The sequence below is a fragment of the Triticum urartu genome, chromosome 7A (assembly GCF_056163025.1).
Source record: "Triticum urartu cultivar PI428250 chromosome 7A, HENAU_Tu73, whole genome shotgun sequence".
Taxonomy (NCBI): Eukaryota; Viridiplantae; Streptophyta; class Magnoliopsida; order Poales; family Poaceae; genus Triticum; species Triticum urartu.
Window position 1 is genome coordinate 640,622,063 of NC_141879.1, and position 72,089 is coordinate 640,694,151.

Consider the following 72,089-nt stretch of genomic DNA (forward strand, 5'->3'; position numbering starts at 1 on the left):
GAAACTTTCCGCAAAAAAAAAATCTGAAACTCAATATCACATGGCAGTGGGTTGTTGTGAAACAATGGCTCAAGTTGTGTTACATCTTAACAAGCTTACAATTGCTTACACTGTAGTACAAACAAAATATTCGTTAGTAAGGTAAATCAATTGAGGAAATAACTACATAAGTAGTGTCCCAAGGAGAAGTGCACAACAGTTATAATTGCTCCGTAAATAACATGGTGTATGTTGATGAAAGAAACAATAATAGCAACATTACCTACAGAACATATTAATAAAATGGATGTATGCATCGTCTAGATGCAAAGGCCGGGGGTCTCCTCCATTTCTAAAAACTAAAAAAAAGAACATTTTTGCTAGTATCCGTAAGTGAACACAGTGTGTTCCACGGAGACCTTGTTTTGTGTGCAGGTCTTGAGGGCATTGTTAAGTAATAAACTAATTAAGATGGAGACTGCAGGTCTTAATATATTACTCATTAATTAGACTCGCTAGCTAGCTACTCTCTCTGTCCGAAAAAGCTTGTCCCTTAAATGAATGTATCTAGCACTACTCCCTCCATTCGAAAAAGCCTGTCCCTCAAATGGATGGGACAAACTTTTTTGGACGGAGGGAGTAGCTATTAGATGGCTTGGGAATGCCCCGTCTCTCCCCCGTGCTGCGGCGCCGCCCCGCACCGGGGAGCCCCCGCCCTCCTCCTACAGCCTCGCCCAATCTCCGCTCCCCTCCGCCGCCGTCGTCCGGGGCGTCACAGGGCAAAGCCCTTGTGGCGTGGCGGCGGCGGCGGTTTTGCTCGGATCTCGATCTGGTTGGGAGGCGGCGCTCCTTTCCGGCCAGATCGGCGGCGGTGGCGCGGATCGGCGGCGACATGGAGGTGGTGTGGCGGCGGCGGGGGAGGACGGCACCAGCAACGGCGGATCTGGCCTTGACTCAGTCGGGCTAATTCGTTGTGCTACCGATCTCAATCGCCATCCGCGGTGAACTGCTCCTGGACTTGATCTGCAACACGAGGATGCCTGGGGCGCCGCCCCTAGGCTTGTTGGTGGTGGCCTTCTTCTTCGTCAGAGTTGGTCGGCCGGCTGGCTGTGTACGCATGGTCACGACGGCGGTGGTCGCAGTGACCGGCGGCTTCGCCGGTCAGTGACGGCGGAACTTTGCCGGTGGCAGCGACAATGTTCTGTCTGGATCTCGGGGCGGCGGCCCTGGACGGTGGCGGCCAGTGAAGCTAGGGCTTCCAGCGGCGGCATGGCGTGGGGTAGTCCCTGTCCAAGGCGGATCTGTGACGGCGATCTGCTATGGATTGGTTCGGATCAGAGACGGTGAAGAGCGCGTTGGATCCTTCTCGGCGGCTCTCGCGGCTTGGCGAGGCGGGGTGGGAGCCCTCCTCCTAGCACTACTAGGGAAAACCTTATACACAGAACTTTAGCTGTAGCGCCTGTTAAAAAAGCACGCTGGTGCTAAGTAGCAGTAGCGCGCTGGTGTAAACGGCGCTACAGATACAATTGTAGCAGTAGCGTGCCTGAAGATAAAAGTGCTACTACTAAAATTCCCACAACTTAGCCGATAGGCTACACATAGTAGTAGCGATCTACGTAGAACCGCGCTACCGCTACTTGTTTTGTAACAGCGCGTTTACGAACAAAGGCGCTACTCCTAACGAAAATAAAATTAAATGGAAAGCAAATAAAAAAGAGAAAGAAATAGCAGTAGCGCTTGTTAAAAACGCGCTATAGCTATCATAGCAGCAGCACACTTCCTGGAACGCGCTACTGCTACTCAGCACGACGGTGTGGCGACGGTGATGATGAAGTTACCGGCGTAGGGCTTTGCGTAAGCACTACGATGATATGACCGAGGTGTGTAACTGTGGAGGGGGGCACCGCACACGGTTAAGAGAAACTTGTGTGTTCTAGGGTGCCTCTCTACCCCCGTATATAAAGGAGGGGAGGGGGAGGCCGGCCGGCCCTGTAGGGCGCGCCAGGAGGAGGAGTCCTACTAGGACTCCAAGTCCTAGTAGGATTCCACCTGGAGGAAAGGGGGAAGAAGGAAGGGAGAGGGGGAAGGGAAGGAAAGGGGGGCGCCGCCCCCTTCCCCTAGTCCAATTCGGACCCAGGGGCACGCGGCCAGCCCCTTGTGGTCCTTCCTTTCCCCCCACTAAGATCCATCAAGGCCCATTAGTTCCCCCGGGGGGTTCCGATAACCCTCCGGCACTCCGATAACTATCCAGTACCTCTCGGAACTCATCCGGTGTCCGAATAACATCGTCCAATATATCAATCTTTATGTCTCGACCATTTCGAGACTCCTCGTCATGTCTGTGATCTTATCCTGGACTCCAAACAATCTACGGTCATCAAATCACATAACTCATAATACAAATTGTCATCGAACGTTAAGCGTGCGGACCCTACGGGTTCGAGAACTATGTAGACATGACCAAGACACATCTCTGGTCAATAAAAAATAGCGGAACCTGGATGCTCATATTGGCTCCTACATATTCTACAAAGATCTTTATCGGTCAAACTGCATAACATACGTCATTCCCTTTGTCATCGGTATGTTACTTGCCCGAGATACGATCGTCGGTATCATCATACCTAGTTCAATCTCATTACCGGCAAGTCTCTTTACTCCTTCCCTAATGCATCATCCCGTAACTAACTCATTAGTCACATTGCTTGCAAGGCTTATAGTGATGAGCATTACCGAGAGGGCCCAGAGATACCTCTCCGAAACATGGAGTGACAAATCCTAATCTCGATCTATGCCAACTCGACAAACACCATCGGAGACACCTATAGAGCATCTTTATAATCACCCAGTTACGTTGTGACATTTGATAGCACACAAGTTGTTCCTCCGGTATTCGGGAGTTGCATAATCTCATAGTCAGAGGAACATGTATAAGTCATGAAGAAAGCAATAGCAATAAAACTAAACGATCAATTATGTTAAGATAACGGATGGGTCTTGTCCATCACATCATTCTCTAATGATGTGATCCCGTTCATCAAATGACAACACATGTCTATGGTCAGGAAACTTAACCATCTTTGATTAACGAGCTAGTCTAGTAGAGGCATACTAGGGACACTCTGTTTGTCTATGTATCCACACATGTACTAAGTTTCCGGTTAATACAATTCTAGAATGAATAATAAATATTTATCATGATATAGGGAAATATAAATAATAACTTTATTATTGCCTCTAAGGCATATTTCCTCCACAAGAATGCATCAAGAAAAAGATCTGACGGCTAGGAATCCCGAGCGGTGAGGAGGTTGGGTGGCTCCTGACATTCTTATTTCTAGATAAGACGTCAAAAAACTTCTTGCATCATGGGACAAAGGAAGTAGTCAGTTTGGTCCCAATAACCATGTGAGAGCCATTTGGCCGCATATATAAATGATATAGAAGTAACATGAACATGCCAAAAATTATAGATATGTTACATACGTATCAATAGGCAGTTGGCGTTGGAGGGCGATAGGAGGAAGAAGATGGCCGGAGGAAGGAGAAAGAACCACAACAGTAAGATTCTCATCGGATGGCTCTCAAGGTCGATTGACGTCAACAAAATTCAATGCAAAAAATTACATATAGACAGTCCCCTAGTATTTGCATCCCATGAAAATACCAGACATACATAATATGATTTAAATATGTCATATTTGCATCAAAAATGTGATTTAAATGTGTCATATTTGCATCAACAGGCGAAAGCCCTCACTATATATATATATATATATATATATATATATATATATATATATATATATATATATATATATATATATATATATATATATATATATATATATATGTTTGATCACGTCTTTGAGACATATGGGGCACATACCAGCACTCACCTCGTCAAGAAGTTTCTCCGTACTTGACCAATATAGGGCTGATAGGTTAATGACATCACGACAGTCCACCTTCATGTTGAAGCTAAAGTCAGATCCTACAACCCTGTTTTGGCAAAACAATGATAAGTCCAAGAACACTATTAAATCATCACTTGTGCCCCCAACAAATACCAGCAAGGGTGTTAAGCTTATTGGCTTGTTGATTGTACACGATATTAATGTGTAAAGTTGAAGGATTTTTAACTATATTTTAGGCATAAAAAATAACTAAAATAAGCGTGTGTGTATTGGTTGATGGAAGGTGTTTCTTATGCAAAAGCCTGCTCCGGGATCATAGTTTCACTAATAGTAACTCTCCATAAGATAAAAGTGCAATAAATATAACATAGATATGTGAGAATGAAATATTTCGTGATCATACTAGAATGTGTAAGATGTGTTGATGCTATATATGAAGTATATCCATAACTCCACGACATAACATCTGTATCTATGATAATACTTCAACCTTCAACCAAGATACCATATGCGTATTGTATTACGTATTTAAGCATAGCACTACCTTAAGTAAGATGACATATCTATATACACGATTTCATTAGAGGCATCGTGCAACCATTTATCGTTAGTGACAATAATGCAATACAAGCCTTTTTCACACTTATCATCACCACAATACTTTTCTTGCAATGCAAGCCTTTTTCACAACTAATGCACACGACTCCCTCTACTGATTAACCCATCGAAAATGATCATGAGAAGACATATAATCAGAGATGAATATGAATCTATAAATGAAGCATAAGCATCAGCACAATTTGACATAAAGTAATAATTCATCACATGATCAACATCACCGCAAAGAATACATCGGATGGACCAGAATCATTATAGGTACCTCATGTGGCAATTATATTGAACATTGAACAACAAGAGGGCGAGATTACATATTGTCTACTGCCATGAACCTGTAGTCCAGGGATGGTCTACTCACAACTCATATTGAAGCAGCGATGATTGTTCATGAAGACAACGTTGACTTCCCTTTCGGCAGAGTACTAGAACAAGAATGTAGATGAGATCACCTTGAATCGCAAAGTGACAACAACGAAAAACACTCAATAAAGACAAAGGGTTTCGAGGTATATAAGTTATAAGCGCCGAATATGGAGCCAGGGGAGTCTTGGCAGACCCAGTCACCTCAAGGCTTTAGGCACCCGAGGAAGACAGCTGGCCTCCTTGAGGTTCCCCTTTGCTCTGGTCTGGTTCTCCTGGTCCCTTTTGACTTGAAACTTGGCTCTGTATGTCTTTCCCCTTATAAATGCTACTCCCTATCTTCACAAATGTAAGGCGTGTTGGATATTTTAATATGGGTCACATACAGACTGAAATGAGTGAACAAACACACTAAAACACGTCTATGTACATCTAATTCAGGAAAAAGCTAGAACATCTTACATTAGCGAACGGAGGGAGTAATATTTCCGTATCTAGACTAATCTAAGACAAGAATTCTGAGATAGATACATCCGTATCTAGACTAATCTAAGACAAAATTTTGGGACAGAGGGAGTATATTAGTACAAATGAAATTAACATCTTTACATATCTATATCTATGCCTACTAATAAAGCAATGTGCGTTTTGCAAATTTTTTCATCCGTTCACCGCTGAAAAGATTTTTTTTATCTGATGTGGTACTAAATTCTTATGCATTTGTCTGCTAGAAAAAGAATGTTCGTACATGGGCCGCACGCTATGGCCCAGTGAAGCGAGATCACTTATTTTTCTGCCCACGCAACAGGAAAAATTCTATTTTCTGCAGTAGACAACAAATAGTTGGAGTTTCGCACAAGACAACCAATAATGGGCTGGCCTTTTTTTGCCTTTTTCTGTGTTTTCCTTCTATTTTTATTCTCCTTTCCCTATCTCTTTTTTTCCTTATAAGTTATTTTTCTTTTAGAATTTATTTCGTAAATTAAAAATATTTAGAAAACGTCAGAATAAAAAACCAATTTGGGAAAATGTTCAGACTTCCAAAATGTTGATGCTATTTTTAAAAATATTCGGAACTTGCAAAAAGTTTCCCATATTTCCAAAAAATTATTGTTTTTCCAAATTATTCGAGATTTCTAAAAATAAAATGAAATTTTAGAAAATGCTCCAAATTCGAAAAATATTCTTGTTTTAGTGAAATTTTCTAAACAAAAAATAATGTTCGTTTATAAAAGATGCACATTTTCTAAAAATCTTATGAATTTTCAACACATGTTCCCCTTTTAAAAAAATGTTCATTTTTTTATAAAAAAGTTTCTGTTTTCAGAAAATATTTGTGAATTTTAAAAAGATGTTCCCTTTCATATTTTGTTCGTGTATTTTTGAAAGTGTACAGAGTTTTAAAAAAATTGTTCAGGATTTAAAAAATTGTTCATATTTCCTAGAATATTCAGAAACATCATACCTTAAAATCCCCTCTATTGAAGGATTGAAAGTAAGAGTAGATTGAATAACTCATGGGCCTTCTCTGGCGTACGATGACGAATGGAGAAATAACGAATCTTCACACGCGGCAAAACCGAGAAGCTAAATGTTCCTTTTTTTTGTGCACACAGGGTTTTGCTTGCACATATAATTCTCACTGACTTTAAATGCATACTATTTTATCTCTTGTTGCAACGCAGGGGCATATGTGCTAGTTTGATAATAATATGGCGTGAACAACACAAAATTAAAGATAAATTTAGGACGTATGTCAATATCGCCAAGTTTACTCCATGCTCATTCCTGAGCATTCAAGATGATAAATAAACGTTAATTTTGTATGGATACTAGTAAAATTAAACGACTGACACCTAAACTATTTTCACAATTTTCTAGTACAAGTATCACGTCCGCGTCCAACGACAACGACGTCATCAACATGGCGCGCCCACGATCGCGGCTCCATCGCCGCCGTCATCCACAACCACACCCGGCGCAACATCGAAGCTCGTGCGTGGTAGCGGTACTACTACTACTACCTCGGACGAGCAGCTCCGGCACCTTCACGAGCGCAGCGCGCCCGGTGGTTGGCTCTGCATGCATGCCCACCAGATGCTCGGTCAAATGCTGAAGACCGGATTTCGAAAGGTAAATTTTATTGAGCAGTAGACCCTTTTCCAGAGAATCCCGTGCCGTGCCAGGATGGGAAATCCTTCTCATGTTGAAAAGCCAAGCATGCATCCTTCTGTTGTTTTGGCCAGTCCCCTTGATGGTACCACCCAGTCTTCAGATTCAGATGACTGCTACATAACGCCAGGAAAGATACCTGCAGTAAAATATTCTGCTGATGAATTTTCAGGTTAAGTTGTCTAATAAAACCAATTGGTTAGATAACACTAGGAGTGCCCATTAAATTGTTATTGCAGGTTGATCTCTTACTCCTGAATTCATTTTTTCCAGCAGAATATAGTCCATCTGAATCTGATTCTGTGGAGTTGGACAATGTTCATGTGCTTTCAAAGGATTATGTCTTATCAAGACGATGCCATCTCACAGGAGAACAAATGGAAGAAATTGAAGCGTTCGTCTCAAAAATTCAATCTGAACCCGGTGCTTGTGGTAAAGATGAACAAGACCAATGTGTCCGACTACCCTGATCTGGTATGTTAGGTTCGAACTCTATAGGAACTGCTAAATTGCCTGCGGTTACGTATACCTCTCTTATTGACACTTTAATTGTATAAACCCTGAAAGATACTAATGGAACAATGAAACGAATATTTGTTACTGAACCAACGGTAATTGGTGTTCATAAGCTACGGCAGCATTGTATATACCCCATCTGTCTTTTAATCAGGTAATACATAAGGAGTACGCGGGTGCATACTTTCCACCCAGAACTTGATTTGTCACACTCAAGGTGCCTGAGAATAGCAAGGGTTGGCAATGCAAATTCTGCATTAGACCTGATGGCGGACACAACCCTTATTTGCGTGACTTTGTCCCTGACAATCATGTTCGGGAGGGAGATCTCTGCCTCTTCCATCCAATCACAGAGGTTGAGGCAACAAACTTCACAATTATGGTCCACCTGCTTTGCAAAGCTGGAAGAGCTCCCAAATCAAGGTAATGTTCAAGAAACAAGTGTATAACTGTATTCTGTTGATGTTTCAAGAAATCTCATATTTCAAGCAGCTCTCTGTCAGGATGGTACCAGACAGTTAACCATCAACAAGTGGAATTTAGAAAAGTTGCACTGTATTTATTTCCCTGTCATACTTGTTTTTACAGTTCATTTTACTGTTGAAATTCTTGACAGGAGACAATCCACATGAATGTGCATCTATCTGCTCAGATCAACGGGAGACTTCCTCCAAGCTTCATTATGTCTTATCAAGTAGGTGCGGACTGGATGAAGAAGATGTGGCTGAAGTAGATGCTCTTGTTACGAAAATTCAACCTGATATCACTTTTCTTGTGGTTCAAATGATGAAGAGCAATGCCAATGGATCACAACCTTCTCTGGTAACTAATCTTGTTCCTATTGTGCAGTGGGTAACTCTATTGTTTTTGCTTGAGATTGAATAGTGCAACACATATTGATTTGTTTCAAAAATAGCTTTTTGTAAGATTCACAACTAGCACCTCTCATTTCACTAATAGTCTTGATGTGTTCAACAAATAACTGTCAATTGGCACATGAACATTTTTTGGTTGCTCCGTGAGCATATTTTATTTTCTCCGCACTGATTTTTGGTTTCTGCCATATGCAATTAGAGTTGTGGTTTTCAAAGCTTCGTCATAAGAAAAATAATGATTCAAACGGATTGTGATCTGCCTATAATAATACTACCTTTAAAGAGCTTGTCACTCAAAGGCAGCTGTGCTCTACTACCTCTGTCCGGGTTTAATTAGTCCCCCTTGTATTTTGAATCAAATTTTGATCATAGATCTAACTAGCAAAACACAAGTTAGATGCCACAAAAAATCATATTGTTGATTCATATTTGAACAAAAGTTTCTAATGGTACTATTTTTACTGTATCAAAATTTGACCCAAAATACAAGGGGACTTAATAAATCCGGACGGAGGAAGTAGTTGTTTGTTACTCCCTCTGTTTCTTTTTAGTCTGCATATAAGATTTGGTCAAAGTCAAACTTTATCAACTTTGACTTAGTTTATAGAAAAAAACATCAAGATTCATAATATGAAATCAATATTCTTAGATGCATCATGAAATTAATTTTCATACCATATAGCTTTAGTATTGTAGATGTTGATATTTTTTCCAACAAAGTTGGTTAAACTTTGCAAAGTTTGATTTTGATCAAATCTTATCTGCAAACTAAAAAGAAACGGAGGGAGTACAATTCTCTAGCAACGATCAGTAGCCTGTATGACGTCACATTATTGTCTTTTCCTAAAGAACACAAGAGATGAATATAGGCATAAGTTATCAATAAATAATTATTTTCTTGCTTACATGTGGAGAGTGAATTGCAAAAAACTCGACACTTCAGGCTAGGTTTGCAGGAACCACACATATACGAAATTGTGCCAAAAAGCACTAATTTTTTTCATAATTTTTTGCAAAAAACACTAGTTGCTTGTTTGGACCATTTTAAGTGCGTTTATGACAAGGGGGGCCCGCATCCGTCGACGTGGCAGCACTGTTCACACGACAACACCGTTAGATGGCGTTACACGCCGCTGGCGCACCAATTCGAGCCGGGCGGGTCAAACACCCCGAAGCGGTGCAGGCCCACCCCCCAGCCCTCACTCTCTCCCGTCCTTCTCCCTCTCTCTGCTCCCGCTCGTTCGTCGCCGCCGCCCCCTCCCACATCTCCGACCGCCGTCGCCACCGCGTCGCCATGGTTTCCTGGTCTGATGACGACAGCAGCGAGAACTCTCACCAGTATGCCGATTCAGCTTCAGACGAGGGCATCATCAAGGTGAGTTGCTCGAGCTCAAGCTAGGGTTAGGGTTGCGATTTGGGGATTTTTCTATTGAGCTTGATCTGAAGTTTTGTTGCCTTTCCTTTGCACCTCCAGATCCTTGAGACCATCGATGACTCCGATTTCGAGGGCACTGAACCTGATGTGTTGTGCAATGAACACTCCCTGCCAGCAGAGAGGCGTGTTGCTTTCCAGGGCATCCATACTGGCAGGAGGTTCTTTGCTTGTGATGTGAAGGTATGTGCCAAATTTATGCTAATATGGTCACTGTTTAGTACTGATTTTATAGTTAGCAGATCTGGTGTGCTAGTTGCTCAGTGAGTTCATTGTTTATATGTGAGCATGTGTAGAGTGTTGTCAGCAGATCTGGCCTATTAGGTAGGTTGCTAATTAATTATGTATTTTCTGTGATAATGGGTTAGGGAGGTCATTGTTTATATGCCAGTATGCGCATAGGGTTGGGAGCACTGATTGAGACTTCTTACTTTATAGCATGTGGATTAGTGAGCACTGTAATTGTTTAACTCATTGTGTCATATAGCTAGCTCATACATGTTTGTTTAACTCATTCTGTTACTTTATAGCATGTGGATTAGTGAGCACTTTACACCATTTGTTACTTTGTAGCATTGTGTTACTTTATACCTGTTTAACACTAAAATTACAGGAGGGAAGAAACTGTGGGCTAGTTGAATGGGTTGATCCATTTTGGCCAGCTACAGTGGAGAATGCATTGATCAAGTTGTGGGATAAGTATGAAGAGTGCAGGAGGAGCAAGATGGAGGACAATCTAGAAAGCTCATTTGCTGTTCACAATCTGACACAACAGAAGATCAAGCTGCACGCAAGTTATGAGAGGTTGGTTGAAGATGTCAACGGCCTTTTGGATGCCCAGGAGCAGAGGGCTCAGATGGGGAGAGGTAAGATGCAGAACAAACCTGATGAGAGCAAGCTGCAGGAGAAGTATGACATGCTCAAGAACCTGACAGTTGCTCAAGCCAATGTCATTAGAAACATGAAGTTGAAGCTTGCTGAAGAGAAGATTAAGTTGCAGGCCCACATTGATGAGCTTGAGAAGGTTGCCGAGCAGACCAAGCTGAAGCTGAATGGGATCAAGGCCATCTTAGATGAATGAGCAGTATAATGTAATATGTTGCTTATTAGTACCACCAGCATGGTTATGGGATGATGAGTACTATAATTATGGTTATGTAATGACTACTATTAGATGAATGATCTAGTAATATCTGAATTATGGTTATGTAATGTACCTATTTAGCATTAAGCACTATCATGTAATATGGTACTTATTAGTTATGATTATGTATGAATCTTCCAGTTATGCTGAATCTGATGCTGTTGGTTGGTTGGTTTTGTCAATGCCTAGAGACCCAAGACTCACTTTGGTGGGTTTTTCGACGTCGAGTGACCCTAGACTCACTTGGTTGGTTTTGTCAATGACGAGAGACCCTAGACTCACTTTGGTGGGTTTCTCGATGCCGAGTGACCCTAGACTCACTTGGTGGGTTTTTCGACGCCGAGTGACCCTAGACTCACTTTGGTGGGTTTCTCGACGCCGATAGACCCTAGTGTAAGTGCATCTAGTGCCACCCCTAGTTGGTTTTGGAGTATTGACGACAAACCTGGCTGAGAGACTAATTTGTTTGTGAGAATTGCAGGATAGCACAGGTAGAAGTCCCTCATTGATTCGGTTTTCCTACCAGAGATGACCCCTAAAAATGTATGAAGACATTAAAGTCAAAGCTGGTATGTGAAGACATTCACATTGAAGACTGTGACAAGAGAAGACATTGCGTGAAGACTATGGAGCGCGAAGACTTAGTTGTTTCATCGTTCTTTTTCTTCTTTGTTGAGTCATAGGAACCACCGTACTGTTAAGTGGGGTCCAAGTGAACCAGTCAGAATGACTGAAGTGATGCTTAACCAAAAAACTATGTCTTCGAGCGAAGACAATGAGAGCAAATCTTATCCAGAGCTGGATAAGTCAGCTTTGCTTGTAGCTCAAGTAAAGTTGCCGTGTGTGTTTGAAATCTGACCGTTGGAACACGTGTCAGTTCCTTAGTGACCCAGGATCATTTCGGACAAATCAGGTCGGGTTGCCTAGTGGCTATAAATAGCCCACCCCCTACACCATAAATTAGTTGGCTGCTCAGAGTTAGTGTACGGCTTTTGTCGTTTGAGAGCAACCCACCTCGAAGCCTTTGAGAGAGAATTCCTTGCGAGGACAAAGCCCTAAACAACCAGAGCCAAAGAGTGTTAGGCATCACTGAAGTCTTCCTGTCTGTGTGATCTGAAGACTTATTACACTTGAGGACTGTGAATCCTCCAGCCGGTTAGGCGTCGCGTTCTGAGCATCCAAGATTCATTGTGGATCGCCGGTGAACGAAGTCTGTGAAGGTTTGGAAGTCTACCTTGAAGACTTACCAGAGTGATTGGGCGAGGACTGGGTGTCCTTAGCTCAAGGGGAATAAAGTGAAGATGCGGTCTTCTAAGTTAAATCTCAGCCTCCCTAACCAGACGTACAGTTGTCACAACAACTGGAACTGGTCTAATAAATCATTGTCTTCAACGAGCCACTGGTTCTATCCTTCCCATCTCTTTATTTGCAGATTGGTCCTTGTGAAGTCATTGCCTGTTAGCACTATCTATTTATCTTCACTGTGTGACTCCTTGTTCTGATTGGCTTCATACTATCTTCCATCCTGATCTATACTGCCTAGCTGCTATTAGTCTTTGTGCTTTCATTTCATCGAATACTTGACTATGGCTTGCTTAGTGTAGTCTACCTTCCGCTCCATGGTTATAGGTTTATTTCTATCGTTTGTCTTCGAAACTTCCATGTTTTGGAGACTTTCATAAAAATCGCCTATTCACCCCCCCCCCTCTAGTCGATCACTAGCACTTTCACCTAGACTCACTTTGGTGGGTTTCTCGACACCGATAGACCCTAGACTCACTTGGTGGGTTTTTCGATGCCGAGTGACCCTAGACTCACTTTGGTGGGTTTCTCGACGCCGATAGACCCTAGACTCACTTTGGTGGGTTTCTCGACGCCGAGTGACCCTAGACTCACTTTGGTGGGTTTGTCGACGCCGAGTGACCCTAGAATCATAGTAAGCATCATCATCATCCATCTAAGCCAACATCATCACTAGAATCACCAACATCACAGCCAACATTTTCAGGTTCTCACATCCATCTAAGCCAACATTTAAGATAAACATCCAAGTTCTCACAAGTCACAACCAACAATGGTTCAAAGCCAACATAGGCATCATAGGTTCTGAAAGCCAACAAAGGCATAATCTAGTTGAAAGCCAACATAGGCATCATAGGTTCTGAAAGCCAACAAAGGCATAATCTAGTTCACAGCCAACACGTAGACATCACATGCCAACAAAGACAAAGGCATCTAGTTCTCAAAAGCATAGAAGTACTCTTTCAACTTGAATGAAGAAGTCCTTTTTCTTCCACTCTGTCTTGGAGCTTGAAAAGTTGACTTGTTTCCTGCAGCAGAGGTAGAGGCTGTACCAGCATTGGTAGCTTTCTTCCTGGGAGACCTCCTTGGAGGAGCAGCAGGTGTAGTGGCAGCAGGTGTAGGAGCAGCAGTTGATGGAGATGGCCTCTTCCTTGGTGGTGCAACGGCTGTAGGTGCAGTAGTAGATGAAGATGGCCTCTTCCTTGGTGGTGCAGCAGCTGTAGATGCATTTGTTGTTGAAGTAGAAGCATGTGACCTGTTTGGCTGCATTTCAAAAATAGTTAAGGCTTGTGAGTTACAATGGAGACAAAATAAAGAGAATTGAGGTGTTACTATAACTAACCTGATGCTGGTTCATTCTCATAGCAAGAGCTGGCTTGAGGGGCTTGGAGCAAACATTGTATCTATGCCCTACAAGTTTGCAGTTGCTGCAAGTAATAGATGCCATCCTAGATGCATCTCTTGGTGTTGGCTTCTCAAATTGGTTTTTTCCTCCTCTTTGTTTGTTGCTTCCCAACCTTGTCTTTGAATACTGGAGGCTCTATGTCCTGAGTTCTTGTCCTTGGCCACAGGTTTGGACCAGGCACAGGAAATATGATATGTGCAAATGCATTTTTATACATTTCCTTTTTGAAGAAATCAGCAACAAAGTCCTCTGGCTGCAACTTAGCTTTCACTATTGCAGAAACTGCATGATGGCAAGGCATAGAAGTCATATCCCATTTCCTACATCCACATGTTCTGTCCAGAAAGTTCACTGAGTAGGTGTTTTCTCCACTAATCACTTGGTAGATTTTAGGACCAGCCATCAAAGTCTGGCACCACCTTGAGTTGTACTTTGTCTCCTCTAACATTTCAGCATAGGTAGGGCAAATCTCCCAATTTGTTGTCTCCGTCTTTTTTCTATTCTTGTTAAATTTGGCCATCAATTTTGTCCTAATTCCTTCTATCATGGTCACTATTGGCTTGCCTCTGACATCTAATATCATTTTATTAAACACCTCACTGATGTTGTTCACTACCAGGTCAGTTTTGCAACTAAAATCCATAGCATGCCTAGCCCAAGTATGAACAGGGATTTTGTGAAGCCATGTCCAAGCTGCCTTACACTCTCTTTTCAAAGCATTCATTGCATCAAGGTGTTCATTCTCAGTATAAGAGTAGCTAGCTGCATCCATGTGTTTCTTTAATTCATCACCTCTAAAACCAGCAGTTTGGAAATTTTGATAGATATGTCTAAGGCAGAATCTTTGTGGACAATTGGGGAAAACATGGTTTATTGCATTTAAAAGCCCCTGTTTGAAACAATGGGAAATAAAGCTAAGCATTGGTCCTATAAACAATGAAACAATGAAGCTATAGCAATGTGCATATGAAACCATGAAACCTAGTGCAATATTGTATGAGAAGAGAAGTTTACCTTCTGCCTATCAGAGATGATGGTATAATAACCAAACTTCCCACTTTCTCCACCAAGTGCATCTTTAAGCTGTGTTAAGAACCAGGTCCAGCTGTCTTTGTCCTCTTTGTCAACAACTCCAAATGCTATAGGGTAGATATTATTGTTCCCATCCCTTCCTATTGCAGCAAGGATCTGTTGACCTGTTGACAGCTTGATAAAACAACCATCTACCCCTGCAAAGCTGACAATTGTGAGAACATAGTGTATGTAATGTGAGAACATAAACAATTCACAACTTAGTAAATGAAATGTACCTATGAATGGTCTGCATCCATTCAAAAACCCTTCTTTGCAAGCACTTAGACAGAAAAAGAGGCCATGAAACCTAGGGTTTTTGCTTGGGTGCTCTGGTACATTCCTAGTAGTAACAATACATCTAGATCCTGGGTTTGTATCCAACACAACCTGCAAATAATCTCTTATTCTAGTGTATTGTCCTCTCTGATCTCCTTGGACAACCTTCAATACTTGCTTCCTAGCCCTATAGGCCATATGGGTGGACATCTCTATTCCATATTTCTTCTTCAGTGTCTGCATTATTGTGGTGACTGGTGTGCCAATATCAACTCTCATCATTGCCTCACACTGGTGTGCAACCCATTTTGCAGTGACCTTGGTGTTCTCTTCTACTGCTGGGCATGTGTGCACAAAATTTGCCTTCCTTATGCAAAAAGTAGTCTCATTTGCAACAACAGAAGCTGCAATAAAGAAAGGGCATTTTGCATTTGTGCACACAACTATGATGCTATCATTGCAGTTTCTGTGGAACTCATAATTCCTATTCTGAGTTATGTGCAATGTCTGAATTGCTCTCCTAAACTAATACACGTTGAGGAAATAAAGTTTTCTGCAAAACTGCTCCTCTGGGTTCTCTCTCTCCTCACTGTACCAAATCCTTGGCAAAGGTCTCACTAATCTGCTCTTCCTTCCATTGGGCAGAACAAATTGTACTTCCTCAGCTCCATCATCATATTCCTGCTTCAAAACACCAAGATCTGGCTCCTCATCTGATGATGGTGCCCAAACATCCTCAAATCTCTGTTCCAAGCTAGAATGTGACCTCTCTGTTGGCCCTTTTCTAGCTTTCTTCTTCTTTGTAGGCACCTCTTGCTGCTCCACCTGCTCATCTTGCTCCACCTGCTCCTCTTGGTGCACCTGCTCCTCTTGCTCCACCTCCACATGCATGTTGCCCTTCCTCATCTTCCTCATACACTTCATCTACATCAGTGTCTCCATCAAAATGAATGAGTGGATCCTCTTTTTGCTTCCTCATCTCATTAAGCCTCTGAAGATAGTCCTCATCTGCATCCATATCTGAATCATCTTCAGTTAGAAGAATTGGTAGCTTCTGCTTAACCTTATTTACATGCTCAGCTGCAATCTTATGTTTCCTAAATTTGGCAATCTTTGTTATCCTCTTCAACTCCATTAATGTCTCCAGTTCATCCTGATCTGCTGCATTGGATTGGTCCATGGCAGCATTTGTATCCAGATCATGGTTTGTGCTCTGTTGTGTAGTGTAGAACTGCAATGGCTCTGGCTGACTCTGTATTATACTTTTTGGTGGTGATCTTAAGAGAACACCAGAAGGATTTACTACATACACAGGGTTCTCTCCTATATGGCTCAAAGGAACATGCTCCTCAACCAGATAGCCTGAGTTCAAATCTGCAGGTCTTGGATCAGTGCCCCTAACGACTGTCAAGTTCACTACATGCTGATCATTGTTAGCAATATGGTCAAGCATTTCATCCACCTTATCATCATCACAAATTTCATCCATTACTGTAATCCCCCACACCAGGATCCCTCATAAAATACATGAAATCATTAAGCCCATATCCCTCTGTCTCTATTAGGGCAACCAAATTATAATATGTTATGTCTGAAATGCAAACTGATCTCTCCAAGTTGTCTCTGTCATGGAAGTGCATTCTAACTTCCCAAACATCATCGTTCAAACTACACACAAATAATTAAAATAGCTTAATTAACAAAGCACTAAAACAGAGCACCAATGTACTGTAAAAAATGCATAATTCCTAAAACAGAGCACTAAAACAGAGTAATCAACATTATAATTGCTACAATACAGTACAGTACACTCTGAAAACAACAAACACCTTCTCAAAACCACTGTCAAGTTCTAAAAACCAGTCAACTTCACTGTCAAACCAATGCAAACTGATCTCTCCAAGTATAGTACCCTGCTAACTACTCTGCTGACTACATCATCAACTAGCTACTCTGTTAACTACTCTGTCAACTAGCTACTCTGTTAACTACAAATCAACCACAACTAAATCACAATTAAGAGAGCACCAATTAACAGTGCCAAAAAACCTAACCCTAACCCTAGAATCGATCTACAGGAAGAGGGAAGAGGGAAGAGGGAAGAGGGAAGAGGGAAGAGGGAAGAGGAAACTCACTAGACGCCGCCGAATGACGAGGCAATCCGGTGACTCTCCGACGGATTCTCCTTCACTGCCCTGGCCCAAGATCTTGCCGCCGCATATTCGAGACAGTGCTGAGGGCTCTGGCTGGGGCTGCTCGTATCCGACGGCCAGCTAGGGTTTGAGCTCCCACATATATCTCCCACAGGTGGACCATCGTCTCCAACGCCGGCAGACCCGCCGCAGTCGCCGCCTGCGCCGCCAGCCGTCGCCATGACTGAGAGGAGAGAGTGCGGGGGAGGAAAAGAGAGTGAGAGGAGCGGACCGGGCGGGGTACGGCTCGAAGACTAAGCGGCCCGGCTCGAACCGGTGCGCCAGCGGCGTGTAACGCCGTCTAACGGCGTTGCCGTGTGAACAGTGCTGCCACGTCGACGGATGCGGGCCCCCCTTGTCATAAACGCACTTAAAACGGTCCAAACAAGCAACTAGTTTTTTTTGCAAAAAATTATGAAAAAAATTAGTGCTTTTTGACACAATTTCGTATATGTGTGGTTCCTGCAAACCTAGTCTGAAGTGTCGATGTTTTTTGCAATTCACTCTACATGTGGAACCAGGACAGTTAGCTCAGTTTGTCATTGCATTACTTTTCTTCTTAATGTTTTTTCTTCCTTGTCTATATAATCAGGTCATTTGTAGGGGTTATGGAAGGGCACATTTTCCCAAAGGAAGGCAGACCATCACACTTAGGCTCCCAGGAGAGTAGAAGAAGTGGCATGCCATTTTCCACATCAGACGAGACAGCGGTGGGTGCGTCCTCTATGGGGGGTGGGTAGACTTTGTCCGCGAAAACCATTTGCGCGAGCAGGACGTCTGCCTGCTCCAACCAATGGACAAGGGTGAGGGGAGAAGGTTCACGGTGATGGTCCATTTGCTTCCCAAGGCAAGAAGCACCAGCAGGTCCAAGGGTGGAGGTGTTGCTCTTTGCTCGAACAACGGTGGAAGTAGCAGGAAAGCCACATCAACATCCTGTGTTAAGGCGAGACCAGTTGATGGTATGTTGGCTTACCGACCTTAAACTCAATTTGTGCGTGAGTTCTGTGCGTCTGCTTAAATTTGTAGGCTCTAGAAGAAAGTGATTTCAGTTTTTCAACTTGGCATTTGTATGTTCTCAAGTTAAATCTTATCTGCAGGACAGTCGGATGACTCTAACAGATCTGGATACGTGGTACTAGGCGACGGTACCTGCTTGACCCTCCCACAAGAGAAGATAGTTGCTGAAAGGGTGAAGGTGATCCAATCTGAAGCGCCCATTTACGTGGCAATCATTGATAAGAGCAGTTATAAAATCTCGCTCAATTTCCTGGAAAATCCATCCTTGAATCCATGTTCTGGTGACTGCCATTGATTCATCTGTTGCACCTGGAAAACAAAAATAGGACCTGGGCGCCATGGGAGATGCTCCTGGTGGTGGTCATCTTCCAGACGGGACGCAGACGCTGGTGCTCCGTCAGACTGGGTGGAGCAAGGCATGGCGTGCCGAGATGCTCGACAGGCGGATGCTACCCGGGGGAGGGTGGCATGAGTTCACGACCGACAACCGCCTGCAGGCCGGAGATCTCTGCCTGCTGGAACCGGTGAAGGGCGAGGTGCTTGCCATGTCTGTCCACATCATCCGCCGTGAGCAGTACTGTTAACTTAGCATGCGGCTTCCGTGTGAGGGGCACTCAAGGGCGCTGGTGATGATATATACATTGCTCTTTTCTGATGCTATTTTGGTTATGGTTTGTTCTGTGATCATTCATGGGTGTGTCTGGTCTGATCTCCCATTGATGCATGCAGTGATATGCACCAGTACATTTCTTAGTTTGTTCATTGTCATCGATCTTTTGCTTCCAAGAAAGAAAAAAACTTGAGTCCTGGCTTGTCTTTTTGCTGCATTTCTCAGGTTTGCCGAATGCATGGATGCTTTTGTTACTTCAGCCTTGATGAATGTAATGTGTTATAGTTGTGCCGTTTAGAAATGATTTTTCTCTACAAAAGTACTTAGTTTCTGCCCAAGATCCTTCGAAAAGGGCACAGAGGGCCATGGTTATTTTAGAGTGGTTCACACGGAATGAACACCCTGAATTTTAGAGAAACTAGGAAGATAGAGAAAGGTTCGTCAGTGCGTAATTTTGCCAATTTCACATTAGGGGAGTGAGGGACGGTGCCCGAAAGGATTCCGGCGGCGACAGTGGTGGCTTTACTCGGGTGCAAGACACCGAACGGATAAAAGCCTACTCTTTACAATCGTGTCACCACGTCAAAACGCCTTCATCAAGCGCTCATAGATCACCCTTTATTCGTGTGCGTGCAAGCCATGATCGAAACCATCAAAGCAAAGAAGTCACCCTCAATCCTTCTGAAGATTGACACTCCATAGCAAAGGCGTGTGTGTCTCCTCGGAATTGCTTCTCCAATCACTCACCTGGAGAGGATTTGGAACAAGATTGACTAACTGCTTGCAACCTCTTCCACCAGAATCTGCATTGACGGGGACTTACCTTATGAGATTCGGCATCGCTACTCTTGTTTGTTGTTATGGACACCGTTGCTGCTCTGTTTGACACGACACTGCCTGCCGGCGAGAGGTGGTGAAGGACATTGGAAGATTGCAGGCAACTTTGGGAGCTTCCATTTACGCAGATGATGTTGCAAGTGAGATGCGCGCATGCAGCTGAGCGCCTCCTTGAGATCTTTGAAGCAGCAACAGGGCTCAAGACCAACTGGTAGAACATTATAGTGTTTGTTTGGGCTGTCTGATGATCCAGGTGCTGCTGCCATCTTCCAGGCCTCTACTCTACCCAGATGATCATCTCATCACCGTCCTTCCGGGGCTCTCATCGAGCCGCTGGATGCTGCCCTGCTGAACTGCTGTTCAAGCATTGCAATGGACGACGCCTGACTCTTCGTGATGCAATTACTGACAACAAATGGATGCCATTACTATGGATGCTATGGAAGGAAAGAAACGTCAGGATCTTCAATAACCTGAGAAGCGCTTCTGTCCTGTGCTCCTAGACTGCATGCAGCACTGGGCTCAATTTGTTCCCAAACCTACTCATGTATTGTTGTACTCCATCAATAATCGCGTAGAGCCCACCCACTCGCTGTTATAGTACTATATGACTTCATTGATGAGCAGCTAAGATTTTGCGCACAAGAGCGCATCAAACAGCTCAGAAAAATCGATCTACACATAAGAAAATCTTAATTGCCCAATCACCTATACTCAAATAGTTCAAAATGGCCATCCACCCATATAGAAGGGCATCTGAACCTATTGCATAATCTTGCATGGCACAGCAGAGCCGATGAACCGCTAGCGGTTGCTCCTACTTTCAACCAAAAAGCATGCATGAGATAATATATATTACATAAAAAGTATTAAACCCTCAGGTATAAGAAAAGCGAACTGGTCAATAGCCCAGTACGGTATCAACTCTTTCTACTCCAGTACAAGTTGCATTTCCCAATCCTTGATTGGCATACAAGTCTGCAAGATAAATAGAAACCAAGGGAGCTCATTGCAAGATGGTCAATCGGCCAACCATCTCCCCTCCTCGCCATCGCATTGTCATATTACATATCACAAGATGGGAGGCGCCTCCGAAGTGAAGATTAATCGACGCAGGCGTCTCCAGTTGAGGTCGAAGCCCTCAAATGTTCTCGCTGGATACAGATCGTCCAAATGCTGATATGGTGTAAGCTTACACCAACAAAAATGCGTAACGATCCGCTCACAGTTGCGCATCAGCATCCATGCTGGATTTGTCGGTGTCGCTACCGGTAGGTGTATGAACCGATTTTTTACTGGATTTGCGAGCTCGCTGGGGAGGCCTGCTTGTTCCAGGGCTTTTGGGTTCGCCCTTGCGCTTTCCAATGAGCCCCAAGGCAAGTGCTTCCAGAGCTTTTGCTGTGGGAGGCCTGTTTCTGGTTCCATGCCTCCGGGAATCCGCCTGCGGAGCCAAATCAGCTTGTGAACTAGCAGGTTGCACCATAGCCATGGGTCGTTCTGCTACCTCTGGATCACGGACCTGATCGCTGCTGGAAATGGTGGGAGCTTCCTCAGCCATCATGTAATCATCATCGTCTGATAAAGTGACACATACAATTGCACCTGTCATGCTATCAAGTGGTGTCTCCTGTTTAACCTGACCAACCGAACTACTAGCTTGAGCCCCTTTCGCAAATTTTGTCTCGCCGATGGTGATCTTTGAATGAACTTCAGGCAGAGCATCGACCTTGCGCTCAAATGATTTGTCCTCATATAAGTTCTTCATTTTCATCTTCTCACTTGACCTGTCATTGGTAAGAGTGTTTGATGCACCTCTTATCTGCTCGCGTGGCTTCTCTGTGGAACATCTTGCAACCGTTTTGATCTGAGAATTACCAGAAACATCACCGACAATTGATTTTGATGAGGTTGGCAGTGGCTTGATTTTCTCTTTGATCTGAGAATTACCAGAAACATTACCAACAGTTGGTTTTGATGAGGTTGGCAGTGGCTTGATTTTCTCTTTGATCTGAGAATTACCAGAAACATCACCAACAGTTGGTTTTGATGATGTTGACAGTGGCTTGATTTTCTCTTTGATCTGAGAATTACCAGAAACATCACCGACAGTTGGTTTTGATGACGTCGACAGTGGCTTGGTTTTCTCTTTGATCTGAGAATTACCAGAAACATCACCGACAGTTGGTTTTGATGACGTTGACAGTGGCTTGGTTCTCTCTTTGATCTGAGAATTACCAGAAACATCACCGACAGTTGGTTTTGATGACGTTGACAGTGGCTTGATTTTCTCTTTGATCTGAGAATTACCAGAAACATCACCGACAGTTGGTTTTGACGAGGTTGACAGTGGCTTGATTTTCTCTTTTGCTGAACCAACTCCCTTGGAGAAAGGAAAGCTGCGCCGGCTGGTCTGGTCATTGTTACAGCTAGATAATTTTCTGCGCTTTGACACTGGTGATAAATACTTGCGCCTTTCAGTTTTTGTTTTGGGCTCAAATAAGCATGTCAAATCAATTTTGTTACCACTGCCATTAGAAGAATGACCATTGACTGGAAAATCTGAGCATGATGCAGTCACCATGTTTTGCAACGAATCAACTTGGGTTTCTTTCTTTACATTGTGCACTGAAAAGATTTCAGTGTCGTTAACATCAGTTGTAACTGGTCCACGATATTCATGGTCATCTGACAATCGACCATCTGCATCTGACTCCTCCGATGAACTGACAGTCACAACCTTGCGTGATTGGCGTGAAGGGACAGAACGAACTTTTGCATCAGCAGGTAGTCTCCTCATCTCCCTGACTCTGAAGGGCTCTTGTCCTTGTACCAAGGTAGTATCAATAATTGTGAACCTTGGAAGCTCCTGATTACCATCCAAAGGATCATCTTGGTTATTTTTCATGTCTGTGTCATAGCCATTTTCCTCAAAAGTAACATCATTACCGAATCCACCAACCTCTAGGTCAAGAAGGATGGGATCCGCTGCCACTCGTTTAAGGACATCACTCACAGAATCAAAATAATGAGTACCTTTAGTGAGTTTACTTCTTGAGAATTTCTTTATACCTGGCACAAGAAACACAAGGGAATTCTTCGTTGTGCTGACATCTTTTGGCTGCTCTGAATGCCACCCTCTTGCAAGCAAACGGGGCCAGACAGCTTCCCAGAAAAGATCATTTGATCTTGTCTTGCTTCTTCTGAAATCGCCTGTTAAGAACTTAATTATCTCTTCCGAAGCAAGGGATGAACAGTCTTTGCCTGTAGGTATGTCAGGATGATTTGAAGGAACTTGGTTTGGCTTAGATGGGTCCAGAACAAATCCAGTCAAATCACGTTTCTCTTTACCAATTCCAACAGCCTCCACAAGAGCTTCTGTTCCAACAGTGGATTTCAGAGCAAAGACAAAATCTTCTAAAGATGTTTGTCCATCGTTGAAAGATTTGAAAATCTGCAACATGTGAAAGTAATACAGTTCATATGACAAATAAGATCCTTTTCAAAGGTTGACTATACTAAGAAAAAATCCATCCATGAATTATTGAATTATATGTCAAAATATTTTATGCCATGGAATTTGGTGGTTCTCCCATGAAATTAAGCTAGGAAAAAAATGCAAGTTACAGAAAGGAAAATATTTGTCTTTGGATCATCACAAAATTTGACTCATGTTTATCCAAGGAACAATAGCTTAAACAATCCAAGCACTTTTCAGAAAAAACTAGAAAAGAACCCAGAAAATCATGATAGCCAAATGCAGTGCACCTAAAATGGTTTTGATTTTCACGTTTAAGGTTCATATTCATAACAGGAAACCTATATAAATGCACCATAGTTAGAACTACTTATAAACAAGAGCAGGAGAGCACTACATGCAGAATAAAAAGATCAACAGTGTTATTCTGAACAGCAAAATTGATTGCTTTAGTGAAACATAACAATGTGTAAGGTGCCATATAACATGAAAGATTATTGTGTCTAATAAATCTGAATATGAAAGTTCAAACCAGAGAGCATAATTTAAAAAAACCAGATCACAGAGTCAGTTGAACTGGGCACAAACAGAACGGTTGAGTTCAATGGATTGGTTTCCCTCGAAGACTTGCATGCATAAAAAATGAACATGTGTGCAGCACCAGCAAGAACTCTTCTATATAAACAAAGAGAAGCAAGAAAAATGCAGCTAGCGCAAATGACACACTCTAATGTTCAAGAAGTAGCTGGTCTGACCAATCCAATTAGCATTCAGGTACTTGTACACACTGAGGGAGCAACAAGCATTGCTTAGATCCCTACACAGCAATGGGGGCTCATCGACGGCTGTTGTCACCGACAACTTCGGCGACAGCGATGTGGAGATGGCAGCAGAGCAAATTGTGCACCAGCCGTGAAGGGTTTGGCCCCGATACCATGTAGATGAAATTACGGGGGAATAATCATGTGTGTTCCCAGGGATACACTTTTTTATTAACTTGCAAATAGACCCTTACTAGAAATATACGAACATGTTGGGTTGACAATACAAACAACATAGTATTAAGTTGAATATAGTGCTATTGTTGAATCTGAGTGGCTAGTGTTGACAACCAAATCAGTGAATAGAACACGGTGGCTGGTCAACAACCAGTTCCTTTTAAATAACTGAGGTTCCCTGCCCTGGGATCACTAAAAACAGAGACTAGTATTGGCCAAGTTTCGGCAATGAATGCAGATAGGCATAGCAATAGCAAAAAACTCCAAAATCATGAGCATTTCAATTTAAGGTATGTCAAACCGCATGCAATAAAGGCACTCGTTTGGTTCACTATGTTAAAAGATGTTAAGCCCTACACTATAGTATTCAACGATACACATAATTTGGACTTACTCATTCCTTTCAACCATTCATTATAAGTTACAAAGAAAAACTGAAGAGATTTTTTTCCACAGAAACACAGTTTTTCTAGGGAGCCACAGAAACACAGCTAATTCTAGTAATATACACAAAATAGTGTTGAAAGTGACGGTCAGACTAACAGAACCTCAGCCGATCATGTGGATAATTTCATGCTGAGTCATTCCATAAGTATTAGTTAACCAGCTACAACAACCAAAGGCAGACAAGATCATTTTTTGTTGTTACATAGGCTAAGTTGCAACATACCTCCACCAACGAATCATGAGCTTCATCGAGTATTACAGATTTAAGACGAGAAATAATCTCCTGCTGCCGCCAACTTGTAAAAATGCGTTCACCGAGAATGCATCTCCTAGTTCGTGCTTTTCTGCAATCCGACCATCTTCTATACGCGTCTCTTTTGTAGAACTTTCCATAGTAGTAGGAAAGCACATCCCCAATAGTCTTGTTACCAAGGAACCTGCTCAACAGACTTAGATTTTTGCCGAAAATGTAAAGCCCGAGCAGAAAACATTCTGCCTCAATACCACTCCAAAGGGAAGCGGATGCACACGGCAGCGGAGTAAATTGATCAATTTCCCCTTGCTGCGTCATTGGCTTATTAGTAAAATTGTGGCCTTCTTGAGTAGAACATGAGGCCAAGTTCTCGGCATGTGCTTGATTACTGCCAGATTCTACATGATCTACAGGCACCATGGGCTGTGGATCCTGATATGTTGAATCATGGTCACTCGTATCATTGCTGGTTGGATAAACTGAGTTTACAGGATGATCCTCATCCTGGCTGATGGCTCTTGCTTTGGTTTCTGAAGAATGATGCCTTCCTAATTCTTCCTCCTTACGGACTTCACTTGGTTCCCATGTAACTGGTATAGCTAACCCAATCGTAACAGGGTAATCAAAACCAGGTAGCACGCTTCCAAGCGTGCTGGTCATGAGCTGCTGACGCTCATCCTCTGTGGACAGATTCGGGATTTCTGCCTGGTGGTCACTCCCAATGCACGGACATACAGGTGCGTCATCATATATCACATCTGAAGCAAGGGAAACTTCCAGAGACGGTTGGTGTTCACCACTGTCTTCGAGTTCAACTGAATCCATCTACCAAAATCAGAACAAAAAGTAATTAGTTTAGATCACATATTTAAATTTGTATAAAGAAGATGCATATCACCGACATTAGTAACTAAATTGACATTTTTTGGAAGAACCATAAGGGTGCGCCGCTAACATAGCTCTTTGAGGACTTCAGCGAGAGAAAACAGATATTAGAAACAGTTGAACACATACAAAATTTCAGGCCTAAGTACCATCCGTTAAAATCCTTACATATACTACCAGTAATCTTAGGATGCAACACCTCTGTACCTTCTGATACAGACTGCGCGCAACAAGAAAGTAGCAAACACTTCTAGGTAGAAACTTAACGCATGTTCTAACATCGAGCAACTTTAGTAGAATCGTAACGCATGCCAAAGCTCCACATTAACCCCGGAAGCAACCCACGCTCATGCGAAACATCCCTCTCACACAAGACTGAAGGCCAAATTTGGGGGGGGGGGGGGGGGGGGGGGGGGGGGGGGTGTGCAAACTTTGGCCGAAAATAAACATTTGCAAAAGGCTTGTTGTTCATGTCACAGTTTCCAGCCATGCCAGCAACGATACTAACAAAGATAAAACGCAACCTCGACGAGGGCAACGAGGGCTAGCTTCCAAGCTTCGGAAAGGGCCACGACAGGGTGGCGAAACAATGCTGACCAAACAATTACCACTAACCACCCCACCAACAACGAGAGTAACGCGCGCTACGACGGGACGAACAAGCAAGGGTCGGGGCGCAGCGCAGACCTTGCGGTTGCCGGATGACGCGGCGGAGGAAGGCCGGACGGAGGGGGACGGCGGCGGCGGGGGAGAGCAGGAGGAGGAGGCGACCCCGCGAGGGATCTGTCGCGGGCGGTTGCGCTCGCGCGGAGGACGCGACGTGGGGGCCGGCGCGCGGGAGAGGACGTGCGGGCGCGTCGCCGGCGCCGGCCGTCGCTGCTCGCTGGCTGGCGCGGAGGAGGGAGGATATACGTGCGGTGGAGCGGGGCCGAGCGCCGGCGCTGGTGGTGGTGGTGGTGGTGGTCGCTGCTGCTGCAGAGACGAGACGAGAAGGGGATCGCCAGCCAAATCGACTACCGAGGAGTCAGTCCGTCGCGCGTGGCCGCCAAGGCCCGCTCACTCCGTTCGGTGCGGCCCACTAGCCCAGGCCAGATCGCACGGGCCTCCTTCTTCTGCCTAAAGATAACTACTCCCCTAAAAAAACTTAAAGATAACTACTTCTCAAAAAACAAACCTAAAGATAAGTGATCTAAAACATCTGGTACTAATTTACAGAGAGAGTACTAGTAGTTATCTTCTATTGTCGGGCCCACAACTGAAAATCGGTGAGGGGTGGGAGACTTTTGGAGCCTGTCCCAAGAGGGATGCGCCTTGCAATGTGTGCTCGTGTAAGAGTCGTTTTGAATCCTATAAGAGTTATAGTACAATCCAGGCAAATAGAGAAAATCTCTGAAAAACAAAAACTTGCCATCCTTGTAACACAGAACTAAACATGGCAATTTTTGGGATGTTGGCAACAACAAAAATTTCGTTCACATATGTTGATCATAGTATGGGCAAAAATACTAACCAAAGAGCGGAACTGCCGGGCATCCACCTCCCGCATCCTTGCCCGCTCCACCTCCCAACTTCACATGTCCTCCGCCGCACAAGGTCGATTCCCTGCAAGAGACAACATTGATGCCCCCATTGAAGGAGCAAGGTCAAGCGTTGGCAGAAAAAAGGGTAAAACATCATCCGGGCATGTAATATAATGTGTTCACGACAACAAGATATGTCGACTCCCAACAAATCCCCAAGTCCATGTCGTACCGATCTTTCTGTTCCATTAAGAAAAAGCAAAATCGTGTGTATTGGCATCGGAAATCAACATGCATCGTGCCCCCCACACCCCACTGGCCCCTCTTTTCCTTCAGCAAAGCAAAAACATGTGTGCGGTGGCTAGAGAAAAGGCTTGCCCCGCTACTAAATTCAGGTCATCGTCTAGTCTCCCTCTGGTGAAATCGAACGAACGCCCCAGAGAACCTCTCAATTGCGCTAGAATGTAACAGATGGAGTAGTAAGGCAACCAAAAAGGGCCATCGCTTGAACCAAAATCCGTGCTCGTCCTCGCATCGCCGAACCCCCAAAAAATTTCGAGCCGGAAATCCGTTGCGAATAGGTGAGGAGGAACGATGAACATACCTTGCCCGAAGGAGCGCATGGCCGATTTCAGGGGGCGTCAGTGTATTCTCTAGATCTCACGAAGGGGCGTTGGCGGAGCGAGCAAATGTGGTTGGCTGCAATGGTGGGGATATAGAGATGGGGTGCGGTGCTGGAGCGAACGATGAGTCACCACGCCACGCTGAGTGGTGCCACGCTGGCAATGCACGGAGATTCAGATGAGGTGTCATACTGAAGCGAATGATCAGCATCGTGTCACGCCAGAAATCAGTTTCTTACCTTTTTCGTCTTGCCAACTAGTATATATATATATATATATATATTATATTATATAAATACCCAGACGAGCATATCCAACTAATCTCGTTCAATCTAACGACTGATTGCCTCAATGGCAAGCGCTAAACATGTTTATCGCGCAATAAATATTATACCAAATATCAATATCAGGGATAATCACATAATTATCATGCAGCTAATATTTTATCGAATACAGTTAATATTCTACCAATATCTTTAAAACATATATTCTACTCCTGTCCGGTGAAAAGTGTACATATAAAATTTTTAGGACAAATTATGAAGTTGAGTAAAAAATGCATTGGAAAGGTGCAAGCCACCAACTCTCGTCTTTAATTACCAAACCCCCAATGAGCTAAATGCATGTACTCCCTCCGTAAACTAATATAAGAGTGTTTAGGTCACTAAAACGCTCTTATATTAGTTTATAGAGGGATTAAAAATTAAAAAGGCCATGTGTAGAATGTTATTAATCTTGATTACCGTGTGATGATAGAGAAATATTTTTTTTACTTTAAGTGCATTGAAAAGATAGAAATACACTCTTTTGTGGACAAATTTTAAAGCCAAATGTATACTCTTCACCGGACGAAGGGAGTACTCGTTTACTCAGGGAGTACCAAATATGAATGTGTATTGCACGTACACCTTTATTAGTTATAGAAATGAGATGGTGTGTATCTGAGTTCCTAATTAAAAGAAAAGAAATGTTATTTGATAGTTGTGTAGGAAATTTCTACGCATCCACTGTTGGGGAACGTTGCATGAAAACAAAAAAATTCTACGCACACGCAGGATTTATCCATGAAGATGCATAGCTATGAGAGGAGAAGCATCTACATACCCTTGTAGATCGCTAAGCGGAAGCGTTTATCAACGCAGTGGATGTAGTCGTACACCTTCACAATATGTCCCGACCAAGTACCGAACGTATGGCACCTCCGTGTTCAGCACATGTTCAGCTCAATGACGTCCTCGTCTTCTTGATTCAGCAAGAGAGGCGAAGTAGTAGATGAGTTCCGGCGGCATGAAGGCTTGGTGACGGTGGTGGTGAAGAACAATCTCTGCAGGGCTTCGCCAAGCACAACGGAAACTATGACGGAGGATAAACTAGAGGGGGCAGGGTTGCCGGCAAATGGCTTGGTGAATCTTGATGTGTTCTGGGTGCTAGCCCTGCCGCTCTATTTATATGTTGAGCCCTGATGTCTGCTAGAACTACGTCGGTAATTCCCCAAAGAGGAAGGGATGATGCAGCACATCAACGGTAGGTATTTCCCTCGGTGATGAGACCAGGGTTATTGAACCAGTAGGATAACCATGCAACACTACGTGAATGGCACCTGCACACAAATAACAAATAGTCGCAACCCAACGTATTAAAGGGGTTGTCAATCCCTTTCGGGTAACGGCGTCAGAAATTGACAAACGGATGTGAGAAAGTTGTAATAAGTTGATAGATCGAACGCCAAATAAAATAAAGTGCAGCAAGTTATTTTTGGATTTTTGATTTAATAGATCAGAAAATAAAAGCAAAAGAAAATAGATCGCAAAGGCAAATCTATTAAAGAAGAGACCCGGGGCCGTAAGTTTCACTAGTGGCTTCTCTAGAGAAAAATAGCAAACGGTGGGTAAACGAATTACTGTTGGGCAATTGATAGAGCTTCAAATAATCATGACTATAATCCAGGCAATGATCATTATATAGGCATCATGTCCAAGATTAGTAGAGCGACTCCTGCGTGCATCTACTACTATTACTCCACACATCGATTGCTATCCAGCATGCATCTAGTGTATTAAGTTCATGGAGAAATGGAGTAATGCAATAAGAACGATGACATGATGTAGATAAGATCTATTTATGTAGAAATAGACCCCATCTTGTTATCCTTAATAGTAACGATACATACCTGTCGGTTCCCCATCTGTCACTGGGATCAAGCACCGTAAGATCGAACCCATCACAAAGCACCTCTTCCCATTGCAAGATAAATAGCTCAAGTTGGCCAAAAAAAACCAAATATCGGAGAAGAAATACGAGGCTATAAGCAATCATGCATATAAGAGATCAAAGAAGACTCAAATAACTATCATGGATAAAAAGATAGATCTGATCATAAACTCAAAGTTCATCGGATCCCAACAAACACACCGCAAAAAGAGTTACATTATAGGGATCTCCAAGAGACCATTATATTGAGAATCAAACAAGAGAGAGGAAGCCATCTAGCTACTAACTACGGGCCCGAAGGTCTACAAAGAACTACTCACGCATAATCGGAGAGGCACCAATGGACATGATGAACCCCTCCTGATGGTGTCTAGATTGGATTTGATGGTTCTGGAACTTGCAGCGGCTAGAATTGATTTCTGTCGACTCCCCTAGGGTTTCTAGAATATTGGGGCTATTTATAGGGTAAAGAGGTGGGTCGGGAGGCAACCGAGGTGGGCACAACCCACCAGGGCGCGCCTCGGCCTCTAGGCGCGCTCTGGTGGGTTGTGCTCCCCTCGGAGCACCCCCAGGTGCTTCTCCGGCCCACTGGATGTCTTCTGGTCCAAAAAAATCCACAAAAAGTTTCGTTGCATTTGGACTCCGTTTGATATTGATTTCTTGGAATGTAAAAAACATGCAAAAAAACAGCAACTGGCACTTGGCACTATGTCAATAGGTTAGTACCAAAAAATGATATAAAATGATTGTAAAACATCCAAGAATGATAATATAACAGCATGGAACAATAATAAATTATAGATGCGTTGGAGAGGGATCAGCATCCCCAAGCTTAATTCCTGCTCGTCCTCGAGTAGGTAAATGATAAAAACAGAATTTTTGATGTGGAATGCTGCCTAACATGCTCATCTCATATTCTTTTATTATAGCATGGACATTTGGACTTTTATATGGTTCAAAGCAATAGTCTAGTTTTGACATGAGACTTAAATACTCAAGCATATCAACAAGCAACCATGTCTTTCAAAATATCAATGCTAAAATAAGTTATCCCTAGCCCATCATGCTCAATCATTGATCCATTCATGAAACACACTCGCATATTAGCTACACCCAATGCTCTAGTACGATCATAGTGCCCCCTAGTTGGTGCTTTATAAGAGAAGATGGAGACTCAAATTAAAAATAAAAATTGCATAAAGTAAAAGAAAGACCCTTTGTGGAGGGAAGTAGGGTTTTGTAGAGGTGCCAGAGCTCAAAGTGAAAAACATAGAGATAAAACATTTTGGGAGGCATGCTTTTCCTGTCAACGAGAATGACCGAGAAGTTCCCAATACTTTCCATCCTAGATAAATCATAGGCGGTTCCCAAACAAAAATTAAAGTTTATTCCTTTTTCAACCATATTTTCACTTTCCATGGCTAGCCGTTGATACGTCTCCAACGTATCTACTTTTCTAATGCTTTCCTCTTGTTTTGGACTCTAATTTGCATGATTTGGATAAAACTATCCCCGAACTGACGCTGTTTTCAGCAGAACTACCATGGTGTTGTTTTTGTGCAGAAATAAAAGTTCTCGGAATGGAACGAAACTTTGCGAGGAATTTTTATATCAATAAAGAGAATTTCTGGAGCCAAGGACCACCAGAGGGGGGCACCTGGGTGGGCACAACCCACCAGGGCGTGCCCCCCTCCTGGTGCACCCAGGTGGGTTGCCCCCACCTGGTGGCCCCGCAGACCCTGAAACCTACGCTATAAAATCTATTTTTTCCAGAAAAAATCAGGGAGAAAGAATTATCGCGATCCACGAGACGGAGCCGCCGTCACCTCCTGTTCTTCATCAAGAGGCCAGATCTGGAGTCTGTTTGGGGCTCCGGTGAGGGGGGTCTTCATTATTCGTCATCACCAACCCTTCTCCATCGCCAATTCCATGATGCTCCCCACCGGGAGTGAGTAATTCCTTCGTAGACTCGCTGGTCGGTGAGGAGTTGGATGAGATTCATCATGTAATCAAGTTAGTTTTGTTAGGGCTTGATCCCTAGCATCCACTATGTTCTAAGATTGATGTTGCTATGACTTTGCCATGCTTAATGCTTGTCACTTAGGGCCCCGGTGCCACGATTTCAGATCTGAACCGTTTATGTTATCATCATTATATACATGTTCTAGATCCGACCTTACAATTTATAGTCACCTACTACGTGTTATGATCCGGCAACCCCGGAGTGACAATAGTCGGGACCACTCCTGGTGATGACCGTAGTTTGAGGAGTTCATGTATTCACCGTGTGTTAATACTTTGTTCCAGTTCTCTATTAAAAGGAGGCCTTAATATCCCTTAGTTTCCAATTGGACCCCGCTGCCACGGGAGGGTAGGACAAAAGATGTCATGCAAGTTCTTTCCATAAGCACGTATGACTATTTACGGAATACATGCCTACATTATATTGATGAACTGGAGCTAGTGCTGTATCGCCCTAGGTTATAACTATCTCATGATGAATATCATCCAACAAATTCCGATCCAATGCCTACGAATTTATCTTATATTGTTCTTGCTAACTTACTACTGCTATCATTATTATTGCACTTGCTACAAAACTATTGCTATCACTGTTACCGTTACTACTGCTACTATCACTACTATCAAAACTATCATATTACTTCGCTACTGATCACGTTGCTGCGGAGAATTAATCTCCAGGTGCGGTTGAATTGACAACTCAGCTGCTAATACCTTCAAATATTCTTTGGCTCCCCTTGTGTCGAATCTATAAATTTGGGTTGAATACTCTACCCTCGAAAACTGTTGCGATCCCCTATACTTGTGGGTTATCAAGAGCCGTATCCAGCTAAGACTAAGATTTATCCCTCTAAGACGAGGGGAGGTAGGAAACTACCATCCAGTTCTGCTTTGGATTCACCTTCTGTTATAAGTAAACTTGCAACACCACCACATGCTATTAATCCTCATATGTCGCAAGTTATTGATGATGCTACTTCTGCTATGAATGATACTTATGATGATGCTAGTACCTTGCTTGATGATAATGATGTGCCACTTGGTGATTTTCTTGATGAACGAATTGCTAGAGTAATACAACATGATGTTGTTGAATCTGATGATGAGCTTGAAACTAAAACTCCTGAAACACCTACTATAACTAGCCTTCCTAGATATGAATTGCCTAAGGTACTGGAAGGTTATGTTATGAATGAGGAGACAACTAGAGACATTCTTGCTTGCAAGGATAGAGATGATCTAGAGAAATTATTATGCAAGTACAAAGAAAAATCTAGGAATGCTAGAATGCAATATGATCCTAAGTTTGCTACTTCACCTAACTTTATTGACGATAAGGATTATGAATTCTCTGTCGACCCAGAGTTGATTACTTTGGTTGAATCTGATCTTTTCCATGGTTATGAAACTGAAACTGTTGTGGCACATCTTACTAAGTTGAATGACATAGCCACCCTTTTTACTCGTGATGAGAAGACTCGCTATTACTTTATTCTCAAATTATTGCTATTCTCATTAAAGGGAGATGCTAGAGCTTGGTACAATACTCTTGCTCCTGGTTGTGTGTGTAGTCCCCGGGATATGATTTATTACTTCTCTGAAAAATATTTCCTTGCTCATAAGAAATAAGCTGCCTTGCAAGAAATATTTAACTTTGTGCAAATTAAAGAAGAGTGTCTCCCACAAGCTTGGGGGAGGCTTTGCCAATTACTTAATGCTTTGCCTGATCATCCTCTTAAGAAAAATGAAATACTTGATATCTTCTATAATGGACTAACCGATGCTTCTAAGGATTTCCTAGACAGTTGTGCTGGTTGTGTTTTCAGGGAACGAACTATTGGGCAAGCTGAAGAATTATTGAATAACATATTGAAAAATTATGATGATTGGACTCTACCTGAACCACCGGCTAAACCCTCTCCGAAGAAGAGGGGTATATTATATCTCAGTCCCGAATATATGCAAGAGGCAAAGAAATCTATGAAGGAAAAAGGTAATAAAGTTGAGGATGTTAAAAATTTACCTCCTATTGAAGTAATACATGGGCTTAATACACCACCACCAAATGTGGTATAGGTAAATTCTCTAATGAAGTTTGATAATGACAATCCTCACAATATGCACCCTAGCCAATGCCTTTGTGAGTTTGAAAACTATATTAGAAAACAAGATCACTTTAATGCAAATGTTATTAAACAACTGAAATACAATTCTGATATGATTGCTTGCTTGAGTGACTTATTATTTAGAATCTAAAATTATGTTAGAGGTGTTGGAAAACATGGTTCTATGGTCCAAACTCAGTTAGAACAAGTTGCTAAATCACAAAGAGAGTTGCTAGATGAAATGAATAACAATATACATGACTTTGCTGTTAGAGTAGCAACTAGAGGAGGTAAAATGACTCAGGAACGACTTTATCCTGAGGGACACCCAAAAATAATTGAACATGATTCACAAATGAACAACATCACTGCACCTAGTCCTTCTAAAAAGAAAAGGAAGAAGAAAAATGATAGGACTTTGCATGCTTCTAGTGTACCTGAAATAGAAAAACCTCCTGATAATGAAGTCTCTATCTCTAATGCTGAAACTCAACCTGGTAGTGAATACTCACCTTCTGATAATGACGAAGTTCATGAAAATACTCAAACAATAGTAATGAACCAGACAATGATGTTGAGATAGAACCACCGGTTGATCTTGATAACCCACAACCTAAGAATAAAAGGTATGATAAAAGTGACTTTGTGGCAAGAAAACATGGTAAAGAAAGAGAACCGTGGGTTCAAAAACCTATGCCCTTTCCACCTAAGTCAACTAAAAAGAAAGATGATGAAGAGTTTGAATGCTTTGCTGAAATGCTGAGGCCAGTCTTTTTGCGTACTCACTTGACTAATATCTTGAAAATGCCTCCTTATGCAAAGTATATGAAAGACATCATCACCAATAAGAGAAAAATACGAGAAGCTGAAATCTCCACCATGCTTGCTAATTATACTTTTAGAGATGGAGTACCTAAAAAACTTGGAGATCCGGGATTACCAACTATACCTTGCTCTATCAAAAAGAATTATGTGAAAACTGCTTTATGTGATTTAGGAGCTGGTGTTAGTGTTATGCCTTTCTCTTTATATAAAAGACTTGATTTGAATAAGCTCACACCTACTGAAATATCTTTGCAAATGGCTGACAAATTAACTGCCATACCTATCGGTATCTGTGAGGATGTGCCCGTTGTTGTTGCTAATGTCACTATTTTGACTGACTTTGTTATACTTGAGATGCCCGAGGACGACAACATGCCGATTATCCTTGGTAGACCCTTCTTGAATACTGCAGGGGCTGTTATTGATTGCAATAAAAGCAAGGTCACATTTCATATCAACGGTAATGAGTATACGGTACATTTTCTGAAGAAACAATTCCAAGTGAATGGTATTAATGCTATTGAAAAATCTCCGACAACCACTATTGGAAGTTTTCAACTACCTCTACCTACTGCCAAAAAGAAACATGAAATGCTTATTATTGGGGACATGCATATCCCCGTTGAGGTAACTTAGTGATTTACGAAAGTTCTTCGGTTTCATATTAATCGAAAGTGGTTGTTAATAAGACCTGATCAACCTTATTAATGGATCATTTTTTGAGAGGTATGAAGTTGATGAATTTAGTAAGCACTACCTTCTGTTTTCTGTTTTTATTAATTAAATAAAATGAAATGCCATGTTTTGTCTGTTTTTTGAATTTCCTGTTCAATAAAAAATGGTAAAAGTTCTCAGAATGCTCTGAAAAATTAATACAATTTTTTCCGAATATTTAAGAATTTCTGGTGCAAATAATATCAGAGGGAGGTGCACTAGGTGGGCACAACCCACCTGGGCACGCCAGGACCCCCAGGCGCACCCTGGTGGGCTGTTGTCCCCACGTGGGCCCCCTTACTCATCTCTTTACATCACATCATCACCTACCTCCAGAAAAAAATCTCCATTGATCTCTCTCCCGTGTTCTTGCTCTCAAACCCGTGGATTTCGATCTATTTGCTCGAAGCTCCGTTTCCGAAACAGTTTCGGGGGATTGTTGCTTGGTATGTGACTCCTCCGTTTGTCCAATTAGTTTTTGTTTTAGTTGTTTATATTTTGAATAATTAGCTACTCTTGGTGCTGCTGTAGATGAGCTTGCATGTTGAATTCTTAGAGTTATAAGTAGTTTGAATGCTTGCTATGGCCTCTATGTATCCCTATGAGTAGTTGGTATCACTTTTGTGAAGTTTTGTTGAGAAATTTTTTGTGGACTAAAAATTTCAGAATTTTTGTTCATAGGAAAAACATGAATATATTTAGGAAGTTTGGTTCCAAGAAGAACTCCAAGGGAGTTATTGGGGAGTCATCCGACAGTGATCTCCACCCTCGGAGGTTGGCGGAAGTACGGCCGTGCGAATGGCCGCATATCCCGTTCGTGGAAGAGGCTGGAATCCTTCAGGAGTTCACACAATATGCTGCTAATGCTAGCCTCACCGACTTCATCGCAGCTGAATGTGAACAGTATCATATCCTCACAAACATCTTTGTTCAAAGTTTTACTTTCCTTCCTAGGAACAATCCTCCTGAAGTGCAGTTTAATTTATATGCTGAAACCCGTCAGATACCACTTACTGAATTTTGTAACATATGCATGAACCCTTCTGACGGGAGTTTAGTTGAGCCTAGGCCGATAGAGTTTGAGGCCTTTTATCGTACCTTGACAGTGGGAGATGAGAAAGGGGTGTCGGCTATCACTGCCACTAGCATACACTTTCCTACCTTGCATTATTTTGCTTTATTTATTGCTAAGTGTTTGTTTGCTAGAGAAAAAGTAGGTGCGCTCAGCGCACCAAACTTTGTTGTTTTATGTTGTGCACTAGAGGGCGACAACACTTATAGCTTGGGAGCTATTGTGGCACGTCGCCTCCACGTTAATAAGTCCAAGGGTAAAATACATGGTGGAATTTTTGCTACTCATTTGGCAGCTCACTTTAATGTTGAGATACACCTCCATGATTAGCCTCCGACCAAGGTTTACTTAGATCGCGCAGCCATGGATCACCACCATTTTACTGATATCGAATCTCCTAACATCCCTATTCCATATAACCTAGTTTTTACTGTGAGGACTCGTGATATTATTCCGTTGCCTGCTCCTCTTTGTTTGATCCTGTTTCCAAGGGCGAATATAGGATTATGCTTGCGGACATCCTCGCCTACCGGAATGACTAGGCTGCAGCAGACGAGGAGCCTTAGAAGTGGGATGCATGGATGCCCACTCCTCAGCACCCCGACTACTATCCAGGCTACTGATCAGTTACCAAGCTAGGCCAAAAGCCTAAGCTTGGGGGAGTACATGTTTCTCACCGACATCACATTCATGTTCACACATCTCACTCCAGTTGTCGGTGTTTACACTTTTTCATTGTATCATCCATGCTTAATTTTATTTTCTTGCTTTTTTCTTGTGTGTTTGAAAAACCATAGAAAAACAAAAAGAAATTAGTTGTAGTTAATTTACTTTCTATGCATGCCTCATATGAATAATTGTTGATCTAATAAAGAGCCCATTTTACCTTGTCTTCTCCAATTGAATAAAATGTTTGCAGATTCGAGCTTAGTCCATGGCACACTTGCACTATTATTATTTTCATATCATTCGGTCGTGCAAGTGAAAGGCAATAATGACGATATTCAATGAACTGGTCGTGGCAGAGAGAAACGGTATGAACTCGACTTGTTCTGTTTGTGTAAATATGTTTAACCTAGTATCCATGATTCAGCCCATTATATGATTAAACATGTTTGCAATGACAATTAGAGATTATAATTTCTCATGCCATGCATAAGTAGCTAGGAGTGGATAATGACTTATCTTGGATATCAACATTGCGTTAAAATGATTGTGATGTAGTATGATGATATGGTATCCTCCTCTGAATGTTCGAGTGGCTTGACTTGGCACATGTTCATGCATGTAGTTGAATCAAAACCAACATAGCCTCTATGATATTTATGTTCATGGTGTTCATATCCTACTCATGCTAGTGTCCAATGTTACTTATGCATAATGCATGTTCATGACCATTGTTGCTCTCCAGCTGGCCGCTTCTCAATCTAATTACTAGCCTTGCCTGTACTAAGTGGGAATTCTGCTTGTACATCAAAAACCTTGAACCCAAGTTACTCTAGATGAGTCCACCATATCTACCTATATGTAGTATTACCTTGCCATCCTAAGTAAATTTGCATGTACCACCTCTAAAAACTTATAATAAACATCCTTTTTGTGTGCCTGGATCGTTCATGAAATGACAGGAGGTGGTCGGTATCTTCCATGCTAAGCGGGTTATTCTCAAGTTGAGTGTTTATTCACTCGCCATCGCACGAGAAAAGGGCGGTAATAGGGATGCCCAGTCCCAAGCTGCAAACAGAAAAAGCTTACAAATAATCAAACAAAAACTCCCAATGGAGCCACCACATTTACTTTTATCGCTTGGGAACCGCCACTAGCGTGCTTAGCATGGAAGATATTGATAACTGATGGTCTTGAAGTAAATGAGAAGGGTGCATGTCTCAAAATATCATTTACCTCTGTTTTAAAACTTGAGCTCTGGCACCTTTGCAAATCACTGCTTCCCTCTGTGAAGGGACTATCTATTTACTTTTATGTTGTGTCACCACCTTCTAAAATAAGCGCCAGAACCTGAGAGCACTGCTGTCATGCTTATGCATTGTGTGCAGCTAATGTTGGGTGCATCATGATTGGATCTTTTCTACCATGAATTACAATGTTTAGTCGCTGCTTGAACTTTGGAAGTGCTCTGCATTTATGTTTTGCGGTCTCAGAAAGGGCTAGCGAGATACTACTATTGTCATATTATATCATGGTTGTTTTGACAATGTGTTGTTGTTTGAGATTGTTGGGGAACGCAGTATTTCAAAATTTTACATACGATCACGCAAGATCTATCTAGGAGATGCATAGCAACGAGCGGGGAGAGTGTGTCCACATACCCTCATAGACCGAAAGCAGAAGCGTTTAGTAACGCGGTTGATGTAGTCGAACGTCTTCACGATCGAACCGATCCAAGTACTGAACGTACTACACCTCCGTGTTCAGCACACGTTCAGCACGCTGACATCCCACGATCTCTTGATCCAGCAGATGCTCGAGGGAGAGTTCCATCAGCACGACGGCCTGGTGACGGTGGTGATGTGATCCGCACCGGGCTTCGCCTAAGCACCATGACTATATAATCTGAGGTGTAATCTGTGGAGCGGGGCACCGCACACGGTTAAGAGAAACTTGTGTGCTATAGGTGCCCCCTCTCCCCACATATATATAGGTTGGAGGGGGGAAGATGCAGCCGTAGGACGCCCCAAGTAGGCTGAATCCTACTTGGGGTGCAAGCCCAATTCGGCTCCCCCCTTCCTTATTTCAACATATGGGAAGGAAAGAGAAGGGGGAAGAGAAGGAAAGGGTGGAGGCCGAACCCTTCTCCTTCCTTTCTTCTTCCCCTTCCTTTCCTCCTACTCCTATTCGGCCCAGGAGGGGAGCACCAGCCCACCAGGGGTTGGTCTGTTCCTCACTTGGCCCAATAGGCCCATAACTGTGCCGAGGGGTGCCCGAAACCCCTTCCGGTGACCCTATATCACCCAGAACAATTCTGGTGTCTAAATATCATCATCCTATATATGAATCTTTACCTCACGACCATTTTGATACTCCTTGTCATGTCCGTGATCTCATCCCGGACTCCGAACAAACTTCGGTCACCAAAAATACATAACTCATAATACAAATCATCATCAAACGTTAAGCATGCGGACCCTATGGGTTCAAGAACTATGTAGACATGACCGAGACACATCTCCGGTCAATAACCAATATCGGAACCTGGATGCTCATATTGGCTCCTACATATTCTACGAAGATCTTTATCGGTCGAACCGCATAACAACATACATCATTCCCTTTGTCATTGGTATGTTACTTGCGTGAGATTCGATCGTCGGTATCATCATACCTAGTTCAATCTCGTTACCAGCAAGTCTCTTTACTTGTTCCATAATGCATCATCCTGCAACTAACTCATTAGTCACATTGCTTGCAAGGCTTATGTTGATGTGCATTACCGAGAGGGCCCAGAGATACCTCTCCGATACTCGGAGTGACAAATCCTAATCTCGATCTATGCCAACCCAACAAACACCTTCGGAGACACCTATAGAGCATTATAATCGCCCAGTTGCATTGTGACGTTTGATAGCACACAAGGTGTTCCTCTGGTACTCGGGAGTTGCATAATATCATAGTCAAAGGAATATGCATAAGTCATGAAGAAAGCAATAGCAATAAAACTGAACGATCAACATGCTAAGCTAATGGATGGGTCTTGTCCATCACATCATTCTCTAATGATGTGATCCCGTTCATCAAATGAAAACACATGTCTATGGCTAGGAAACATAACCATCTTTGATTAATGAGCTAGTCAAGTAGAGGCATACTAGGGACATTCTGTTTTGTCTATGTATTCACACATGTACTAAGTTTTCGGTTAATACAATTCTAGCATGAATAATAAACATTTATCATGATATAAGGAAATATAAACAACAACTTTATTATTTCCTCTAGGGCATATTTCCTTCAGTCTCCCACTTGCACTAGAGTCAATAATCTAGTTCACATCATCATGTGATTTAACACCAATAGTTCACATCTTTATGTGATTAGTTCACATCGCTATGTGACTAACACCCAAAGGGTACTAAGGTGTGATCATGTTTTGCTTGTGAAATAAGTTTAGTCAACAGGTCAGCCACATTCAGATCGGTATGTATTTCGCAAATTTTTATGTTTACAATGCTCTTCTTGGAGCTACTCTAGCTAATTGCTCGCACTTTCAATATGTATCCACATTGAGACTCGGAGTCATCCGGATCGGTGTAAAAGCTTGCATTGATGTAACTCTTTATGACAAACTCTTTATTACCTCCATAACTGAGAAATATTTCCTCAGTCCTCTTAGGTAACTAAGGATAACTTTGACCGATGTCCAGTGATCCACTCCTGGATCACTATCGTACCCCCTTGCCAAACTCATGGCAAGGTACACAATAGGTTTGGTACACAACATAACATACTTTATAGAACCTAGGGATGAGGCATAGGGAATGACTTTCATTCTCTTTCCATTTTCTGCCGTGGTCGTGTTTTGAGTCTTACTCAACTTTACACCTTACAATACAGGAAAGAACTCCTTCTTTGACTATTCCATTTGAACTACTTCAAAATCTTGTGAAGGTATGTACTCATTGAAAAAAACTTATCAAGCATATTGATCTATCTCTATAGATCTTGATGCCCAATATGTAGCAGCTTCACCGAGGTCTTTCTTTGAAAAACTCCTTTCAAACACTCCTATATGCTTTCCAGGAAATTCTACATCATTTCTGATCAACAATATGTCATTCACATATACTTATCAGAAAGGCTATAGTGCTCCCACTCACTTTCTTGTAAATACATGCTTCACTGCAAGTCTGTATAAAACTATATGCTTTGATCAACTCATCAAAGAGTATATTCCAACTCCGAGATGCTTGCACCAGTCCATAGATGGATCGCCGGAGCTTGCACATTTTGTTAGCACCTTTAAGATTGACAAAACCTTCTGGTTGTATCATATACAACTCTTCTTTAATAAATCCATTAAGTAATGCAGTTTTGACATCCATTTGTCTGATTTCATAAAATGTGGCAATTGCTAACATGATTCGGATAGACTTTAAGCATCGATATGAGTGAGAAAATATGATCGCAGTCAACTCCTTGAACTTGTCAAAAACCCTTTTCGACAAGTCGAGCTTTGTAGATAGTAACACTACTATCAGTGTCCGTCTTCCTCTTGAAGATCCATTTATTCTCAATGGCTTGTCGTTCATTGGACAAGTCCACCAAAGTCCACACTTTGTTCTCATACATGGATTCTATCTCAGATTTCATGGCCTCAAGCCATCTATCAGAATCTGGGCTCATCATTGCTTCCTCATAGTTCGTAGGTTCATCATGGTCCAGTAACATGACTTCCAGAATAGGATTACCGTACCACTCTGGTGTGGATCGTACTCTGGTTGACCTATGAGGTTCGGTAGTAACTTGATATGAAGTTTCATGATCATCATCATTAACTTCCTCACTAATTGGTGTAGGCATCATGGAACTGATTTCTGTGATGAACCATTTTCCAATTCAAGAGAAGGTACAAATACCTCATCAAGTTCTACTTTCCTCCCACTCACTTCTTTCGAGAGAAACTCCTTCTCTAGAAAGGATCCATTGTTAGCAATGAATATCTTGCCTTTGGATCTGTGATAGAAGGTGTACCCAACTATCTCCTTTGGGTATCCTATGAAGACACATTTCTCCGATTCGGGTTTGAGCTTATCAAGTTGAAGCTTTTTCACATAAGCATCGTAGCCCCAAACTTTAAGAAATGGCAGCTTAGGTTTGTTGCCAAACCACATTTCATATGGTGTCGTCTCAAGAGATTTAGATGGTGCCCCATTTAACGTGAATGCAACTCTCTCTAATGCATAACCCCAAAACAATAGTGGTAAATCGGTAAGATACATCATAGATCGCACCATATCTAATAAAGTATGGTTACGACATTCAGACACACCATTACACTGTGGTGTTCCAGGTGGCGTGAGTTGCGAAACTATTCCACATTGTTTCAAATGAAGACCAAACTCATAACTCAAATATTCACCTCCACAATCAGATCGTAGAAACTTTATTTTCTTGTTACAATGATTTTCCACTTCACTCTGAAATTCTTTGAACTTTTCAAATGTTTCAGACTTATGTTTCATTAAGTAGATATACCCATATCTGCTCAAATCATCTGTGAAGGGCATAAAAATAACGATACCCGCCGCGAGCCTCAACACTCATCGGACCGCATACATCAGTATGTATTATTTCCAATAAGTCAGTTGCTCGCTCCATTGTTCTAGAGAACGGTGTCTTAGTCATCTTGCCCATGAGGCATGGTTCGCATGCATCAAGTGATTCCAAAAGCCCATCAGCATGGAGTTTCTTCATGCGCTTTACACCAATATGACCTAAACAACAGTGCCACAAATATGTTGCACTATCATTATCAACTTTGCATCTTTTGGTATCAATATTATGAATATGTGTACCATTGTGATCGAGATTCAGTAAACCATTTACATTGGATGTAAGACCATAGAAGGTTTTATTCATGTAAACAGAACAACAATTATTCTCTGACTTAAATGAATAGCCGTATCATAATAAGCATGATCCAATCATATTCATGCTCAATGCAAACACCAAATAACATTTATTTAGGTCCAATACTAATCCCGAAGGTAGAGGGAGTACGTGATGGCGATCTTATCAACTTTGGAATCACTTTCAACACACATCGTCACCTCGCCCTTAACTAGTCTCTGTTCATTTTGTAACTCTTGCTTCGAGTTACTAATCTTAGCAACTTGAACCGGTATCAAATACCCAGGGCTACTATGAGCACTAGTAAAGTACACATCAATAACATGTATATCATATATATCTTTGTTCACTTTGTCATCCTTCTTATCCACCAAGTATTTGGGGTAGTTCCGCTTCCAGTGAAAATTCCATTTGCAGTAGAAGCACTCAGTTTCAGGCTTAGGTCTAGCTTTGGGTTTCTTCACGGGAGTGGCAACTTGTTTGCTATTCTTTCTTGAAGTTCCCTTTCTTTCCCTTTGCCCCTTTTCTTGAAACTAGTGGTCTTGTTAACCATGAACACTTTATGCTCTTTCTTGATTTCTACCTTTGCCAATTTTAGCATCGCGAAGAGCTCGGGAATCGTTTTCGTCATCCCTTGCATATTATAGTTCACCACGAAGTTCCAATAACTTGGTGATAGTGACTAGAGAACTCTATCAATCACTATCTTATCTGGAAGATTAACTCCCAATTGATTCAAGTGATTGTAGTACTCAGACATTCTGAGAACATGCTCACTTGTTGAGTGATAACCCACAAGTATAGGGGATCGCAACAGTTTTCGAGGGTAGAGTATTCAACCCAATTTTATTGATTCGACACAAGGGGAGCCAAAGAATATTCTCAAGTATTAGCAGCTGAGTTGTCAATTCAACCACACCTGGAAACTTAGTATCTGCAACAAAGTATTTAGTAGCAAAGTAATATGATAGTAGTGGTAACGGTAGCAAAAGTAATGTTTTTGGTATTTTGTAGTGATGATAGCAATAGCAATGGAAAAGTAAATAAGCGGAGAACAATATATGGAAAGCTCGTAGGCAATGGATCGGTGATGGAGAATTATGCCGGATGCGGTTCATCATGTAACAGTCATAACCTAGGGTGACACAGAACTAGCTCTAGTTCATTGATATAATGTAGGCATGTATTCTGAATATAGTCATACGTGCTTATGGAAAAGAACTTGCATGACATCTTTTGTCCTACCCTCCCATGGCAGCGGGGTACTTACGAAAACTAAGGTATATTAAGGCCTCCTTTTAATAGAGAACTGGAACAAAGCATTAACACATAGTGAATACATGAACTCCTCAAACTACGGTCATCACCGGTAAGTATCCCGATTATTGTCACTTCAGGGTTAACGGATCATAACACATAATAGGTGACTATAGACTTGCAAGATAGGATCAAGAACACTCATATATTGATGAAAACATAATAGGTTCAGATCTGAAATCATGGAACTCGGGCCCTAGTGACAAGCATTAAGCATAGCAAAGTCATAGCAACATCAATCTCAGAACATAGTGGACACTAGGGATCAAACCCTAACAAAACTAACTCGATTACATGATAGATCCCATCCAACCCATCACCGTCCAGCAAGCCTACGATGGAATTACTCACGCACGGCGGTGAGCATCATGGAATTGGTAATGGAGGATGGTTGATGATGATGATGGCGACGGATTCCCCTCTCCGGAGCCCCGAACGGACTCCAGATCAGCCCTCCCGAGAGGTTTTAGGGTTTGGCGGCGGCTCCGTATCGTAAAACGCGATGATTTCTTCTCCTTGATTTTTTTCTCCCCGAAACTCAATATATGGAGTTGGAGTCGGAGAGTCAACAGGGGGCCCATGAGGTAGGGGGGCGCGCCCTAGGGGAGCAGGCGCACCCCCACCCTCGTGGAGAGGTGGTGGGCCCCCTGGCCTTCATCTTTTGCAGGTATTTTTCTTATTTTCTGAAAAGTTGCTCCGTGAAGTTTCAGGTCATTCCGAGAACGTTTGCTCCTGCACATAAATAACACCATGGCAATTCTGCTGAAAACATCGTTAGTCCGGCTTAGTTCCATTCAAATCATGCAAGTTAGAGTCCAAAACAAGGGCAAAAGTGTTTGGAAAAGTAGATACGTTTGAGACGTATCAACTCCCCCAAGCTTAAACCTTTGCTTGTCCTCAAGAAATTCAGTTGACAAACTGAAAGTGATAAAGAAAAACTTTTACAAACTCTGTTTGCTCTTGTTGTTGTAAATATGTAAAGCCAACATTCAAGTTTTCAGTAAAGATTATAACTAACCACATTCACAATAACGCATAGGTCTCAAGTTTACTCATATCAATGGCATAATCAACTAGCGAGCAATAATAATAAATCTCGGATGACAACACTTTCTCAAAACAATCATAATATGATATAACAAGATGGTATCTCGCTAGTCCTTTCTGAGACCGCAAAACATAAACGCAGATCACCTTTAAAGACCAAGGACTGACTAGACATCATAATTCATGGTAAAAGAGATCCAGTCAAGTCATACTCAATGTAAACTAACAATAATGAATGCAAATGACAGCGGTGCTCTCCAACTGGTGCTTTTTAATAAGAGGATGATGACTCAGCATAAAAGTAAATAGATAGGCCCTTCGCAGAGGGAAGCAGGGATTTGTAGAGGTGCCAGATCTCGGTTTTGAAACAGAGGTGAATAATATTTTGAGCGGTATACTTCCATTGTCAACATAACTACCAAGAGATGGCGATATCTTCCATGCTACACACATTATAGGCGGTTCCCAAACAAAATGGTAAAGGTTATACTCCCCCTTCCACCAACAAGCATCAATCCATGGCTTGCTCGAAACAACGAGTGCCTCCAACTAACAAGAGTCCCAGGGGGAGTTTTGTTTGCAATTATTTTGATTTAGTTTGCATAAAGCATGGGACTGGGCATCCCGGTGACCAGCCATTTATCTCGTGAGTGAGGAGCGGAGTCCACTCCTCTTGAGAATAACCCGCATAACATGGAAGATACAGGCAACCCTAGTTGATACATGAGCTATTCGAGCATACAAAACAGGATATTTATTTGAAGGTTTAGAGTTTGGCACATACAAATTTACGTGGAATGGCAGGTAGATACCGTATATAGGTATGTATAGTGGGCTCATGTGGAATAACTTTGTGGTTTAAGGAGTTTGGATGCACAAGCAGTATTCCCGCTTAGTACAGGTGAAGGCTAGCAAAAGACTGGGAAGCGACCAACTAGAGAGCGACAACAGTCATGAACATGCATTAAAATTAATCAACACCGAATGCAAGCATGAGTAGGATATAATCCACCATGAACATAAATATCGTGAAGGCTATGTTGATTTGTTTCAACTACATGCGTGAACATGTGCCAAGTCAAGTCACTTAAATCATTCAGAGGAGGATACCACCCTATCATACCACATCATAACCATTTTAATAGCATGTTGGCACACAAGGTAAACCATGATAACTCATAGCTAATCAAGCATGGCACAAGCAACTATGATCTCTAATTGTCATTTCAAACATGTTTATCCATAATAGGCCGAATCAGGAACGATGAACTAATCATATTTACAAAAACAAGAGAGGTCGAGTTCATACCAGCTTTTCTCATCTCAGTCAGTCCATCATATATCATCATAATTGCCTTTCACTTGCATGATCGAATGATGTGAATAATAATAATAGTGCACGTGCATTGGACTAAGCTGGAATTTGCAGGCATTCAATAAACAGGAGAAGACAAGGCAATATGGGCTCTTTTGTCAGATAAACAATAATGCATATAAGAGCCACTTCAACAATTTAATTATGGTCTTCTCCTATCGACCCCCAAAGAAAAGAAAAGAAATAAAACTATTTACACGGGAAAGCTCCCAACAAGCAAAAGAAGAATAGGAAATCTTTTTGGGTTTTCTTTTTAATTACTACTACAAGCATGGAAATTAAATTAATTAAAAGCTAAAACTATTTTTTTGTTTTTCTTAAGGTTTATTAAACACACAAGAAGAAAGCATAAAAAGGAAAATAAACTAGCATGGATGATACAATGAAAAAGTATGAGCACCGACATCTAGCAATGAGTGTGAACATAAATGTAATGTCGGTGGGAAATACGTACTCCCCCAAGCTTAGGCTTTTGGCCTAAGTTGGTCTATGGCCACGGCTGACCTGGCGGATATCCATAATAGTAGTTGGGGTCGTACTGAGAAGAAGAAGAGGAAGACTCCGATTGCCACTGGCTGACAATCATCTCCGGATCCCACTGGTAATTAGACTGTCGTGAAGGATCGATTTGTGGTTCCGGCTCTGGCTCCTCAGCTGCTGCAGGGTTCTGGTAGGCGTGAATAGCCTTCAACGGAACAAGGTACGTGCCTACAGATAAATCAAACAAAGAAGGAGCAGGCAGGGTAATAGTCTCAGGATGATGTTTGTTAAAGAACAATTGATATTTAAGCTCTCCTTCCCTATTCTTAACAATAAAATCATGTGCTACCATACTTCTATAATCTAAATAAACACGAGGCAGCACCTTTTCTTCCTTCTCATAATGCCTAATAGGTATGTTAAAATGTGCAGCTAGGCGTGAAGCATAGATGCCTCCAAAGATGGGGCCCTTTGTACGGTTCAGACATAGCCGTTTGGCAATAATGCCGCCCATACTAACAGAGTTATCACCATATAAACCGTGGAGCAAAATAATAATATCAGGGATACTAAGGTTTCCATAGTTTCCGGGACCAATTAAGCAACGACTAGCAAATAATGCAAAATAACGTAAAACAGGAAAATGTATGCTAGTGATTCGTGCATCGGAAACCTTCCTTGTTTCCCCTATAGTGATAGTGTCAATAAACCCCTCCACATCATCGCGATGTGGTTCTTCTGTCTTGCCCTCAAAAGGGACTAAACAAACCTGACAAAAATCATAAAGTGACATCTCCTTATGCTCATCATATAAATAAAACTCCACCGTAGGTGGTGAGCTCCTAGAATGGAAATGAAAGTTTTGCACAAAGATATTTGTGAGTAAGAGATACTGATCGCATTGGTCGTGGAGGAAAGCGGTAAGGCCTGCATTCTGAGCCAATTCATGAAAATCTTCATAAATCCCGGCTTCTCTCAAGAAATCCTCGGAAGGCCATTCACATGCTCGAACCTCCGCGGTGCGAGGCAGATTATACTTAGGCTTCGGTGCCTTTTCCTTCGAGCTTTGGCTCGATGAGCCCCTCAAAAGTCTCATCATCATTTTCTAAAAAATTCTGAAATTTTTAGTAACTTCAAAATAAAAGTAAACCAAACTCAATAATATTGATAGCAACTACTCCTACAAGTGCCTAGGGCCTATATCATGCATCAAAACTACTCTTGACCATATAGATTTGACATGCAAGCTCAAGAACAGGGTCACCTAAGAAGCAAAAATTTGCAATGAATAAAGCACTAGAACAAAAACTAATTGGACCAATGGAGGAGTCACATACCAAAGAACAATCTCCCCAAGCAGTTTTGTGAGAGGTGCTTTGAGCAAGGAGATCGAAAATGGCAGCAAGATGAGCTAGAACTCGTGCTTGAGCTGGATATTCGTGTTTGTGGGAGGAAGATGAAGTGTGTGGGTGCAGGAATAAGTGGAGGAGGGCCACCGTTGGCCCACGAGGTAGGGTGGCATGCCCAGGGGGGTAGGGCGCGCCCTCCACCCTCGTGGGCAGGTGGTTGACCCCCCTGCTGTGTTCTTAGTGCCAAATATTCTCCAATATTCTGGAAAAAACCATATTTAAATTTCAGGGCATTTGGAGAACTTTTATTTTCGAGGTATTTTTATATTGCACGGATAATCAGATAACAGACAGAAAAATATTTATTTTATTTTATTTAATATAAATAATAGAAAGTAAAAGTGGGGTACAAAAGGTTGTGCCTTTTAGTTTCATCCATCTCATGATCATCAAAAGGAATCCACTAACAAGGTTGATCAAGTCTTGTTAATGAACTCATTCTGAATAACATGGAACCGGAGAAATTTCGAATAACACTATGTTACCTCAACGGGGATATGCACATCCCCAATAATAAGAATATCATATTTCTTCTGGACAGTAGGAAGAGGAAATTCAAAACCTCCAAATATAATCGATGGAATTTTTCCAATAGAGTTGATACTATGAACTTGAGGTTGTTTCCTCGGGAAGTGTACCGTATGCTCATTACCATTAACATGAAAAGTGACATTGCCTTTAGTGCAATCAATAACAGCCCCTTCAGTATTCAAAAAGGGTCTTCCAAGAATAATAGACATACTATCGTCCTCGGGAATATCAAGAATAACAAAGTCCATTAAAATAGTAACGGTTGCAACTACAACAGGCACATCCTCACAAATACCGACAGGTATAGCAGTTGATTTATCAACCATTTGCAAAGATATTTCAGTAGGTGTCAACTTATTCAAATCAAGTCTACTATATAAAGAGAGAGGCATAACACAAACACCGGCTCCAAGATCACATAAAGCAGTTTTAATATAGTTTCTTTTAATGGAGCATGGTATAGTTGGTACTCATGGATCTCCAAGTTTCTTTGGTATTCCACCCTTAAAAGTATAATTAGCAAGCATGGTAGAAATTTCAGCTTCCGGTATCTTTCTTTTATTTGTAATAATATCTTTCATGTACTTAGCATAAGGATTGGTTTTGAGCATATTAGTTAATCGCATACGCAAAAAAGATAGGTCTAATCATTTCAGCAAAGCGCTCAAAATCCTCATCATCCTTTTTCTTGGGAGGAAAAGGCATGGGTTTCTGAACCCAAGGCTCTCTTTCTTTACCATGTTTCCTAGCAACAAAGTCTTTCTTATCATAACGTTGATTCTTTGATTGTGGGTTATCAAGATCAACAATAGGTTCAATTTCTACATCATTATCATTACTAGGTTGAGCATCATCATGAACATTTTTATTAGCTTTATCACTAGTTTTAGGTTCATTACCAGATTGAGTTTCAGCATTAGAAATAGAAATATCATTTGGATTCTCAGGTGTTTCAACAAATAGGATCACTAGAAGCATGCAAAGTCCTATCATTTTTCTTTTTCTTCTTTTTAGAAGAACTAGGTGCATCTATATTATTTCTCTGAGAATCTTGCTCAATTCTCTTAGGGTGGCCTTTAGGATACAAAGGTTCCTGAGTCATTCTACCAGTTCTAGTAGCCACTCTAACATCATAATCATTATCTTCACTATTCAATTCATTGAGCAAATCATTTTGAGCTTTAAGTACTTGTCTACTTGAGTGGTAACCATAGAAGCATGTTTACTAATAAGTTTAAGTTCACCTTTAACATTAGCCATATAATCACCCAAGTGTTCAAGCATATTTGAATTGTATTTCAATTGTCTACCAAAATAAGCATTAAAGTCTTCTTGCTTAGCCATAAATTTACCAAACTCATCTAAGCATGGGCTAGCAAATTTAGTAAACGAGATTTCAGCTTTATCATATCTATAGAGAGAATTTACCTTTACTACCCGTGTCGGGTTATCAAGACCATGAGTTTCTTCAATAGGTAAAGGATTAAGATTATATGTTTCTTCAACAAGCGGTAAATTAAGACCATGTATTTCTTCAATAGGAGGTAAATTGTTAACATCTTCAGCTTTAATACCTTTTTCTTTCATAGATTTCTTTGCCTCTTGCATATCTTCAGGACTGAGAAATAGAATACCCCTCTTCTTCGGAGTTGGTTTAGGAATAGGCTCAGGAATTGGCTCCGGAGGTGTCCAATTATTTTCATTTGTCAACATATTATTCAATAGAATTTCAGCTTCATCCGGCGCTCTTTCCCTGAAAACAGAACCAGCACAACTATCGAGGTAATCTCTGGAGGCATCGGTTGGTCCATTATAAAAGATATCAAGTATTTCATTTTTCTTAAGAGGATGATCAGGCAAAGCATTAAGTAATTGGAGAAGCCTCCCTCAAGCTTGTGGGAGACTCTCTTCTTTAATTTGCACAAAATTATATATATCCCTTAAAGCAGCTTGTTTCTTATGAGCATGGAAATATTTAGCAGAGAAGTAATAAATCATATCCTGGGGACTATGCACACAACCAGGATCAAGAGAATTAAACCATATCTTAGCATCACCCTTTAATGAGAACGGAAATATTTTAAGGATATAAAAGTAACAAGTTCTCTCATCTTTAGTGAACAGGGTGGCTATATAATTTAATTTAGTAAGATGTGCTACAATAGTTTCAGATTCATAACTATGAAAAGGATCAGATTCAACCAAAGTAATTATATCAGGATCAACAGAGAATTCATAATCCTTATCAGTAACAAAGATAGGTGAAGTAGCAAAAGCACGATCAGGTTTCATTATAGCATTTAGAGATTTCTTACTCCATTTAGCTAATAACCTTTTGAGTTCATTTCTATTTTTGCAAGCTAAAATAGCTAAAGAAGCTTCTTGATCAAATACATAACCCTTAGGAATAACAAGTGATTCTTCATCATCACTTTCATCAGTATCATCAGATTCAATATTTTCAATTTCTCTAGCCCTAGCAAGTTGTTCATCAAGAAAATCACTAAGTGGCATAGTAGTATCAGGCATAGAGGTAGTTTCATCATAAGTATCATGCATAGCAGAAGTGGCATCATCAATAACATGCGACATATCAGAACGAATAGCGGAAGCAGGTGTAGGTGTCGCAAACTTACTCATAACAGAAGGTGAATCAAGTGCAGAGCTAGGTGGCAGTTCCTTACCTCCCCTCATAGTTGAGGGATAAATCTTGGTTTTTGGATCTCTCAAGTTCTTCATAATGATAAGTAGATATATATCCCAAGTGACTCAAAGAATAGAGCTATGCTCCCCGGCAACGGCGCCAGAAAATAGTCTTGATAACCCACAAGTATAGGGGATCGCAATAGTTTTCGAGGGTAGAGTATTCAACCCAAATTTATTGATTCGACACAAGGGGAGCCAAAGAATATTCTCAAGTATTAGCAGCTGAGTTGTCAATTCAACCACACCTGGAAACTTAGTATCTGCAGTAAAGTATTTAGTAGCAAAGTAATATGATAGTAGTGGTAACGGTAGCAAAAGGTAACAGTAGCAAAAGTAATGTTTTTGGTATTTTGTAGTGATGATAGCAATAGCAATGGAAAAGTAAATAAGCTGAGAACAATATATGGAAAGCTCGTAGGCAATGGATCGGTGATGGAGAATTATGCCGGATGCGGTTCATCATGTAACAGTCATAACCTAGGGTGACACAGAACTAGCTCCAGTTCATTGACATAATGTAGGCATGTATTTCGAATATAGTCATACGTGCTTATGGAAAAGAACTTGCATGACATCTTTTGTCCTACCCTCCTGTGGCAGCGGGGTCCTTACGAAAACTAAGGGATATTAAGGCCTCCTTTTAATAGAGAACTGGAACAAAGCATTAACACATAGTGAATACATGAACTCCTCAAACTACGGTCATCACCGGTAAGTATCCCGATTATTGTCACTTCGGGGTTAACGGATCATAACACATAATAGGTGACTATAGACTTGCAAGATAGGATCAAGAACACTCATATATTGATGAAAACATAATAGGTTCAGATCTGAAAGCATGGCACTCAGGCCCTAGTGACAAGCATTAAGCATAGCAAAGTCATAGCAACATCAATCTCAGAACATAGTGGACACTAGGGATCAAACCCTAACAAAACTAACTCGATTACATGATAGGTCCCATCCAACCCATCACCGTCCAGCAAGCCTACGATGGAATTACTCACGCACGGCAATGAGCATCATGAAATTGGTGATGGAGGATGGTTGATGATGACGATGGCGACGAATTCCCCCCTCTGGAGCCCCGAACGGACTCCAGATCAGCCCTCCCGAGAGGTTTTAGGGCTTGGCAGCGGCTCCGTATTGTAAAATGCGATGATTTCTTCTCCTTGATTTTTTTCTCCCCGAAACTCAATATATGGAGTTGGAGTTGGAGTCGGAGAGTCAACAGGGGGCCCACGAGGTAGGGGGGCGCGCCCTAGGGGGGCAGGCATGCCCCCACCCTCGTGGAGAGGTGGTGGGCCCCCTGGCCTTCATCTTTTGCAGGTATTTTTCTTATTTTTTGAAAAGTGGCTCCGTGAAGTTTCAGGTCATTCCGAGAACGTTTGCTCCTGCACATAAATAACACCATGGTAATTCTACTGAAAACAGCGTCAGCCCGGGTTAGTTCCATTCAAATAATTCAAGTTAGAGTCCAAAACAAGGGCAAAAGTATTTGGAAAAGTAGATACGTTGGAGACGTATCATTGAGATATTCTCCGCCATGTTGTAGGAAAAGTACTTGTCAGAGGTCTCATACCTCTCGACTCGGGCATGACTCTGAAATACCAATTTCAGCTGTTGGATCATTTTATATGCTCTATGGCGTTCAAAACATTTTTAAGTCCCGGTTCTAAGCCATAAAGCATGGTCCACTAAACTATCAAGTAGTCATCATACCGATCTTGCCAAACGTTCATAACGTCTGCATCTGCTCCTGCAATAGGTCCGTCACCTAGTGGTGCATCAAGGACATAATTCTTCTGTGCAGCAATGAGGATAATCCTTGGATCACGGATCCAGTCCGCATCATTGCTACTATCATCTTTCAACTTATCTTTCTCTAGGAACATATCAAAAATAAACGGGGAGCTATAATGTGAGCTATTGATCTACAACATAATTTGCAAATACTATCAGGACTAAGTTCATGATAAATTTAAGTTCAATTAATCATATTACTTAAGAACTCCCACTTAGATAGACATCCCTCTAGTCATCTAAATGATCAGTGATCCATATCAACTAAACCATGTCCGATCATCACGTGAGATGGAGTAGTTTTCAATGGTGAACATCTCTATGTTGATCATATCTACTATATGATTCACGTTCAACCTTTCGGTCTCAGTGTTCCAAGGCCATATCTGCATATGCTAGGATCGTTAAGTTTAACCCGAGTATTCCGCGTGTGCAAAATTGGCTTGCACCCATTGTATTTGAACGCAGAGCTTATCACACCCGATCATGACATGGTGTGTCGGCACGATGAACTGTAGCAATGGTGCATACTCAGGGAGAACACTTATACCTTGAAATTTAGTGAATGATCATCTTATAACGCTACCGCTGTACTAAGCAAAATAAGGTGCATAAAAGATAAACATCATATGCAATCAAAATAAGTGATATGATATGGCCATCATCATCTTGTGCCTTTGATCTCCATCTCCAAAGCACCATCATGATCACCATCATCACCGACTTGACATCTTGATCTCCATCGTAGCATCGTTGTGTCTCGCCAACTATTGCTTCTACGACTATCGCTACCGCTTAGTGATAAAGTAAAGCAATTACATGGCAATTGCATTTCACACAATAAAGCAACAACCATATGGCTCCTGCCAGTTGCCGATAACTATTACAAAACATGATCATCTCATACAACAATTTATATCTCATCACGTCTTGACCATATGACATCACAACACGCCCTACAAAAACAAGTTAGACGTCCTCTACTTTCTTGTTGCAAGTTTTACGTGGCTGCTACGGGCTTCTAGCAAGAACCGTTCTTACCTACGCATCAAAACCACAACGATTTTTTGTCAAGTGTGCTATTTTAACCTTCAACAAGGACCAGACGTAGTCAAACTCGAATCAACTAAAGCTGGAGAACCAGACACCCGCTAGCCACCTGTGTGCGAAGCACGTCGGTAGAACCAGTCTCAAGAACGCGGTCATGTAATGTTGGTCCGGGCCGCTTCATCCAACAACACCGCCGAATCAAAGTAAGACATTGCTGGTAAGCAGTATGACTATTATCTCCCACAAGTCTTTGTGTTCTACTCGTGCATATTACATCTACGCATAGACCTGTCTCGGATGCCACAGTTGGGGAATGCAGTATTTCAAAATTTTGCCTATGATCACGCAAGATCTATCTAGGAGATGCATAGCACCGAGCGGGGAGAGTGTGTCCACGTACCCTCGTAGACCGAAAGCGGAAGCATTTAGTAACGCGGTTGATGTAGTCGAACGTCTTCACGATCCAACCGATCCAAGTACCGAACGTACGTCACCTCTATGTTCAGCCCACGTTCAACACAATGATGTCCCACGAGCTCCTGATCTGGCAGATGCTCGAGGGAGATTCTATCAGCATGACAGCGTGGTGACCGTGTTGGCGATGTGATCCACGCAGGGCTTCGCCTAAGCACCACAACTATATAATTTGAGGTGTAATCTGTGGAGGGGGCACCGCACACGGTTAAGAGAAACCTGTGTGTTATAGGTGCCCCTCTCCCCACATATATAAAGGTTGGAGGGGGGAAGAGGCAGCCTTAGGGCGCTCCAAGTAGGCTGAATCCTACTTGGGGTGCAAGCCCAATTCGGCACCCCCTTCCTTATTTCAGCATATGGGAAGGAAAGAGAAGGGGGGAAGAGAAGGAAAGGTTGGAGGCTGAACCCTCCTCCTTCCTTTCTTCTTCCCCTTCCTTTCCTACTACTCCTATTCGGCCCAGGAGGGGCGCACCAGCCCACCAGGGGCTGGTCTGTCCCTCACTTGGTCCAATAGGCCCATAACTTTGCTGGGGGTGCTCGAAACCCCTTTCGGTGACCCGATATCACCCGGAACACTTCCAATGTCCAAATATCATCATCCTATATATGAATCTTTACCTCTCGACCATTTTGAGACTCCTCTTCATGTCCGTGATCTCATCCGGGACTCCGAACAAACTTTGGTAACCAAAACACATAACACATAATACAAATCATCATCGAACGTTAAGCGTGCGGACCCTACGGGTTCGAGAACTATATAGACATGACCGAGACACATCTCCGATCAATAACCAATAGCGGAACCTGGATGCTCATATTGGCTCCTACATATTCTATGAAGATCTTTATCGATCAAACCGCATAACAACACACGTCATTCCCTTTGTCATCAGTATGTTACTTGCCCGAGATTCGGTCATCGGTATCATCATACCTAGTTCAATCTCGTTACCGGCAAGTCTATTTACTCGTTCCGTAATGCATCATCCCACAACTAACTCATTAGTCACATTGATTGCAAGGCTTATGGTGATGTGCATTACCGAGAGGGCCCATAGATACCTCTCCGATACTCGGAGTGACAAATCCTAATCTCGATCGATGCCAACCCAACAAACACCTTCGGAGACACCTGTAGAGCATCTTGTAACCACCCATTTACGTTGTGACATTTGATAGCACACAAGGTGTTCCTTCGATATTCGGGAGTTGAATAATCATAGTCAAAGGAATATGTATAAGTCATGAAGAAAGCAATAGCAATATGTGATCCCGTTCATCAAACGACAACACATGTCTATGGCTAGGAAACATAACCATCTTTGATTAACGAGCTAGTCAAGTAGAGGCATACTAGGGACATTTTGTTTTGTCTATCCATTCACACATGTACTAAAATTCTGGTTAATACAATTCTAGCATGAACAATAAACATTTATCATGATATAAGAAAATATAAATAACAACCTTATTATTGCTTCTAGGGCATATTTCCTTCAGAGATATCTTATTATTGCTCGCTAGCTAATTATGTCATTGATATATATATGAGTTAATATAATTTTTAAGAGTTATTGTCGGCATGGTTAGTTATATTGTTGGATGAAAACCTGGGTGTTGTTTAAGCTTATTTATGCAAACAAGAGCAAAAGAGTTCGTAAAAGTTTTTCTTTTTCACTTTCAGTTTATCAACTGAATTGCTTGAGGACAAGCAAAGTTTTAAGCTTTGGGGAGTTGATACATCTCCAACGTATCTACTTTTCCTAACGCTTTTCGTCTTGTTTTGGACTCTAATTTGCATTATCTGAATGAAACTAACACCAGACTGACGATGTTTTCACCAGAACTACCATGGTGTTGTTTTTGTGCAGAAATAAAAGTTCTCGGAATGGAATGAAACTTTGCCAGGAATTTTTATATCAATAAAGAGAATTTCTGGAGCTAAGATCCACCACAGGGGGGCACCTGGGTGGGAACAACCCACCAAAGCGCGCCCCCTCCTGGCGCGCCCAGGTAGATTGTCCCCACCTGGTGGCCCTGCAGACCCTGAAACCTACGCTACAAAATCCTATTTTTCCAGAAAAAATCAGGGATAAAGAATTATCACAATCCACGAGACGGAGCCGCCGTCACCTCCTCTTCTTCATCGGGAGGCTAGATCTGGAGTCTGTTTGGGGCTCTGGAGAGGGGGGTTGTCGGTGTCAAAACCGGCGGATCTCGGGTAGGGGGTCCCGAACTATGCGTCTAAGGTGGATGGTAACAGGAGGCATGGAACACAATGTTTTACCCAGGTTCGGGCCGTCTTGATGGAGGTAAAACCCTACGTCCTGCTTGATTAATATTGATGATATGGGTAGTACAAGAGTAGATCTACCACGAGATCGGAGAGGCTAAACCCTAGAAGCTAGCCTATGGTATGATTGTATGTTGTCCTACGGACTAAAACCCTCCGGTTTATATAGACACTGGAGGGGCTAGGGTTACACAAGGTCAGTTACAAAGGAGGAGATATACATATCCATATTGCCTAGCTTGCCTTCCACGCCAAGTAGAGTCCCATCCGGACACGAGATGAAGTCTTTATTCTTGTATCTTCATAGTCTAACAGTCCGGCCGAAAGATATAGTCCGGCTGTCCGGAGACCCCCTAATCCAGGACGCCCTCAGTAGCCCCCGAACCAGGCTTCAATGACGATGAGTCCAGCGCGCAGTATTGTCTTCGACATTGCAAGGCGGGTTCTTCTCCAATTTCCAAGTGTTTGTAAATAGTATCCGGCCCCATAAATGTTGATCCTCTTGGCTTCTGCGCCCAATAAGGGCAATTTCTCAAACGAATACGAGGCGCCAGGGCATTTTTACATTCACCCCCCTAGCCAGATAAATAAATTGTTTATTAAAGGGATTTGGATTCTTAGATCCGATCCACACCATCCTCCCCTCAGCGAGAATCCATCAGAGCGCGTTTCGGAAAGATCCATTCCAGCATGGCCAACTTCTGTAGCTCCTCCTCCCGCCCCCGCAGCCCTAAGGAGGAGATATACATATTCGTATTGCCTAGCTTGCCTTCCACGCCAAGTAGAGTCCCATCCGGACACGAGATGAAGTCTTTATTCTTGTATCTTCATAGTCCAACAGTCCGGCCGAAAGATATAGTCCGGCTGTCCGGAGACCCCCTAATCCAGGACTCCCTCAGGGGTCTTCGTTCTTCGTCATCACCAACCCTTCTCCATCACCAATTCCATGATGCTCCCCACCGGGAGTGAGTAATTCCTTCATAGGCTCGCTGGTCGGTGAGGAGTTGGATGAGATTCATCATGTAATCGAGTTAGTTTTGTTAGCTAGTTAGTTTTGTTAGTTTTATTAGTTGCTATGACTTTGCCATGCTTAATGCTAGTCACTTAGGGCCCCGGTGCCATGATTTCAGATCTGAACCATTTATGTTATCATCATTATATCCATGTTCTGGATCCAATCTTGCAATTTGTAATCACCTACTACGTGTTATGATCCGGCAACCCCGGAGTGACAATAGTCGGGACCGCTCCCGGTGATGACCGTAGTTTGAGGAGTTCATGTATTCACCGTGTGTTAATGCTTTGTTCTGGTTCTCTATTAAAACGAGGCCTTAATATCCCTTAGTTTCCAATTGGACCCCGCTGCCACGGGAGGGTAGGACAAAAGATGTCATGCATGTTCTTTCCATAAGCACGTATGACTATTTATGGAATACATGCCTACATTATATTGATGAACTGGAGCTAGTGCCGTATCGCCCTAGGTTATAACTGTCTCATGATGAATATCATCCAACAAATTACCAATCCAATGCCTACAAATTTATCTTATATTGTTCTTGCTAAGTTACTAATGCTATTGTTATTGTTGCACTTGCTACAAAACTATTGCTATCACTGTTACCGTTACTACTGCTGCTATCACTACTATCAAAACTATCATATTACTTTGCTACTGATCACGTTGCTGTAGATAATTAATCTCCAGGTGTGGTTGAATAGACAACTCATACTCTACCCTCGAAAACTGTTGCGATCCCCTATACTTGTGGGTTATCAAGAGTCGTATCCAGCTAAGACTAAGATTTATCCCTCTAAGACGAGTGGAGGTAATGAACTGCCATCCAGTTCTGCTTTAGATTCACCTTTTGTTATAAATAAACTTGCAACACCACCACATGCTATTAATCCTAATATGTCGCAAGTTATTGATGATGCTACTTCTGCTATGAATGATACTTATGATGATGCTAGTACCTTGCTTGATGATAATGATGTGCCACTTGTTGATTTTCTTGATGAACAAATTGCTAGAGTAAGACAACATGATGTTGTTGAATCTGATGATGAGCTTGAAACTGAAACGCCTGAAACACCTGCTAGAACTAGCCTTCCTAGATATTAATTGCCTAAGGTACGGGAAGGTTATGTTATGAATGAGGAGACAACTAGAGACATTCTTGCTTGCAAGGATAGAGATGATCTAGAGAAATATTATGCAAGTACAAAGAAAAATCTTTGAATGGTAGAATGCAATATGATCCTAAGTTTGCTACTTCACCTATCTTTATTAATGATAAGGATTATGAATTCTCTGTCGACCCAGAGTTGATTACTTTGGTTGAATCTGATCTTTTCCATGGTTATTAAACTGAAACTGTTGTGGCACATCTTACTAAGTTGAATGACATAGCCACCCTTTTTACTCATGCTGAGAAGACTCGCTATTACTTTATTCTCAAATTATTTCTGTTCTCATTAAAGGGTGATGCTAGAGCTTGGTACAATACTCTTGCTCCTTGATTTTTTACTTCTCTGAAAAAATTCCCTGCTCATAAGAAACAAGCTGCCTTGTAGGTAATATTTAAATTTGTGCAAATTAAAGAAGATAGTCTCCCACAAGCTTGGGGGAGGATTTGCCAATTACTTAATGCTTTTCTTGATCATCCTCTTAAGAAAAATAAAATACTTGATATCTTCTATAATGGACTAACCGATTCTTATAAGGATTTCCTAGATAGTTGTTCTTGTTGTGTTTTCAGGGAACGAACTATTGGGAAAGCTGAAGAATTATTGAATAACATATAGAAAAATTATGATGATTGGAATATTCCTGAACCACTGGCTAAACCCACTCCAAAGAAGAGGGGTATATTATATCTCAGTCCTGAAGATATGCAAGAGGCAAAGAAATCTATGAAGAAAAAATGTATTAAAGCCGAGGATGCTAAAAATTTACCTCCTATTGAAGATATACACGGGCTTAATACACCACCACCACCAAAGCTGGTATAGGTAAATTCTCTGCAAAAAGAATTGGTATTTTATCATGCTCCTGTTAAAAATGAAAATTATTTTCGTGAGCACAAAAGTTTCTCTTTTTCAGCAAGATCAAATAAACTATCACCCAACATGATCCTAAAGGATTTTCTTGGCACAAACACTAATTAAAACACACAAAAAACACAATCATAACAGTAGCACAATTTTGAAAACACTCAAGAACAGAAAGCAAAAGACAAAAATAAATTTTATTTGTTGGGTTGCCTCCCAACGAGCGCTATCGTTTTATGCCCGTAGCTAGGCATAAAGCAAGGATCTAAGTGTTGTCATGTTTGTTTGTAGATCCATAAGATTCCATCAAGGTTGATTCATATGGTGGACTAATTCTTGTTCTAGGGAAGTGTTCCATACCCTTCCCTAGTGGAAATTGAAATTTAATATTGCCTTCTTTCATATCAATCACAGCACCAATAGTATGTAAAAACGGTCTACCAAGAATAATTGGACAAGACGGATTGTAATCAATATCAAGAACAATAAAATATATGGGCACACAATTCCTATTTGCAAGAATAAGAACATCATTAATTCTTCCCATAGGTTTTTAATAGTAGAATTGTCACATCCCTGTGTTAGTCATGCATTAGGATTGGTTGAACATGTGCATCATGTTTAAATTCCCAGAAAACTGAAATGGGGATGACAGAACCCCCAGCACTCCCCTGGAACAACTAGGGTTTACTAAAAAACGTTTTCAATGAACCTGAAATGCCCGTCTAAAAAGCCCACCCTTTTTGTTTTGGGTTAAAACCTTTGACAAAAATGGTGCACATTTTTCTAGGACATTTTAGGGTCATTGGATTAATTCTTATAGTATTTGCATTTGGGCATTTAAATGTTATAAAATATTTTAAATGCTCAAATAATCATAAACTAAAATGTTTGCTGTTGGATATATTCTAAGCAGTAGCCATGATTAGTTTTATGATTTTTGGAAATGCCCTAGCATTTTTAATAAAGCCCTAAAGATATAGAAATATTAGAATAAATAAAAAACAGAAAAAAGAGAGAGAGAGGAACTTACCTGGCGCAGCCCACCTAGCCCACCAGCCGGCCACCTAGCGGCTCAGCACTGTGCTGGCCCGCGCCAGCCAGCTGCATCTTCCCCGCCAGGCAGGCAGGGAGGTGACGCCGGCGTGCCTGAGCTCGCCACGGCGCCACCTGCTTGCCGCCCGCGCCCCTGGACGCCTGGACGCCTCCACGTCGCGCACCGAAGCCCCTGGACACGCCATTCCCCCTGCCTCTCTCCCTCGCCGTTCCCCACCATGGCTGACGCCCCTGCCGGCGCACCATCGTCGTAGCTGCGCCCTCCGTCGTCCTCGCGCCGCGCCATCGTGTCCACGAGCTCCGCCGTCGTCCACTGCTTCGCCCTGACCCATCCCCGAGCGCTCGCTCGCCCCGGAGACGCTGCACCGAGCTCGTCTTCAACTCCCGCCACCGGAGATCCCCTTCGCCGTCCCTGCCGCATCAGCTCGTCCCCGACCTCGCCGACTGCCTCGATGTGACCCCCGTGAGCTCAGCCACCTCCCCACCCTCTCCGTTCCCTCTCTCTCGAGCCCTGTAGCGACTGCATGTAGCTCACCCGCACGCGCCGCCGCGGAGCTCGTCGCCGACGAGGCTCCGGCCACCCAATGGCCGTGCCAGCCTGTCCACTAGCCCTACAGCACCCCCAGGAGCTCAACGCACTAAACCATGCGCCTCTCCATGCCCCCTAGCGACTAGTTCGACCTCACCTGAGCTCCGGCCACCGCCAAACTCGTCGCCGGTGTCGTTTCCGGCCACCCCAGCTCCACCCACCGCCACCACTCGACGCGGCTCACTCCCCGCATCACGTAGATGGTCTCCGCCGTCCTTTTGGTCACCGGAGTGCAAAACCCGCGCTGCTCCGCCGCGTCTGGCCTCGCCGGCGAGTTTGACCCCGTGTGGGCCCAGGTTGACTTCCCCCCTGAGTCTATGACAGGTGGGGCCGGCCTGTTAATTAGTTTAGGATTAATACTAACTAATTTTAATTAGTTTACTCACTACATGTGGGCCCAGGCCCCACTGACAGTTAGTTAGTGTTAATTTAACCCCGTTAATTAGCTGAGTCACTGATAGACAGGGCCCACCAGTCAGGTTTGACCTGGCCGACCCAGTTGACCCGCTGACGTCACATCTATGTCATGCTGACGCATTAATTCAATTACTGGATTTATTCTTTAATAGGAAATTCCAGAAAATAGCCAAAACTTCTAAAAATCATAGAAAATCAACCATAACTCCAAATGCAAAGATTTATATATGAAAAATGATCAGAAAAATTCAATCTATCCATATGTAATGGTTTCATGCATGACAAAACAAGATAACTTTGCTGTTTAAGCAAAATAAGATAATGCGCTAATAAGGCTAAGTTAAATGAACTATCGTTTGAATCTTTGATTCAAATGGGTTCATTCCTTTCTGTTTTAGCTTGCATTAGGCCAAGACACATTCATTTTTCCATGTCATAGCATGCATCATATTGTTGCATATTGTCATGTGTTGATTATGTTTGGTGTGTCTTTCATGGTAGGTTCTGCCTCCGAGGATAACCCCGAGTATCCGTCTGAAGGGCAGTACCCTACTACCACTACATCAGGCAAGCAACCCATTGATCATTCCGATACAATCCCATGTTCTCGCTTCTGCTCTTGTTTACTACATTAAGACAACGCGATTCAAACTGCTGTGTGCTACGGGAGTTGAACCCTTATCCTCTTCGTGACCTGTCATTGCCACAGTAACTAGATGAAACCCACTAGCATGTGTAGGAGTTGATTGAGCCATGTGTGTGATTCCTACCTTGCTATGCCTGCTATGCTTAGAGTTGTGTCAGGTCTGGTTCATCTGGGTGATGGGCTAGAGTGAAATGATTATGTCGGTAATGTGAGGGATGTGTTGAACATGTTTTGGTAAAGGTATCGATGAGAGGCCATGTAGGAGTACATGGTGGGTTGTTTCATTAAGGCCGTCCGTAGGAACTGAGATCTGTATGCGTGATTTAAGATTCAGCTACTACCACACATTGGGCCCTGAAATATGACCCCGCTCGACTTACTAACCCCTCTCGCCCTCTGTCCAGGAGTTGCAACTAGTTTCTGGTGTTTGTAGGTTATGTGTTGGCGGCCGTGCGTAGCGCTGACCCTAGGGGTGGGCTATGATGCGGTAGATACACTGTGGCCGGGTATGCCGGGCGCCAGTTTGGCGTCTCGGGACCCTGTACACATCGTTTGGGGCCATTGAGGACACCCCGGCCGGATTTCCTTGCGGATGGAACCTGAATAGGCGATAAACCTGGACTAGAGGCTTGTGCGGTTAGTCAGGTCGTGGTCTACACCCACGTCGGTTTTCGCTTGAAGTCCGCCGAGCACATGTCGTGTGCAGACGCAAAGTGGTGGAAACATGTGTGTTGAAGTACACCCCTGCAGGGTATAAAACTATTCGAATAGCTGTGTCCGTGGTAAAGGACTACTTGGTTGCCTATACAGTTCATAGACAAGTTAATGGATACTACTAAAAGACTCAAGATAAGTGTGAGTACCGAGGATGGCCCTCTCGTAGGATGATGAGGGAGGATCCCCGGTGGAGTATTGTGTTGGTGATTAGTGGACTCGTGTGCGAAAACTATTTTACTAGTGGAGTCTCGTAGGATAGCTTAGCCAAGAGTCAAAGCTGGCTTGCTGCAATAACTCCACCACCTTCTTGAGAATGAGCATGTATAGTAGGTTCTGTTGTAAGACTTGCTGAGTACCTTTGTACTCATGTTTGCTTAATTACTGTTTTCAGACGATAACACCGCCCCCTCCGATGGGTTCTACGTAGACCTTGATGTCGACGAGTGACTAGCCACCCAGGTGGTGATCCTAGCCATGGAGGGCCCTATGTAGATAGACAGGCTTCGAGAAGCCTTCTTCCTTTCTAGTGTCTGTACTCAGACTAGTTGCTTCCGCATATGCTTGTATGATTGTATGACTTGAGTGTCAGGTCATGTGACCCCTACCTGTGTGAACATGTTATGTATGGCTCTCTGGAGCCTTTAAATAAGGTACTTGGGTTGTAGAGTTTTGTTGTAATGCCATGTTGTATGCACTCATATCGGGCATATTGTGTGTATGATTGAAATGCTTGGTATGAGCGGGATCCGACAATCTAGTTTTTTATCCTTGGCAGCCTCTCATATGGGGAAATGTAGTCTAGTGCTTCCTGAGCGATAGTAGTCCGCTACAGCCCGGTTCACCGGAGTCCTGCTAGCCCAGCACTACTGCTCCGGAACACTTAGACTGACCGGCATGTGATTCACTTCGTGCATGTGTCTGTCCCTTCGGGGAAATGTCACGCGGTGACATCCGGAGTCCTATTAGCCCAGTGCTATAGCCCGGATTCACTCGCTGATGACCGGCATGTTCGTGTGATTCATGTATGCCTGTCTCCATAGGTCTGTGCCGCTTTGGGTTCACAACTAGCCATGTCGGCCCGGGTTCTCCGTCATATGGATGCTAGCGACACTATCATATACGTGAGCCAAACGATGCAAACGGTCCCGGGCCATGGTAAGGCGACACCTGTGGGATACCGTGCATGAGGCCGCAATGTGATATGAGGTGTTACCGGCTAGATCGATGTGACTTGGAATCGGGGTCCTGACAAGAACCAGCCAAGTGCAAATTTAAAGAACACTCTTCAATATCGGTAAGACCAAGCACATCACATAAAGATTTCAGAATTGTAGAAACTCTAGCACCCAAGTCACATAAAGAAAATCACTCATAATTTTTAATCTTGACTTTGATAGTATGTCGGTGTACTAGAGTAGGGGTACCCTAGTATCCCGAACTTGTGCACGGGCAGTCGCAGCATCCCGCGGCAAGGCTTGCCGGGTGACCGCCAAGATCCTCCGTGGTTCCTTTGGAGCCATTCAAGAACAAAGTGTCCAAGTCAAGAAGACAAGACCCCGGCAAGAGGAGCTTGCCGGGAAGGCCAACCAAGGCATACCAAGAAAACTTGCCGCGACGCGCCACGCGTCCCGGCAAGGCCTAGTGAGCGACAAGCTCCCGAACACGACAAGACGACGACCGTGGCAAGGAGCTTGCCGCGGGAAACCCCCACTTCGTGCCCGCGCTCCAGCACACCTGCCAACGTGTCGCTCTAGGACTCTCCCAAGCACACGTGGCAGGAGGACGTGCAGCTAGGGGTGTGCGGTGGCAAGCAGGCGCTGACAAGATAACCATCGTGGCAAACGGTGGCGTCCCTAGCGGTCCCTTTCGGTACTGTTTAGGCGACACAGACGGGCAATTAATGCCCTTGTCCCCTGCCGCCAGGGTTAGGTATGATACACTGTAACAGGTAGCTGTACCTACCACAGCACCTTTCCATTTTTGCCCTTTACCTCCGTTGCCACCTGTGGGTAACCCCTTGAGCATATAAAAGGAGGCCTGTGTGCAACGTAGAGAGGGGTTGGGGTTAGCCAGTTCGAACACTCACGCTCGGTCCTGCCAGCCGCCGGTGTGTACTGTAGCACTCCGCGCTCCCAAGCTAGAAATCAATACCAAACCACAAAGCAGGACTAGGGTTTTACGCATCCGTGCGGCCCGAACCTGGGTAAATCGCTCGCGTGCTTCGCCTCGATCTACTCTTTGCGCGACCTCCGCCCCCGCCGAACCGAAAGGGACCCGGTCCGCCGGTCCCATAGGTGCCCGTGGATCAGCACCCCGGCATCTCTGGCGCGCCAGGTAGGGGGCGTCGAAGTTGTGTGAACCAGATCCGGCGTTCTTGCGAGCCAGATCTTCTTCATCTTTATCAACATGCCGCCGAAGAAGAAAGTTTCGGAGGCAGCTGCTCCGTCCGCGCCGAGCCAGCCACCGCCGGAGCAAACGGTTGGTGGGGCAGGCACCGGCGGAAGGACACGCGTCGACGAGGGAACTCACGGTGCTGCCAGGTCCCAGGACAAGGCTGCGCTGCCCATCGGCTGCGTAGCCGGTTCCCACAATGACCGGGCACACTCCAAGACCTCGGCGTCCGTGCATGCACCGCGCCCATCTCAGGAGGCGCGGGACCGGCAGCGTCATGGTACTCACGGTACCATGCGTTTGCTAGATCAACATCGAGCTGGTGGATCTCGGAGCGCTCAGGACCACCATGCGCGTCAACCTGCTGGCGCGAGCGAGACACGGTCGCCTGGACGAGATACTGCTCCTTCTAACGTAGTTAGAAGTCCGAGCATATCCCGCTCCTCGCACCGTTCGCCACCGCCACCCGCTGCCGGTGGTTCTTTGGTCGACAAGATCGATGCCAAATCGAGCCACTAGACAGACACTTTTTGCTCTAGTCTATGGAGCAGAGGCAGTTATCCCCACGGAACTCGTATACGGGTCACCTCGAGTGCTCGCTTATGATGAGCTCGAGCAAGAGCGGCTGCGACAAGATGACGCGCTGCTCCTTGAGGAAGACCGTCTTCAGGCTGCTGTGCGAGCTGCTCGCTACCAGCAAGCTTTGCGCCGCTACCATAGCCGCAAAGTTAATGCCAGAAGTCTCGAGGAAGGCGACCTTGTTCTTCGGCGTGTTCAGTCCGCCAAGAATTCCAACAAGTTGAAGCCGAAGTGGGAAGGCCCTTATCGGGTGAAACGAGTCACTAGGCCTGGCGCTGTCCGCCTTGAGACCGAAGATGACATTCCGGTGAGCAACTCCTGGAACATTGAGCATCTTCGTAAGTTTTACCCGTAAGGCGCGGTTGTCGGACCCTGTCCGGTAACCACCCTTTTGTACAAGTCTTGCCGCTGTTGCATGTGATCCTTTGTACAAAGCCGGGCGCAGATCCCGTGCATAACACCTACTCCACGGTAAGCAATAACGAGCCATAAGGCTCCATATCTGTATTTTCTCTTCTTTCTTTTTCGCAAGGAAAGGAAGGTTCCCTCGCCCACAAGTTTGCCGGGGGGGGGGGGGAAAGGAGAAGATAAGGGTATGGACCAGGCGTCGTTCAAGAATTTCACCTTGCCGGGAAGCAAACAACAGAAAAGCTAAGTTGCCAAAGTTTGAGCAATCAAATTTTTTAAATTTTAAGTTATCTCCCTTGAACGACCGCACTTTGTATGGAAAACCTGTGCGCGGAGGAACCAACTCATAGCTAGTTGCGCCCTTACTTCGTTTCGAGTCCGCTCAACGACTTAAGTGAGCTGCTAGCGCCCTTACTTTGCTTCGAGTCCGCTCAGCAACTTAAGTGAGCCGCTAGCGCCCTTACTTTGCTTCGAGTCCGCTCAGCAACTTAAGTGAGCTGCAACTAGTTGCGACAAGGTTTCTTGCCGGTAGCGGCACCGCCAGCAGGCTGCTGACGTTCCGCACTCAGCGCTCGCGGCTCAGGTGCCTGCACCGGCAAGTTCCCTAAAAGCGTAGGGTAAAATCATACAAAGCAAAGAGTCAAGTAGAGGGAATAACATTGCAATCATTACCCAGAATAGAGTTATATTACAAAGATAAGCTTGTCGCAGCTCTAACAGATTGTTTTCATGACATGATGGGCAGCGACAAGAAAATAAGAAATGAGCGGCCTAATCTACGCGATCGCCTTCGACCCGCTTGATCCCGCTCACCTTGTCCACAATGGGTGCGACAAGGGCCTTGAGCTCCTCCAGATCAGCTTCTGGTGGCAAGGACCTGAGGATGTTGGTGAGGCGGAGGCCCGGATTGCGGAAGGCCACCTTCATCAACACTTTCTCGAGGGCTCCTGCGCAGATCTCGCGCGATTCGTCAGCTAGTTGCTTGGGGATCCTCTCTCGGAGTCGCTGAAGGGCCGTCGCCACGCCCTTGAAGAACAGGACGAGCTTGGCGCTGGGTTGGAGGTTGTCGTCGGTGGAATAACCGAGATCCTCTATCCCCAGTTGCGCTAGCTCCTTGTCGATGTCCGTGGCGGCGTTCACAAGGCTCTCCGTCCAGTGCGTCACGGTCTCCCTGAAGGCGTTCTGGGCGGTGGAAGCGCTCTCCAGCAGCGCCTTGTCGGCCTTGATTTCCTCCTTCAAGGCCGCCTCCCGCTTCTTGGCGCTGTCCAGAGTCTTGGTCAAAGTGGTTAGCTTCAACTCAAGATCCACGTTGGATACCTTGGCGGTGCTGAGCTCCTTGCCCTTCTCGGAGAGATCGGCGTCCAGCCGCGCCACTTTCGTCTTCAACTCCTCCTTGGCGGCCTCAGCGGCGGCGGCAGCGTCCTCCGCTTGCTTGAGGGCTCCGCCAAGCTTCTCCTCGCGTGAGGCAAGCTCCTCCTCGTGGGCGTCGAGATTGACCTTCCGCTGCGCCAGCTCGCCCTCCTCCGCGGCTAGCTTCACAGCGGCAAGTCGCTGGCGCTCTTCGGCTTCAGCCTTCTCGAGGAGAAAGGCCTTCTGCGCTTCAACGAGCCGCTCACGCTCCTCCGCCAGGGATCGGAGGGCTTCCCGGTGGAAACCCCCAAGCTCTTCCGCGCGCTTTTCAATGTCTGCCCCCGCCTTCGCGACAAGTGCCTCGCGGGACTCCAGCTTGGCCTGTCGCGCGCGGTAGAGCGACATCAACCTCCGCAGCAGCCGCTCTTCTTCGGGCTCGTTGCTGCTGCTTGGCGCGTCGACCAGCGTCAACCCCGCGGAGGCAAGCACTTCTCCGTCAAAGATCTCCCCCTCGACCGGCGCTCTGGAGCTTGATGCCCAGGGAAGATTGATGAAGACGTCGTCGCCGGCCTTCAGGTAGACGCCTGGCTGGGGATCTCCAGAGCCTGGCGCTGCGGCAGCGGCGGACGGATCGGCGGTCGGTGTAGCGCCTGGCGCTCTTGCGGCCTTAGGGCTGTCAGTGCGATCGCCGGACCCCTCGCCAGTTGCCGCGGCGTCTGCCTTGGCAGCCTCTGCGCCGGTGGCGTCGCCACCACCGGTTGCCTCGTCAGCGGCGACCTCGGTTTCCATCTGCTCCGCAGCGGGTGGATCTGACGACCGGAAAAGGGGGAAGAGTCAAGCAAAATCCAGCAAAAACTCGAGAAGATCAAGAGAAGAACCCAAGGGAAGTTTTGAAGCAAGAGGAGTACCTGCACTAGGTTCTGCAGTCATGGTCTCCGACGTCGGGGGGCCACTAGCGTTGTCCCTCGCCGGAGAACCCTCCCTTGCCGGAGACTTCTCCCTTGCCGGAGATCTCTCCCTTGCCGGAGACTTCTCCCTTACCGGGAAGCCCTCCCTTGCCGGAGAATTCTCCCTTGTCGGGGGATTTTCCCTTGGCTCCCGGTGGGGCTGCTCGGCTCCTACACAAGTCAACCAGCAGATATCAGCAAAGACAAGTACCCATGCACGCCTCGCCACGGAAAATAATTCACACACTTACGCTGGGGGCTGCCATGGAGGAAAGTCGCCAGCTCCGGCAAGGTTGTCTCGGGCGCGCCACCTGTTGTCGCAGTGGGCTCGTCCTCGATGTTGACCACCGGGGCCTTAGTTCTCTTTGCCGCTCTCTGGGCCAGAGTCCTAAAGAGGAACAGATTCAGGGAAAAGCAAGTGAGAAACAAGACCAACAGCAAGAGTTGAAGAAATGCAAGTACAACAAGAGAAGCTTACTCTTCCTCTTCTTCCTCGTCGGAGCTTAACGCGGAGAAGTCGAAGCCTGGCGCGCGCCCGGCGCGAGGAGGCGGAGGAGAAGCTTCCCTTGGCCGCTTGGCGGGAGCAGTGGCGGCGGTCTGAGACGACCCCGCTCCGGCTGTTGGCGCAGCATGAGTAGCGGCAGGGACTGAAGCGGTGGTCCGGCTAGACTCCGCTCCAGTTGCCGTCGTAGCATGAGGCGCTCCCGCGGCAACGGTGTTTGCCGTGGTCGAGCGTGTCACACGGCGTGGCGACTGATGGCCCGCTTGCCGCTCCGCCACATCACCAACCTTGCGGAGGCGTCTTCTTGGTGGGGATGGAGGCTCTGCTTCTAGAGGGCTGTCTGAAGACGAGGTGGAAGAAGAGTCGATTTGCAACGAGCCGCTTGTGTCCTTGGCGGGCTCGCTCGGCTCGGTGTCTTGCCCGGCAAGCCCCTTCTTGCCGGCAGGCTCCCCTCGCTCGGCATGGCTTGCCGCTTCTGCTGCATCGGCCTCCTCCGCAGTGAACCCGAACTCGCCCGTAGCTGCGGCTGCCGCTGCCTCCTCTAGCCTAGTGGCGATGAGCGCCATCTCCGCATCCGTGGTATCGCGGGTGAGGCCGTCCTTCTCGTCGAGGCGGATTGGCACTTCCACCAAGTCGTCGAAGAATTGCTGCACGACCTCGTCTGCAGGCTCCTGCCAAGTTGGCACAATCCCGTGCGAGTCGCACTCCGGCATCATTGCACGGATGCGATCGAGCGAGGAATTGTTGCACAACGGCACGACGCCCCCCGGCAACCTGAACACCTCGGGATGCTGGGGGTCATATTTGAACAGCTCCTGCAGCATCGCGTTGAGCTCCAGGACTGTGAAGTTGTAATTGAGGCCTGGCCGCAGCCTCATGATGTCTGCCGCGTTCTTGAACTCCCAAGTGGGCCTCCCCCGTTCCTGCAGGGGGGCGATGCGGCGGCGAAGGATGTCTGCGCCAACAGCGCCAACAGTAAGCCCGGCAAGCCTCAAGCACAGGATCCTGGTGACGGCAATCTTCAGCCTGGCATCCTCCGGAGCCATGTCACTCCAATCGCTGCCGCGTGCTACTGGGGTTCGGCGTCGGATGGTGAATGGCTGCGGATCCTCTTCGTCGATCCAGCACCAATCCGCTCTCCACTCCTCCCACTTGCCGCGGAACTCTCCCTCCAGATAGGTCTCCTTCTTGCCGGCCCTTGAGATCCAGGCAATCCCGCCGGATAGAGGCTCTCCTCTCTCTACTCGGGGTATGAAGAAGTGGCGGAAGAGGGCTGCGTTGGGAAGGACTCCGACAAAGTTTTCGCAGAGGTGTGCGAAAACTGCCATGGTCAGGACGACATTGGGGGTGAAGTCAAGGAGATGGAATCCATAGGTGTTCATGATGTCGCAGAAGAAATCAGAGAAGGGCGGGCAGAGCCCGCAATAGAAGAACAGAGCAAAAAAAGGGTATCCGTTCGGAGCCTTCTTCCAAGCAATGGC

General features: G+C 43.8%; 3 protein-coding genes and 1 pseudogene across 4 annotated transcripts; 2 read left to right on the top strand and 2 right to left on the bottom strand.

Annotated features, from left to right (window-relative positions):
- Positions 1–7,061: 7,061 nt before the first annotated feature.
- LOC147960957 (B3 domain-containing protein Os03g0619600-like) lies at positions 7,062–18,906 on the top strand (annotated as a pseudogene).
- Positions 9,104–10,983, top strand: LOC147960958 (uncharacterized). The gene is made up of 3 exons (XM_087537330.1): positions 9,104–9,812; positions 9,912–10,052; positions 10,483–10,983. The coding sequence occupies exons 1-3, from the start codon at positions 9,555–9,557 to the stop codon at positions 10,948–10,950; spliced, it is 867 nt and encodes a 288-aa protein (XP_087393456.1). The 5' UTR covers positions 9,104–9,554; the 3' UTR covers positions 10,951–10,983.
- On the bottom strand, positions 13,249–15,352 carry LOC147960959 (uncharacterized). Its single transcript, XM_087537549.1, has 3 exons — positions 15,031–15,352; positions 14,735–14,949; positions 13,249–13,578 (listed from the first exon to the last, which is right to left on the bottom strand). The coding sequence occupies exons 1-3, from the start codon at positions 15,350–15,352 to the stop codon at positions 13,249–13,251; spliced, it is 867 nt and encodes a 288-aa protein (XP_087393675.1).
- Positions 18,907–20,547: 1,641 nt separating the features above from the next.
- LOC125525733 (uncharacterized) lies at positions 20,548–28,009 on the bottom strand. Of its 2 annotated transcripts, XM_048690737.2 has the most exons (4): positions 27,909–28,009; positions 27,295–27,386; positions 24,870–25,724; positions 20,548–23,177 (listed from the first exon to the last, which is right to left on the bottom strand). In XM_048690737.2, the coding sequence occupies exons 2-4, from the start codon at positions 27,328–27,330 to the stop codon at positions 20,949–20,951; spliced, it is 3,120 nt and encodes a 1,039-aa protein (XP_048546694.2). In that variant the 5' UTR covers positions 27,331–27,386; positions 27,909–28,009; the 3' UTR covers positions 20,548–20,948. The 2 variants fall into 2 exon arrangements, with proteins under 2 accessions (XP_048546694.2, XP_048546695.2); XM_048690738.2 differs by lacking the exons at positions 27,295–27,386; positions 27,909–28,009 and adding an exon at positions 26,472–26,801.
- Positions 28,010–72,089: the final 44,080 nt, after the last annotated feature.

Bases quoted from the DNA above. Each gene is read 5' to 3' on its own strand.
- LOC147960959 (XM_087537549.1), bottom strand. From the start codon at position 15,352: ATGATGAGAGTTGATATTGGCACACCAGTCACCACAATAATGCAGACA. The intron at 14,950-15,030 runs GTACATTTCATT...TCAGCTTTGCAG, and splicing joins TGGATGCAGACCATTCATAG to GGGTAGATGGTTGTTTTATC. The intron at 13,579-14,734 runs GTAAACTTCTCT...TTTGAAATGCAG, and splicing joins TCATCTCTGATAGGCAGAAG to CCAAACAGGTCACATGCTTC.
- LOC125525733 (XM_048690737.2), bottom strand. From the start codon at position 27,330: ATGCGGGAGGTGGATGCCCGGCAGTTCCGCTCTTTG. The intron at 25,725-27,294 runs GTTAGTATTTTT...TGATTTTGGTAG, and splicing joins CCCGGCAGTTCCGCTCTTTG to ATGGATTCAGTTGAACTCGA. The intron at 23,178-24,869 runs GTATGTTGCAAC...CACATGTTGCAG, and splicing joins CTCATGATTCGTTGGTGGAG to ATTTTCAAATCTTTCAACGA.
- LOC147960958 (XM_087537330.1), top strand. From the start codon at position 9,555: ATGGCGTTACACGCCGCTGGCGCACCAATTCGAGCCGGGCGGGTCAAA. The intron at 9,813-9,911 runs GTGAGTTGCTCG...TTGCACCTCCAG, and splicing joins CAGACGAGGGCATCATCAAG to ATCCTTGAGACCATCGATGA. The intron at 10,053-10,482 runs GTATGTGCCAAA...CTAAAATTACAG, and splicing joins TCTTTGCTTGTGATGTGAAG to GAGGGAAGAAACTGTGGGCT.